The sequence below is a fragment of the Pongo abelii genome, chromosome 7 (genome assembly GCF_028885655.2).
Source record: "Pongo abelii isolate AG06213 chromosome 7, NHGRI_mPonAbe1-v2.0_pri, whole genome shotgun sequence".
NCBI classification, from domain to species: domain Eukaryota; kingdom Metazoa; phylum Chordata; class Mammalia; order Primates; family Hominidae; genus Pongo; species Pongo abelii.
Genome location: NC_071992.2, coordinates 58898133 through 58969948, shown reverse-complemented (window position 1 = coordinate 58969948; position 71816 = coordinate 58898133). Strand labels below are relative to the sequence as shown.

The following is a 71816-nucleotide window of genomic DNA, read 5'->3' as shown; positions in this document are numbered from 1 at the left end:
TAGACGTTTGCAGTTATGCAATTGAGAGAACATTAGGGCTAAAACAAGGGCCAAGAGTGGTGGGGCTCATGCCTGTAATCCCAACACTTTGGGAGGCCGAGGCAGGTACACTGCTTGAGCCCAGGAATTTGAGACCAACCTGGGCAATACAGTGAGACCCTATCTCTAAAAAAAAAAAAAATTAAAAATTAGCTAGGCATTGTGACGTGTGCCTGTGGTCCCAGCTACTGGGGAGGGAGGCCAAAGTGGGAGGATTGCAAGCCTGGGAGGTCAAGGCCACAGTGAGCCATGACAGCACGTAATGTACACCAGCCTGAGTGACAGACAGAGATCCTGTCTCAAAATAAATAAATAAATAAAAAGGCTAAAACAGTGATTACAGTGAGATCGGGAAGAGAAATAATGAACAGATCTGAGAAACACTGTAGGCAAAATAACATTTGATGTGTGAGATCTGGAGATAAAGTTAACAGGAGGAATGGAAAGTGATGTTGAAGTTTTAAGGTTCAATAACTGGGAGAATTATGAAACTACTGACCAAAACTGAGTCAGTTTTGGTAGAATGATGCTGAGGTGATTTTTTGTTGTTGTTGTTTTTTGTTTTTTTTTTGACAGGGTCTCACTTTGTCAGCCAGGCTGGAATGCAGTGGCGTGATCTCAGCTCACTGCAGCCTCAACCACCTGGGCTCAAGTGATCCTTCCCACCTCAGTCTCCCAAGTAGTTGGGACCATAGGTACGTGCCACCAATGTCTGGCTAATTTTTTTTGTATTTTTTGTAAAGATGGATTTCACTATGTTGCCCAGGCTGGTCTGAACTCCTGAGCTCAAGCAATCCGTCCGCCTCACTCAGCCTCCCAAAGTGCTAGAATTATAAGCATGAGCCACCATGCCTGGCAGATAATGAGCCTTTTGGTCTTCCTCTTGAGTTTGGAAGTTTAAAAGTAATGCCAGGCATAGAGTAGGTGCTCATGAAAACAACCTGTCCACAAAGTACTAGTACTTTATATAAATGTGCACATCAGTCAAGCTGCTGCTGTGACTACTTGTGTTTAAATATAAGTATCTTTTACTGTTAACAGAAATGTAACAAAACTTTATTACTGTTTCCAGCAGGATCTATTAGTGGAGATATCATTGATGAGTTAATGTCTTCTGATGGTAAGTAGGTTAAAATTTTACTAACTCATATATCAGTAATGCTTTTGTGGAATTTATAAGTGAAACATAATTTAAAAGAAATGAACATATATTTGCCACCTGCTTTACTAGGAAGATTCATGAAAATTCTCCCTTAACACTTACAGTAAGTAATAGGCATCCTTCAGAATTTATTTCTCTTTGCTTGCATTTTGAGGGAAAGGAATCCATATGGGGATACTTCTCACCTTCATTGAAAATAAACTGTTAGCCCTTTCCACTCCTGAAGGATCTGGTCCAAGAAGAGTAAAATAACTTGTCTAAATCAGCAAGTGATCTGAACACCTGCTTTTGTAAATACCCCTACCCGGGCCAATTTCAAGCTGCCAATGTGAAGTCACTGAATTAGTATTAATATTAACCACGTTGTCATCTAACCTGAAAAATTATTAAATATCAGTTAGCTACAATATGCTAATTACTTTAATAATTTCTCTCCTTCTGTAAGTTCTTGGATCAGAGTCCTAGTTCCTAACAAATATAGTAGAAACCTACGAAGTGGTAGCAATTAAGTTAGCAATGTTATAGTAACTAGAGATGTACTAAACATATATGTAGAAGCAGAGAACATCAGCAAACTTTGTAAGTCCAATTCATTCTTCTGTTTGCAAAGTGGCAAACAGAACACTTTCATTAGTGTTCTGTTGTGTGTTTGCTTTTTTTTTAGGCAGAGTCTCCCTCTGTCATCCAGGCTGGAGTGTCATCTAGGCTGAGTGCAGTGGCACGATCTCAGCTCACTGAAACCTCCACCTCCCAGGTTCAAGTGATTCTCCTGGCTCAGTCTCCTGAGTAGCTGGTATGACAGGCGCCTGCCACCACACATGGCTACTTTTTGTATTTTTAGTAGAGACGGGGTTTCACCATGTTGGCCAGGCTGGTCTCGAACTCCTGGCCTCAGGTGATCCACCTGCCTCTGCCTCCCAAAGTGTTGGGATTACAGGCATGAGCCACTGCACCTGGCCTCATTAGAGCCTTTTAGTTATATTACCTTAGTGATAAGTTCAACCAATAAACAATTTAACTTCTAGGCCGGGCGCGGTGGCTCACGCCTGTAATCCCAGCATTTTGGGAGGCCAAGGTGGGCACATCACGAGGTCAGGAGATAGAGACCATCCTGGCTAACATGGTGAAACCCCATCTCTATTAAAAAATACAAAAAGTGAGCCAGGCATGGTGGCGGGCGCCTGTAGTCCCAGCTACTCGGGAGGCTGAGGCAGGAGAATGGCGTGAACCCGGGAGGTGGAGCTTGCAGTGAGCCGAGATCAAGCCACTGCACTCCAGCCTGGATGACACAGGGAGACTCCATGTTAAAAAAAAAAAAAAAGAAAAAAAGAAAAATTTAACTTCTATTTCTCTATCTAGTATCAATAATCAATGTATAAATTGTTACTAAATGAGAATCTTTCAAAATACACATTACACAAGTCTTTAATTTGGAATGATGTATTTGAGAGTATTTTGTTAAAGATCATTTACTGTATGTAGAAACCATCTTTAACACTGAATTTGTTTTTTGTTTGCAGTGTTTCCTCTCTTAAGGCTTTCTCCTACCCCGGCAGATGACTACAACTTTAATTTAGATGATAATGAAGGAGTTTGTGATCTGTTTGTTGTCCAGATACTAAATTATTAGATTCAATGGAAACTTGGGACTGTTATCTACCTCTAACTGTGTAACATTTTAGACTTCTTAATAACCTAAGTATTTAAAATAATGAATGTAACACCTCTTTTAGTTCACTGATTCTGAAGTGTTCTTCCCTAATACTTTCTTTACTTCACAAAACTTCAACCATAAAAACAAAGGGCTCTGATTGCTTTAGGGGATAAATGATTTAATATCCACAAACCTCCCCACTCCCAAAAGTAACTAGATTCTGGATTTCAACTTCTAATTGTGAATCCTTCTGTTTTTTCTTCTTACAAGAGGAAAGTTAAAGGACACTACAAGTCATCAAAAACAAGTTGGCCAAGGACTCATTACTTGTTTGTCTTATATTTTTACTGCCACTAAACTGCCTGTATTTCTGTATGTCCTTCTATCCAAACAGACATTCACTGCCACTTGTAAAGTGAAGGATGTAAACGAGGATATATAACTGTTTCAGCGAACAGATTTTGTGAAGTGCCTTCTGTTTTAGCACTTTATCACATTTTGTTGACTTCTGACATTCCACTTTCCTAGGTTATAGGAAAGACATGTTTATGTAGTTTGTTTTCAATATGTGCCAATGCCTGTACATTAACAAGATTTTTAAAAATAAAACTGTATAAAACATTTAATTTATTGGTCTTTGTGAAGAATTAGATGCATCACCACTATATTACAACAGAGCCATTAATCTTGTAGCTTCGTCAACATTAACAGGTTTGCTTTCATGACGCTGCTGAGGAATCTGAAAGGAGAAAGTATTGTATTTAAAAATGTAGACAACAATAGCAGACAAATGACTTATATAAGCTGTTATTCAATTTAATTTTTCTAGTCATATCTTTGGAAGTAGAACAATAAATCTGTATATTCAGACAATGTTTTAGAGTCTGAATATGCTATTTATACTATAGAGCCTAGTACTAGAGAGCCAGTACCAAGAAAGACACTCAACTTACAGGCTTTGAAAACTTGGAGTTTAATTTACTAGCCTCAATTTGTTAGCCATAAAAAAAAGCAAATGATTTCTGCTTACCAGTTCTTTCTGCAGAGGTTCAAGTGAAGTGCTTTTTGAGAAATGTGCAAGTTCCTTTTGTACATTTACAAAAGCTTTATTTACTCTGTTAACTTTTTCTTCATTCATAATGTTTATCTTTTAAAAAAGAAAAAAAAAGCATTAATCTATGATCTCATAACCATTAAAGATAAGATATATTCAACCTTAACCCATTAAATCTAAAATCTAAAAACTCTTACCAACAAATTAGGAATAATTCACTCAAAAATTCTTATAGTCTTATTGGGAAATTACAGACAAAAAGTTTTGATTTTTAAAAAATGGGATTTATGTGGATATGCCTCACACTTATGTTACAGAAGGCCAAGATATGTGACTGTGATACTGTGATTCATAATAAGATATATACATATATTTGGTCTTTGTCCTCATTTCCCGTCATACAGCTTTTTAAATCACTGTATTAAGAGGCATAACAGTGTCTTTTTAATGCTAATGAGATGGCTGGCAGCTGGGAGTCTCTAGATAGCCTCAGGAGGAGGGCTAGTCAGATAAAAACCAGGGTTGGAGGATTAGGACTTTCTGCTCCAGAGAGAGGAGTCGGGAAAAAGGTTAAGCCCATCACTAACGGCCAATGATTTAATGAATTATGCCTACATAATGAAGCCTCCGTAAATCTACAGAAGAACTGGGTTCAAAGAGCTTCTGGATAGCTGAACACATGAGGGCTCCTAGAAAGTGGCATGCCCAGAGAGAGCAGGGAAGCTCCATGCCCCTTCCCATGTACCTTGCTCTCTGCACCTCTTCCATCTGGCTACGCATCTGTCTCCTTTGTAATATCCTTTATAATAAACTGGTAAAAGTATTTTCCTGGGTTCTGCAAGCTGCTCTAGAAAATTAATCAAACCCAAGGAGGGGGTCATGGGACCCTTTATTTATAGCTGGTTGGTGAGAAGCACAGGTAAAACATCTGGGACTTGTGATTGTCACTGGAAGTTGGGGAGAGGCTTAGGACTCAAGGAATCTGACGCTATCTCCAGGTCAGCAGTGTCAGATTTCAATTAAAGGACACCCAGCTGCTGCCTGCTGAAGATTCATCTGCTGAATTGTTAGGTGTGGGGGAAACCACCCCACAAATCTAGTATTAGAAGTGTTGAGTGACCATATGAGAGTGACAATAAGAGAAACTGAGTTGCTTTTTTCCTGTATCCTTATAGTGACCAAAATCTTTCTAGGCTACAGTGCTGTCATCCCGCATCTATACAAGAAACCTGGATCAAATACTTTTAGTCCCTTCTAACATAACAGTACATCTCTGAATCCTTCCTGGACCTTCTTGTCTTAATGGAAGACCCCTGATGACAGCTTCCCTTGCAGTCCTCCTCTTTTGAGTGTAACAGAGGTAGGGGTGGTGCTCTTGTTCTTCACTGCTGCTGCCGCCAAACAATTTCTCCTTCAAAACCCTTACCTCCTTTGCACTTTATGCTGCCTACCCATAGATCTCTCTCTTAGATTCTACCTGGTGGCATATATAAAAGTTCTAGTACCTCCTGTCCAAATAAAATAATCTTCCTCAAATACACCAAGCTTTTCCCTAGCTCAGGGCCTCTGCACTGGCTATTTTTCTTTGCCTCGAACCCACCACTCCCAACACTTCCTGGCTCTTTGCATTGCTAGCTCTTTATCATTCTAGTCTTGGTTTCAATGTTTCAACTATGAAGACTGTCCTATATAAACTGTCATCCCCAAAACCCCCACCATCTGCTTAATTTCATTCCTAGCATTTATAAAATCATAAAACTATTCAACCAAAAAGCTTAACTCAGCTAGCTCATGAAAGTTGAAAGATGAAATGTTAGAATTCTAAGGATTATTATAATTAAACTGAGTCCTGGAGAGCTGACTCCATCTACTACTGAAACTTGAAAACATTTTCTTAAAAATTTTTCTTAAAAGAATCTAGTTAATCTTGAAGAAATTTCTCAGGTATTTTGAAATATAGACAAAGAAAAGAAAGAAACCCCTTTCAAATTGTGCATTTCAATAAATATTTTTTATCTTCATTTTACAAGTTTTTGTTTGAATTGCAGATGTCTTCAAAGAGACAAGAATTACTGAGGAGAAAAAGAATGGGTGCTCACTGACATCCCATGTCTTGCCTCTATTAATACATTCTTGTATTTGAGTTTAGAGATAAGAACTGTTTCCCATACTATGGTTTTTAAATGAGTTCTATGCTTCAGTAAATTATTAAATTGAAGCTTCACACATTTGTAGTTAAAATGTTTATTTCTTTTCAACATTTGTTTTCAAGAAAGGGAGTTGTTTTTCTTCCTTTTTTTTTATATTTTTTTAGACAAATGCTTGAAACCATCCTTACCTTTCTAGGAAAAATGAAGAACCTTTTTAAAAAGTCATAGCCCACAGTTGTTCAGTAGCTTAAAATGACACTTTGCTTGTAAACAATAAAGTCAGAGTACTTAACTAATACTCACCTTCTTAAGATTAGTGGTAACTGGTTTTGCTTTGTTTTTAGCCTTAAAGTTTTTTTGGCTGGCTATGTGAAATACATTCCTGGACTTCGGCCCTCTTAATTTGTTCTTGGCCATTGTCTAGAAAAGAAAATAAATTCAATTAAATTGCCCACATTTATGAACCGTAAGTCAATTTTAACTTTTTAAAGGTACCAATTAAATCTAAAAAATTCCATCTTACTCTTGATTATTTTTAAAGTTGGTGCATATATTATTTCCATGTCTTTCACTCCTAGTAGATTTTCTGCTCTTTGAGTACAGAGTAGCTAATTCTTCCCTGTATCCCCAGTAATGGGCCCATAGGAGGCATCCAATTAATATCTGCTGGTTGAATTCACTAATATCATCAACACAATAACTGTTATTCTCAGCAGTACCTCACCACCCATCCTTCTGTTAGTCTATATACTACTATGCTATTCTGGTTCCTATCATACTTTAGAGACTGATTCTGCCTCCTTCTTGACTTCTTTTTTATTCCTTTTTACTCTCCCCACTTTCTCTCCTGTGCATCCCATCAAAATCAGTCCTTAATCCTCCATTTCCTACCTCCCTCTCTCCCTTAATTTACTTTTATGACTTCCATATTACCTCTACGTCAATGGCCCTTGCCTTGAAATGTTGGATATTGTCTTTCCTCTGTAGCTAGAGATGAATTAAGCCAGTAAATTCTACCTTAAAACATCTCTCAGATCTGTCTTTAATAATGTATATGAGGAATAATTTTTAAAATATTAAGTTAACATGTATTGAGCTTTTATTGTATGTACAAGCACTACACTAATGTGCTTTAACTCATTTACTCCTTACAACAACCCTTTGTAATAAGTACTATTATCCCCATTTTAAAGATTAAAATTAAAAAACTGACACAAAGAGAAGTTAATTTGCCCAATGTCACACTGTCATTAACCAGGAGATGCCAGGACTTACAGCCAGGAAGACTAGATCAGAGCTAACGTTATGTTGTATTGCACTTCATGTATAAATATAAAAGCTATACAAAAACATGGTGTAATATTGCTTAGTTCAGGACTGGGTTCCTGTTGAAGTCCCTAGGTCCATTTGTTCAAACCACTGTTTGTCAAACTATGCCCATGGACCAAATCAGGCCAAGCACCTCTCCTTGTAAGTAAAGTTTAATTGGAAGCCAAGTGCAGGCGCGGTGGCTCACACCTATAATCCTAGCACTTTGGGAGGCGAAGGCAGAGACCAGCCTCACCATGGTGAAACCCTGTCTCTACTACAAATACAAAAATTAGCTGGGCGTAGCGGCACATGCCTATGATCCCAGCTACTCGGGAGACTGAGGAAGGAGAATCACTTGAATCCAGAAGGCGGAGGTTGCAGTGAGCCAAGACTGCACCAGTGCACTCCAGCCTGAATGACAGAGCAAGACTCTGTCTCAAAAAAATTAATTAATTAAAAAATAAAGTTTAATTGGAATACAGTTATGTCCATTCAATCATGGGCTGATATGGCTGCTTTCCTGCTATAACTATGACCCACAAAGTCCGAAATATTTAGTGTCCGACCTTTAACAGAAAGTCTGCCAACCCCTGGCTTAAGCCATCTGCACAGTGGCTATCTGGCACCAAGCTATGCGATCGACCTTCCCATTGTTAAAAACCAACAGTTTTCCCAATGTATAAGGGGCAACGTGCCTTGGCTTGGCATATTACTGGCACGCTGAATGTACCCTAAATCTGCCACATATATCTCCTGTTACGTCTCTATAAACTCTGCTCTAGCCAGCCTGGTCTAACTGTTCTCCTGCACAGACACCTTGAACATTCTTCCTTTTTTTCCTTTGCTCGGTCGTAGCCTTGACTGAAATTTATATCTTCCTTCAATGTAGCCTTACTACATTTTAAGTAATTAAGGAACTACTTAACCGAAACAGCAATGCTTTTGAACCCCAACAGTATTCCTCCTACTTAAAAAAGAATGCAGTAGAAAATACATGGTTATTACAGAAGATGCAAGAAATAAAATATGCATAATAAAATACCTCAAATGAAGTAATCTAAAATCATTCCAGGCCGGGAGCGGTGGCTGATACCTGTAATCCCAGCACTTTCGGAGGCCGAGGCGGACGGATCACTTGAGGTCAGGAGTTCGAGACCACCCTGGCCAACATGATGAAACCCCGTTTCCACGAAAAAAATAAAAATTACCCGGGCGTGGTGACGCGCGCCTGTAATCCCAGCTACTCGGGAGGCTGAGACACGAGGAGGCGGAGGTTTCAGTGAGCCGAGACCGCGCCACTGCACACCAGCCTGGGCGACAGACTGAGACTCAGTCTCAATAAAAATAAAAATTAAAATAAAATTATTACAATAGTAACCAAAATCCAATCATTCATCTAGTATATATTAATCAGTTGCTATATGCCAGGTGTGGTAGTCACAAACCTGGTATACACAAAAAATATATATGGAACATAAATAATGACAGTATATATACGAAACATACACAGACTTGATAGGTATATTGTACATGACACTACCTATAATATATACACATGGACCATGAACAGACAGTCTACAAGTGGAGGAGAGGTTTACTAGGGCTGTAGACCTGAGCAAGGTTCCTGGAGAAAGTAATACACCAGTGGCGGTGTGCGAGTGGAAGGAAATTCTCTGAAAACCACGTAGAAACTGATCATGAAAGACACAGTCGGAAACTGGGACCGCGTCAGGAGATGAAAGGCCAACAAGCACCGGGGTTTCCGGCCTGCTACCCAGTAGGGCTGCCCGAGGTAGAGCGCGATGGAACCGTGCCTACAGGCCACAGCGGTATGAGACCAGCCCAATCCAACCCCGACCCCTGCAAACTTCACGCCAGCCCTCCAGAAAACTTAATTTATTAAACTCTCACCAGCAATTTAATACTTGCGTGTAGCTTTTTAAGCTCCAGGTGACACCATCTGGCACGTACGCCGTCTAGGAAGTTCCGGGGAGAATGAACCAGTCAGGATTCCGCTCACGAGCCGTAGCTCCACCCACTGAATGGAGCCCCGTCCACAGGCGGAAGTCCCGCCCATAGGGCGAGTTCCCACCCACCTGGCATTGTCCCGCCCATAGAGCCAACTCTAAGGAGCAAGGTGCAGTGAGAAAGCGAAGCCCAACCCATAGAGCGAGGTTCGGAAGTTCAGTCTCATTAGCATCCCTTGTCTTCCGCGGTGTTGCAGACTTATCCTCAGCTCAAGCGAGTTTGGGGCTATAGAGCCAGCCAAGTCTCTACTTCCTGGCGTGGGTACTTGTGCAGAAACTGCCCGAGGTGCTTCTGAGACTGCACAGTGAAGACCGCGGCACTGGAGGTCAGCGCTCCGCTGCGGACTCCCGGTTAACTCTGCTACTCTCCCAGGAGGAGGCGCTGTGCACCTCTGGGTGGTTTCCTGGGTTCGGCTGGTGGTAGAGGGAACCTTGAGGTTGGAAAAGATCTAGAGCTATAATCTCCGAAAGGAAGATTTGTAATGCACTGCGAGTTAGAAATGCTTTTCTCATTGCAGCCTCCACGTTTCAAAAAGAGAATTTTTGACAGCACTGCAAAGGCACAAGAAACCAGGCACAGTATAAAACATACAAATAAAACAGGTACCAGGAACTTAAAACATTCAACCCATAACATCATCTAGGTTTTTCTGCTTTAAGAAAATTGACTCAATTCTTCCAAGAGAAAAACCCTATTAAAGCTAAATTTTCACATGTGCCTCTGTGAAGCGGTGGGTCGCCCCTCCACACCTGTGGGTGTTTCTCGTTAGGTGGAATGAGAGATGTAAGGCTGACTGTAGACATACTCGGGATCTCTCGTCGACTTGTCCTCAATGACCACGCTCGAGCGTACCTTCACCCTAGAGAAAAGCCTCCACGTTGGGCACCAGATGAAGGGGGAAATGTGGGGAAAAGCAAGAGAGATCAGGTTGTTAATATGTCTGTGTAGAAAGAAGTGGACATAAGAGACTCCATTTTGTTCTGTACTAAGAAAAATTCTTCTGCCTTGAGATGCTGTTAATCTGTGACCTTACCCCCAAACCCATGCTCTCTGAAACATGTGCTGTGTCATACTCAGGGTTAAATGGATTAAGGATTGTGCAAGATGTGCTTTGTTAAACAAATGCTTGAAGGCAGCATGCTCCTTAAGAGTCATCACCACTCTCTAATCTCAAGTACCCAGGGACACAAAAACTGCGAAGGCCACAGGGATCTCTGCCTAGGAAAGCCAGGTATTGTCCAAGGTTTCTCCCCATGTGATAATCTGAAATATGGCCTCGTGGGAAGGGAAAGACCTGACCGTCCCCCAGCCCGACACCCGTAAAGGGTCTGTGCTGAGGAGGATTAGTATAAGAGGAAGGCATGCCTCTTGCAGTTGAGACAAGAGGAAGGCATCTGTCTCCTGCCTGTCCCTGGACAATGGAATGTCTTGGTATAAAACCCGATTGTACGTTCCATCTACTGAGATAGGGAAAAACCGCCTTAGGGCTAGAGGTGAGACATGCGGGCAGCAATACTGCTTAGCAAAGCATTGAGATGTTTATGTGTATGCATATCTAAAGCACAGCACTTGATTCTTTACCTTGTCTATGATGCAAAGACCTTTGTTCATGTGTTTGTCTGCTGACCCTCTCCCCACTATTGTCTTGTGACCATGACACATCCCCCTCTCTGAGAAACAGCGACAAATAATCAATAAATACTAAGGGAACTCAGAAGCCAGAGGGATCCTCCATATGCTGAATGCTGGTCCCCTGGGTCCCCTTATTTCTTTCTCTATACTTTGTCTCTGTGTCTTTTTCTTTTCCAAGTCTCTCGTTCCACCTAACGAGAAACACCCACAGGTGTGGAGGGGCGACCCACCCCTTCACCTCTATTTATTTTGTTGAGGTCATAGGAAAAACTGGATTTCAAACAAACGTAGATGTAAGAATTAAATAGAGGAGAGAAGCACGAAGGGTGGTTTTATAGTCAACAGGGACAGGTTTATTTTAAATAAACCTGAGACTGGTGGCTGGCCAAGTTAGGTCAGAGCCACACTCTCTTACAGACTAAGAGTTTTTAAGGATTCAGGGTGGGAGAGTTTAACAGAGGCTTGGACTGCTTCTGTGTCTCTTTGCTGTGCTTATCTGGGAGGGAGAGTTGTGTGTCTATTGCCATACATCTTTCTGCAGCTGCAGGCATACCAGCAGCTAAAAGTCTGCTTTTAGCTTCCCTATCTTAGTACACCTGAAGGGGAAGGAATGTGCTTATTAAGGCCCACTGTTTCACTGGGGCCCATTGTATGAGGGTGAGGTTTGGTAGTTACCCAAGAGACTTTCCCCCTACTTCACACTGTGCCTGAGCTGTCTTATCTGTGTTTTACTGACTGCTCTTTCTATCTGCTTGTAATTAGAAGAGAAGTGATTTCCTTGAGATTCATGAGGCTAGAAAGGGAGCTGGAAATTAAAAGTGGCAGTGTTTGTCCGAGATGACGGTGCTCCTGCTCTGTCAGTAAAACTGTCATTTACATGCCATTTTGTAGCTTACAAAAGATTTCAGCCTATACTATGCTCAAAATAGGGTGATAAAACCACTCCTCTTTTGCAAGTGATGATACTACTAAGGTTCAAAGTTTAAGCCATTTGCTGGCAGCCACACAACTAACTAGAAATTGACAAAGCCAGACAGTTTTGTAAAACTAAGCATTTTTTTAAAACAGTTTTTAAAAAGTTTTTGTAAACTTAATAATTCGCAAATCCACATTGGTTAGCACTTGGTCAAGTCCTCTTTCCAACAAACCAGGCTCTTGCCTGCTTACAGAAAGATTAGCAATTTTTGCAATAAATCACTTAATTATGTTTATGCCCATCACACACAAAAAATTAAGGAGTAGAATATACTAAGGGAAGAGGAATAATTGCTTGCCAATGTATGTTTATTCAAACTTTTACATTCTTTCTGAACATCCACCTGTTAAAAACACCTAAAAATGCTGGTATAAAATGCCCATAAAGTGTAAGAGCAAAACAAAAACAGAAAACCGTTAGACTTTTTTATAGGCCAGAGTTATTCACAAATACTGAGGTGAATAAGTTGGGTATAATTATTTGGTTCTTTGAATGTGAGGCTATTGATGTATATACAGAAGGCAAAGAAATAGATGTAACAGAATGACATTACAGTGTTTATGAAAACTGGTAGGTCTCACTTTTATTTTGAAGTGGCGAAATAACATGGTTATTCAGGCAAGAGCAGAGGTCTGAGTGAGGAGGCCTCGGTTTTTGGTTTACCTCTGCCACCAACAAACAGTTTGACCTTGGAAAAATTACTTCATTTCTCTGCCTCCCTTTCCCATATGCATGTAGATGGTCATTATAACCTCTTCAGAGAACATTGATTATCTGCTCTGCATCCCTTTCTGGATAACCACTCTTCTCCCATCAAGTGGTCCTGGTTGGGCTGATAACTACAGTCCTCCTCTAAGAATTTTCCAGCTAGAGCTGGTGGAAAATGCTGTCTCTTGCATTTGGTGTCTTTGTGCTGGGATGATATACAATCAAAGCTACTAGTGGCCATCTCCCCAGCAACTTGGAAGAAGTCTTCCTACAATGAGAGCAACACACACAAGAAGACAGAATTGAACAGACCAGAGGACGCTGATGCGATCATTTGAGTCCTTGGATTCAGCCATAGATGGGAGAAAGATCCATCCCTTCATTTTTCAAGTACCTGAGCTAAAATATTACCTTCTTTGAGCTTAAACTACTTTGGGTTGTTTTTATTTTATTTTTTAGTCACTTTTACCTGAAAGAGTCTTGACTCCACTCCTGTCCTACCTACTTCACAGGATTATTGTGCAGAGTTAGTGAAATATAAAACATGAAAGCATAAAGTATAACTAAAACAAAATAAAGGATTATGTTAATTTTCTAAGAGCCATATTTACACATGTTCCAAATGAATCATACATAAAGAAAATAGCTTAAAGATTTTTCATCTTTAAAAATACATGCAAAAATTAAATTTCCAGTTTTTCTAACCATCTTAAAGATGAATAAAATCATAAATAGAAAACTAATCTTTCAGAAACCTTGGTTTTCCTGTGATAGACTCAGCAATGCAGAGTTATTTATACAGACCTGGACCTCAAATAATTGTCTTGGAGGCAATTCAACAAGTAAACAAAGATAATTAAGGAGAAGAAGAAAATGAGAACACCACATAAATTACAAGCCATCTATAACAAAACTCATAGTCCTCTAAGGGAACACAGCCAGCCTTGTATAGATGATACTCCATAATTTCTCTTACTTAGTCAACCTCCGTCTCTTCTCTCCACCACACAGTTTCATTAAGTCAAAATAGTTTGGACACCTAGGCTCTGTAGGTGCTCAAAGGAAACACATACCACATTTCTATCTCTCAGGGCACAATCGTCTGGATTGTAAATGCACAGGGAACAATGATTCTTGACAGAAAGTGGTAAGAACTATGATAAATGCACAAAATATGCTATTTATGGGTGGAGATAATTCCGAATTCCGGAAACATTCATGTTAAAGCTCTTATTTGATTGTCTCAGAGCAGAAATCAGCAGACTTCAGTCCAAAGGCCAGATCCAGCCCACGACTTATTTTTGTATAGCCCACGAGCTAAGAATGAAGTTACATCTTAAGATGGGGAGAAACTCAACATAAGAATGATACATAGCAACACATGCATATTCTATTAAATTCATGTTTCTATATCCACAAAGTGTCACTGCAGCACAGCCATGCTCATTTGTTTACATCTTGTCTGTCTGCTGTCATGTTGTAACGATAATGCTGAGTACTTGCGACAGAAACCGCATAGCCTGGAAAGCCTAAAACATTTATTACCTAGGCCTTGACCAATTTAATTTTTTTTTTTTTGAGACGGAATTTTGCTCTTGTTGCCCAGGCTGGAGTGCAGTGGCTCAATCTTGGCTCACCACAACCTGTGCCTCCCTGGATCAAGCGATTCTCCTGCCTCAGCCTCCTGAGTAGCTGGGATTACAGGCATGCGCCACCATGCCCAGCTAATTTTGTATTTTTAGTAGAGATGGGGTTTCTCCATGTTGGTCAGGCTGGTCTCGAACTCCCGATCCCATGTGATCCACCCGCCTCAGCCTCCCAAAGTGCTGGGATTACAGGCGTGAGCCACCGCGCCCAGCCCTAATTTTTTTTTTTTTTTTAAACAGGGTCTCATTCTGTTGCCTATGCTGGAGTGCAATGGTGCGAACACTTCTCACTGCAGCCTCCACCTCCCGGACTCAAGCGATCCTCCCACCTCAACCCCCCAAGTAGCTGGGACTACAGGTGCACACCACCATGCTTGGCTAATTTTTGTATTTTTTGCAGAGACATGGTTTCACCATGTTGCCCAGGCTGGCCTTGCATTCCTGAGATCATGTGATCCACCCTCCTTCGCATCCCAGATTCTGGGGTTACAGGTGTAAGCCACTGCACCCAGCCACCAATTTAAAATTTTAAAACATTGCCAATCCCTATATTAGAGTTGAGCAGCATGGTGGTGTTATTCAGAATATTGCTGTTTTATACTCAAATACACAGGCAGCTTAAATGAATATTTCCTCCCGGCATTTCAAGAAGGTAGAAAAATCTTAATGTCACGACTTTGGGTTCCCTTTCATCTGATGGTTATCAATAATTTTCATTCTTCCGGGCTAAAAATGGAAGCTCCCAGTTATGTAGAAGATATTTCCACCTGGATCCATCTTAGAAAGTGGAAAGAGGAAATGGCTTAATCCTAGAGGAGATGATAAGACTGGAGAAATTATCGGGGAAAGGGCAGTTAAGGGCTTTCTGCAAGTGCTTGAGACTATCCCTGTGGCACCCCCTACCACAGCCCTAGGAACAATAGCATAAGATCCTTGTACCAATAAATGTCACAGAAGGGATGGAGCTTTCTGCCTTTAAATGTAATCTGGACTTTGGCATTGAGCATCTCAGCAGCCACTGTGATGAATTGAAGATGAGAGAAAGTTTCCTATTTTCTGGGCAATGGGTAAGCCACCCACTTCCATATACTTGAGACTGAGATCACATTTTTATGCCAAATTAAGAAGGGAGAGTCGAAGTCAGATTTAATTTTATGTAAAATTTTAAGTTTTATGATGTTTCTAGCATACTTATACTCAAGTATTGAAGTGTTATGGTGATCCTCTTTTTGGAGACACAAAGGCTTACTGCAACCTCCGCCTCCTGGGCTCAGGCGATCCTCCCACCCCTCCTCCTGAGTAGCTCAGATTATAGGCGCATGCCACCATGCCCAGCTAATTTTATTTTTTGAGAGATGAGGTCTCACTATGTTGCCCAGGCTGGCCTGGAACTCCTGGGCTCAAGCAATCCTCCTGCCTTGATCTCCCAAAGTGCTGAGATTACATGACATCATGCCCCACAATGATGTTTCTTAAACTCAAGCATTTTAACTGGCAAAAATGGAGCTGTAAGGCTTTGTATATATACATACATATGGCCGGGCATGGTGGCTCACACCTGTAATCCCAATATCTTGGGAGGCCGAGGCCGAGGCGGTCGGATCACCTGAGGTCAGGAGTTCAAGACCAGCCTGACCAACATGGAGAAACTCCATCTCTACTAAAAATACAAAATTAGCCAGGCTTGGTGGCGCATGACTGTAATCCCAGCTACTCAGGAGGCTGAGGCAGGAGAATTACTTGAATCCGGGAGACAGAGGCTGCAGTGAGCTGAGATCATGCCATTGCACTCCAACCTGGGCAACAAGAGCAAAACTCTATCTCAATAAATAAATAAAAATAAAATGATATATACATATATCTGTGTACATACACATATACATACAGCATAACATAAGCAAGCCCTAGACCCAGAGATGGACATGCTATGATTGTGGGAAAGGTCTAATATGGGTGGAGGATGGGGTTGTGGAGATGCTATTGAAGATGAGACTGTAAGATAAACTAATGAAGGGCCTTAACCAGGAAGGGTTCATTTCACTTTAGTATTTTAAAATACTTTAGTATTTCCAAAAAATAAGGATATTCTCCCTCATAAACACAATGCAGCCATCAAAACTCAAAAAAATGGATACGGACACATTACTGCTATCTAATCCATAATTGTCATTCGGATTCCATCAGTTATCCCAATAACATCTTTTATAACAAAAGAATCCTATTCAGGATAAAGTGTTGCATCAGGTTGTCATGTCTCTTTAGGTACCTCTTACCTGAATAGAACCTCAATCTTTCCTTGGCTTTCCTGGCTTGATGCTTTTGAAAATAACTGTTCAATCATTTTTTGAAATGTTTTAGAATGTTTCTCTTTCTATTGTTTCCTCATGATTAGATTTAGTATACACTATTTTGGGTGATGGGGAGAAAGTGATCACAGCACTACTCTCTCCTCCTTATAAGACCTAATGTCTTTTAGACTGAAGAAGGAAGGAAGGAAAAAGGAATAGAGAGAGGGAGGGAGGCAGACAAGCAGATAGCAGAGTTTGAAATTTTATTCTATAGGCAATGAAGGACTTGTTCGCCTCTCCACACCCCACCCCCCCCAAAACACACAGGAGATTGCTTATTATAGGGAATAATTTTGTTAGCTGCATGAAAGTAGCTTAGAAGAAGGAATGGTTGCAGGCAGGGGAGCAGTGGTTCAGGAAATAAGTGACGAAGCCTAACGAGCAGATAGAGATCCTTAGATGACTGTGCAGCCACTATGGCTCCTCTGAGCAGCCAATGCATGAAAAACAGTCAATAAAAATTATATGCAGTCTGCATTTCTGTGTAGTTTCTTCATGGGTCAAATAAATATTAGAGCTACTTTCCAATGAAATTTTTATTTCTTGGCCAGGAAGAGTGGCTCATGCCTGTATTCCCAGCAATTTTGGAGGCCAAGGCAGGAGGATCACTTGAGCCCAGGAGTTTGAGACCAGCCTGGGCAACATATCAACACCTTGTTTCTACCAAAAATACAAAATTAGTTGGACACGGTAGTGTGCACCTGTAGTCTCAGCTCCTCAGGAAGCTGAGGTGGGAGGAAGCTGAGCTTGGGAGGTCAAGGCAGCAGCAAGCCATGATTGTGTCACTGCACTCCAATGTGGGTGACAGAGCAAGACCCTGCCTCAAAATAATGAAAGGAAAAAAAGGAAGGAAGGGAGGGAGGGAAGGAAGGAAGGAAGGAAGGAAGGAGAGAAGGAAGGAAGGAGAGAAGGAAAAGAAGTCTACATTTCTTATGAGGAACCAATCAGATGAACATTTTCATGATTGACTGTTAAAATAGAGAATCTTTTTTTTTAACCCCCTATTGACAGGAGCATTTATTTCTAGACTATAAATGAAAATTTGTGACACAGCCTATATAAGAAAATGCATCAGAATAAACAGGATCCTAGATATGATCTGTCTAGGTCATATTCCTGGAAATATCTGGACGGTAAGAACCAGTTAATGAAAAGAGATGGTTAATGCTTTGCGGTGAAGGAAAAGTGACTCGCATCAGTAGATTACTTTGAAGCTGCAAGAGGTGAGTCACAGGCTTTAGCTTTTCATGGTATGGTTTCTGTATTCAAATACCATGTTACTTTTATGCACGCTTTTCTCTCATGCTCTTTTCAGGGCCCAGAAAAAAAAGTCACCTTGGTTTTCCATTCATGAATACATACTTCTGTGACATAGGAGTGAAAGAAGCATTTGCTGAATGAAATAAAACTTCCTGAAATGTAAAAATAGGCAAGGGTTTGTAGCCCTACACTAAAAATTATTGTAAAGCACTATCACTGTTAGCACGGCCAAGATATACTTAGAACACTTTTTGTCTTCCTGTAGCACTGCTTCTTGGATGTGATAGGTGCTCCACAAGTATACTATTAATTTAATTAAGCAAATTTGATTTAGAATAATCTCCTGGCCAAATGCCTAGGGATCTTGAACCTGAACTAATTATAGTCACAAAGAAGGGCTTGCAGTTGAAATACTCGAGGGTTAAGAATGGTCAAATACATGTCACAAACACAATAAAAATATTCCAAGGGCTTGCGTCGTACTTTTTCACGCTTTATGATACTTGGTTAAAATGCAAGTAATGGTTAAAAATTAGAGGAACTGTGAAATATTTAGCAGGTGCATATTTAAAACGCAGAAAGTTGGCAAAGGCAAAGAAGGCAGTGTGCTATTAAATTTAAAAAAATGAAAGGATGCAGTGCTTTGTAATTATCAAGTTTAATTGATAATGTAAACTCTCAGCTATCTAAGTCTCAACTATGATTTTGTGTTTCAGTTTAAAGTGATATTTTCAGAGTTTCCGCAGACCAAAGCAGACAGTCAAAAACTGAGAGAATGCTTGAAAGAGGTGAAGGAGAGTGTCTTGCAGATATTTAGGGGGAGGATGCTCCAGGCAGAAAGGCCAAGAGCAGGAGAGAGCATGCATGATTAATGAACAGAGAGCACATGGCTGAAGGGGGTCACATAGGGTTCTGCAGGTCATTGCAAGTACTTTGCTTTCATTAATTCATTATTTCTTTTCTTTTATTTTCTTTTTGTTTTTGTTTTTGAGATGGAGTGTTGCTCTGTCGCCCAGGTTGGAGTGCAGTGGTGCAATCTAGGCTCACTGCAAGCTCCGCCTCCTGGGTTCATGCCATTCCTCTGCCTCAGCCTCCAGAGTAGCTGGGACTACAGGCGACTGCCACCACACCCGGCTAATTTTTTTGTATTTTAGTAGAGACAGGTTTCACCATGTTAGCCAGGAAGGTCTCGATCTCCTGACCTCATGATCCCCACGCCTTGGCCTCCCAAAGTGCTGAGATTACAGGCATGAGCCACTGCACCAGGCCCATTATTTCTTTCTTTAATTATTATTATTATTATTAATTTTTGAGACAGAGTCTCACTCTGTAGCCCAGGCTGGAGTGCAGTGGTGCGATCTTGACCCACTGCAACCTCCACCTCCCAGGTTCAAGTGATTCTCCTGCCTCAGCCTCCTGTGTAGCTGGGACTACAGGCATGCACCACCATGTCTACTAACTTTGTATTTTTAGTAGAGATGGAATTCCTTCATGTTGGCCAGGTTGGTCTCGAACTCCAGACCTCGGGTGATCCACCTGCCTTGGCCTCCCAAAGTGCTGAGATTACAGGTGTGAGCCACTGCACCCAGCTTTTTTGATATATTTCTTTACAATCTTTTTTTTCTAGGCATATATACTATATTGCTTATTAAAATTTCTGTGTAGATACAATTTTATAATCTATATATCTATATATATACAGTTTAATAAGTAGTTTGGAAATATGGCATTTAATGTCTTTCAAAAATTATATCATTTTGATATACATAAGTTGTTTCAACCGTTTTCTTGTCATTATCACTTTTGTTGTTTCTAGAGCTTTTTTCTGTTATAAATACACTGTAATTAACATCCTTTTGAATAATCTTTGACAGAATCTCTTAATATTTTCTCAGGCGGCGTGTCTATCAATAAGATATAAAGTTATGAATACACTAAAAATTCTTGATTTAAATTACCAATTTTTTTCCAAAAGATCATATACTCTACATTTCTACCAATAGTGTATGAACATGCCTGTTTTGCCATATTCTTATTAACACAAATTGTTTATACATTTTTGGTGGGTTTTCTTGTTTTTTTTTTTTTTTTTTTTTTTTGAGACGGAGTCTTGCTCTGTCACCCAGTCTGGAGTGCAGTGGTGCAATCTCAGCTTACTGCAACCTCCGCCTCCCGGGTTCAAACTATTCTCCTGCCTCAGCCTCCCGAGTAACTGGGACTACAGGCATGTACCAGCACGCCAGGCTAATTTTTGTATTTTTAATAGAGATGGGGTTTCACCTTGTTGGCCAGGCTGGTTTCGAATGCCTGACCTCAGGTAATCCACTTGCCTGGGCCTCCCAAAGTGCTGAGATTACAGATGTGAGCCACCGCACCTGGCCACTCTTTTTTTTTTCTTTTTTGAGACAGGATCTTGCTCGCTTTGTTGCCCACGCTGGAGTGCACTGGTGAGATCACTGCTTACTGAAGCCTCCATCTCCTGGGCTCAAACAATCCTCACGCCTCAGTGAGTAGCTGGGGCCACAGGATTGTGCCATCACACCCAACTAATTTTTGTTTCTTTTTTTTTTTTATAGACAGGGTTTCACCATGTTGCCCAGGCTGTTCACAAATGCCCAGGCTCAAGTGATCCACCAACCTCGGCCTCCCAAAGTGCTGGGATTACAGGCATGAGCCACCGTGCCCACGCTGATACTTTTTTAGAAGCAGAAAAAATTTGATTAGGAAGAAAGGGCATACAGATTGTTTTAAAATTATACATCTTTTGAATTTTGTTTTAGGCTTATAGTATAGTGGAGTGTTTTTTTGTGGTGTGAAGATTGCTTAGGAGTTAAAACTGACAAAACTTAGAGGTGAAGAGAAAAAGAGAAAATCAGAAATTAATGTGACTATGAAGTTTCTGGTTTGTGCATCTGGTGGATGGTGGTACCATTGGATGAGATAGAAATGTGACAGGGAAGTTGGGACAGGGAAATACTACATAATTCCATGTGAACAATTTAAGTTGAAGTCATTGGATCTAATTCAGTAGATCTAGAGCTGTGCCGCCAGCATAGTAGCCACTAGCCTCATGTGGCTTTTGAGCTCTTGCAATGTGGCTACCCTAAATTGAGATGTGCTGTCAGAATAAAATATACACAGATTTGGAACTCTTTGTAAGAACAAAGAAGATAAAAGACATATGATAGTATCAGTTAAGAGCCAACCAGGAGACAAATCACACAGTAATTTGAACAGGGAAAGTTTACTGTAAAGAATTATTAAGTATAATGGGGCAACTATAAAGATGTAAAAGATAACTCTAAACAATATCCCAAGGCTAAGGAAGTTTCTAATGAGGGACAAACTTGGATGTCAGCCTCCGTTCCAAAGGGATTCAGGTCACTGGAGAAGATACGGTTGCAACCCAGTGGATGACAGAGAAGTTTGCTGGGTTGTCCAGGTCTGAGCTGGTCCACAGTTACTAGACAAGCAAGAAACAGGGTAAAGGTGGGCTAAGACTGGTGTGCAAGACTACAGGTGTGCAGAGGGACTCAAAGCATTGGGAACAACTCTGGCTGACAGATGCATAGCCCAGAGTGGACAGTGTCCATGTCAGGAGGCCATGGGAAACACTCTTTGGGGTGCAGGCAGACTAAGGCTGGTGGGCAGGTATGAAGAGGGAGTTGGGGCATCTGCTTGCCAATAGGGTGGCATGAGGCCTGGATTATGTGGGGTTTGTTTTGGGAGGGGCAGTGAGGTGGTCACTGGGTTGGGACTAGGATTGTCAGCTTGCTGAGAGACTGCATACTCTGAGTGTGCTGCTAGGCCGGAGTGCCTGGATGTCTCCATACATGGCCACATGTGGCTACTGAGAGCAGCCCAGCAGGAACAAGAATAAAACAAAAAACACAGCATTCAGGAACCAGGAAGAGAAGTTCCTTTCTCCGGCAATGACCTTCCACTGAAGAAAGCTTAACATTATGCTTGCTGCAAAAAAGAAATGCTTAAAGCTTCATTATCACAGAGCTGGTAATGCAGGGTAAAATTAGACGTGAAAGACAATAAATTGATAACTGAAACACTCATTAATTTTTTTTTTTTTTTTGAGACAGAGTCTCACTCTGTCACCCAGGCTGGAGTGCAGTGGCGTGATCTCAGCTCACTGCAACCTTCATTTCCTGGGTTCAAGTGATTCTCCTGCCTCAGCCTCCTGAGTTGCTGGGATTACAGGCACCCACCACCATGGCCAGCTAATTTTTTGTATTTTTAATAGAGACGGGGTTTCACCATGTTGCCCAGGCTGGTTTCGAACTCCTGAGCTCAGGCAATCCACCTGCCTTGGCCTCCCAAAATGCTGGGATTACAAGCATGAGTTCATTAATTTTTTTTTATTGACTAATGTTGAAATGATATTTTTGATGTATTATGTTAAATAATATATATAATTAAGTATAATTTCACTTTCCTTTTTAGTTTTTAAAGTGTACCTAGTCAAAAATTTAAGTAACATATATGCTTAGCACTTAGACAGTTCTGGAATAGATGTCTAAGCTAGGTAGATTACTTCCATAAGAACTGATGGAAGGGCCTAGGAGGAGAGTGTAGAGAGAGGAGAGATTATAGTAGAAAGCCCCAAACCCCCAAATTTAAAGGTTGGTGTGATGATTAATTGTATGTGTCAATTTGGACCATGAGGTGCTTGGATATTTGGTAGAACAGTATTCTGGATGTTTACATGAGGGTGTTTTTGGAGGACATTAACATTTCAACCAGCAGATGGACTAAGGCAGACTGTCTCCCTAAGGAGCTGGGCCTCATGTAATCAGTGAAAGCCTGAATAGAAAAAAAAAGCTGACCCTCTTCCAAGTAAGGGAAACTTCCTTCTGCCTGATTGTCTTTGGGATAGGGCATTGGCTTTATCCTACTCTAGGATTCAAACTGAAACAATGGCTTTACCTGGGGTCTTGAGCCTGCTGGGCTCTGGACTGAAACTACACCATCAGCTCTCCTGGGTCTCTAGCCTCCAGCTCGCCTACTCACTCTGAAGATCTTGGGTCTTGTCAGGCTTCATAATGAAGTGAGCCATTTTTAATAATAAATCTCATTTTCTCCCTCAGTAAATATACATGGTTTTGGAGACCCCTAACTAACACATAATACAGTTGAGTATAGAAAGAAGGACCAAAGGAATTCCAGAGAGCATAGGTGGGTAGCAAATGGAAAATGTAAATTCAGGAAGAAAGTTTCCTTCTAATGAGAAGAAATTCCAGAACATGTTAGTATGCTGTTGGCAATAATGGAGAAGAGTGAATGGAGGTGGCAATGGAGGCTATAAGGGATAAAATAGTATATGTTCGGCAAGAGTGCAAGGTTTTGCTAGGCACATAGGGCTAGTGCAGCAAGCTTTCAGTAATGAAATTGTGGTATCCAGGTCAGAACTTCTTGGAATGAGGGTAAATCACACCTTCCTAGGTGGTGAGACGGGCATATGGGTACTGCTTTTCATAGAGCAAACTGTTCGGCCAGGGGCACGGTGGCTCACACCTTTAACCACAGCACTTTTAGAGGCCAAGGCAGGCGGATCACCTGAGGTCAGGAGTTCAAAGCCAATGTGGTGAAACCCCGTCTCTACTAAAAATACAAAAATTAGCTAGGTGTGGTGGTCCATGCCTGTAGTCCCAGCTACTCAGGAGGCTGAAGCAGGAGAATTGCTTGAACCCAGGAGGCAGGGGTTGTGGTGAGTTGAGATTGTGCCACTATACTCCAGCCTGGGCAACAGAGTGAAACTCTGTCTCAAAAAAAAAAAAAAAAAAAAAGAGGAACAAACCTTCCTGTTCTAGAGGACAGAAAGGAATAGACAAACCTTACAAGAGCTGATGACAGAATGCCGTCACACCCCTAATATCACTCTGTGGTTACATCTCAAAGAGCTGACAGCAATAGAATGACATTGACTTATTCATTCTAGGCCAAGGAACTACGAAATTCTTTAACAGCTGAATTACTTTAGCATGAATTATCTGGACTTTTCAACACTGATCTGATGTTTATACAAGCGTATTTCCTTTCAAATAGTCTTGATGCTTCCTTTTTCTCTTTCACACTTTACCTACTTTTGTAATATGCACAAATAAGATGTGAAACACTACAAAATAGGGTGTAGATAAATTTCGATTAGAAAACTGTATAAAATTAAACAAAACAAAAATGTAGAAATTGAGTTTTAGCAATATGTTCTTTTCTGAGAATAGACGACAAAGAATGTTTGGCTCTAGTTTCTGAAAGCTATCATTGGAGAGGTGACTGGAGAAGAGATTTATTGAAGTTATCCTTTCAATTTTGGTCTGAGAATCCTCATCTTGGCATGAAAACTTGGTCACCTGAGAAAGTCCTTTAACCCTTTTGAGTCTCAAATTCCTCTTTGGGAGATTGCATTATGCAAGCCTAACCATAGGAAAACCTTAGGAATAAGAAAATAAAGAAATCGAAACCCCATATAGTATCAACTCCATAAAGTCAACAATCTCCACAAGATATCAAGTGATAAGACGTTCTTGTGGGTAATACTTCCTGGTTGTACAAATCACAGGACTCAATGAATAAAGGAAGCTGGGCAGAAATTGGAGAGCACCTTGGACTTGGGACTCTGCAGACTGGTGCTACGTCCCTGACCATCTGGCTTGCCTCTCTAGGGGATTGGGGAACCTTGCTCATCTAAGTTTCGTGCTTGGTAAAAATCAGATGATAATAGCTACTTTGGCTCACATTTAGAGTTTTTCAAAATAATACCTGGGGGCTGGGTGCGGTGGCTCACGCCTGTAATCCAGCACTTTGGGAGGCTGATGCAGGCAGATTGCCTGAGGTCAGGAGTTTCAGACCAGCCTAGCCAACATGGAGAAACCCCATCTCTGCTAAAAATACAAAAATTAGCAGGGCGTGGTGGCACATGCCTGTAATTCCAGCTATTCGGGAGGCTGAGGCAGGAAAATTGCTTGAGCCCAGGAGACGGAGGTTGCAGTGAGCCAAGAGGGTGCACTCCAGCACTTCAGCCTGGCCAACAGAGCAAGATTCTGTCTCAAAAAATAAATAAATAAATAAATAAATAAATAAATAAATAAAAAGAATACCTGGAAAAATGTGCATCTCAGGGACAGTCTGTATACATGCCATAATAAAACAATATGAACTTATACTCTGATATTTCCTTAATATGTTACTGTGTTAATTAAATATTTTCATGGCTAGATTTGTAATTTACAAGTGCTGCTTTATTATGACACACAGTGTCACTGAAGAGGAGAGTGGACTTCAGCACATTTTGTTCCTTAAGGGTGCTTAAATTGGATCTAAACAGTTCAAAAGTGAAGTGAAAAAAAAACACACATCTCCACCAACCAAAAAAAGAATGAGGTGGAGATGATGACCATATCGTGGGTCCGCATTTCTGGGTTATTTGGTTAGTGTTAGTCTTTTTGTTTTTGTTTTTTGTTTGAGACAGGGTCTCACTATCTCACCCAGGCTGAAGTGCAGTGGCATGATAACAGCTCACTGCAACCTCCGTCTCCTGGGCTCAAGAATTCACTGCAACCTCCACCTCCCAGACTCAAGTGATTCTTCTATCTCAGCCTCCCAAGTAGCTGGGACCACAGGTGGGTGCCACCATACTTGGCTAATTTTTTTTTTTTTTTTTTTTTGGCAGAGACAGGGTCTCACTGTGTTGCCCAGTCTGGTCTTGGACTCCTGGGTTCAAGCAATCCTCCTGCCTTAGCCTCTCAAAGTGCTGGGATTACAGGTTGTGCCCAACCAGTGTTAGTCTTCTTTTACTTGGTTACACTTAATCGTTGTGAGCCTGGAGACAGAGACTCCTTGTTAAGGAGAAACCACACAAATAGTTATGAAAGATTATTTAGTAAGTTAATGGATTCATTGATTTGAAGAAGTAAAAGATTTTTGTTTCCTGGTTTTTTTTTGAAAAAAATTCAAACCTACGGAAAAAAAGTAAGAATATTATCATGAGTTCCCAAAGATCCTTCAGCTAGATTAATCAATTATTTACTGAGACATTTGGAAGTCAGTTTCAGACATCAAGATATTCAGCCCCAGCAGTTTAGGAGGCCGAAGCAGGTGGATCACCTAAGGTCAGGTGTTCAAGACCATCCTGACCAATATGGTGAAACCCGTCTCTACTAAACATAGAAAAATTAGCGGGGTGTGGTGGTGTGTGCCGGTAGTCCTGGCTACTCAGGGGGCTGAGACAGGAGAATTGCTTGAACCAGGAAGGCGGAGGTTGCAGTGAGCCGAGATTGCGCCACTGCATTCCAGCCTGGGCAACAGAGCAAGACTCAGTCTCAAAAAAAAAAAAAAAAAAGTATTTCAGCCCTGTAGCTTTAGTGTTGAACTCTTAAATCATTCTCAGTACCATTATCACACCTGAGAGAATTAGTATCAATTAATAATATCACATAGATGCTGTCCATATTTAAATTTCTCCAAATGTCCCCCAAACATTTATTACAGCTTTTATGTAACCTAGAATCTAACTAAGTGTCATACATTGCATTTGGTTGCTACATATCTTTTGTCTCTTTTAATCCTAGACTGTGTGAATATCCTATTCCCCAAAAACCTTTCATCCAGAAGTTTTAGTACCCATTACTGATCCTTGCCTGAATCAGATATTATACAGAGATTATATGGGCCTTGCAAAAATGGTGGTTTTAAAATTTTATCATTTCATCTGTATTTATTAGTGGACATAAAGAAGATCTCTCATTCTCTCTCAGCATCACTATGCACTGATGGATATTTGGTGGGTAGGGAGTTATAATCTATTACTATCATTATTTCTTTTGAGGGTCAAATTATCCCAAATTTGTCAGCAGTTCCTCCTTCAAGCTACCTTATTGGTGCATATCTGTGTATGTGTGTGTGTGTGAATATGTCTGTGTGTGTGTGTGTTTGAATGCTTTCTAGCTTTCTGGCATAAGAAATATGTTCCAGGCTCATCTTAGTCTTTCTCTGCTCTAGACTTAAAACTGTTATGTAGGTAGTCAGGAACACATAAGCAGGGCAGGAGAGCCCCTACTGCCCCCCAACCAAGAATGTCAGACAACCATCAGGTGATGGTCAGGTGGTTATTAACCTGCTTCTCTAAAATAATAATTGGTTGCAGCTGGCATCAGGAAAAGGCAGCCTCCCAATAGATAGAAACACTTAAAGTTGGTGATCAGCAGCTTTGCAATAGGATCTCAGGAGTTGGTTGAGTGGTCTCAAGCATGCACACTAAGAGGCAAATGGCAGAGTTTAACTGGTATATGACCTTCCTCTAGGAACACTCAACTGGTAAGGGAAAAACCCCTCAAGTGAGCATGTGCACAATTTTGGTAAACACACTGGGCATACAGCCCCTTTCAAGTGCTGGCAGTCCACTATGCCTATGGACAGCCACCTCAAAGAAGAATCAGGGAAGAAGGATTGCAAGACCCGAGGAGCATGCCAATGTATAAGACCCCAAGTCAAAGGTCAAACAGTGCACTTCAATCTCTCAAGTTGCTGGCTTGGCCATCTTCCAGGTGTACTTTACTTCCTTTTTTCCCTCTAAACTTGTTAGTGAACTTTCATTCCTGCTCTAAAACTTGCCTTGGTGTTTCATTCTGCCCTATGCCCCTTGGTCAAATTCTTTCTTCTGAGGAGGCAAGAATTGAGGTTGCTGTAGACCTGTACAGGTTTGCAGCTGCTAACAAAACTAGTCACTTCTCCAAGTAGCTCTGGTTCCTTCGAATGGGGAATGGTGTTTAGGAAACAAGATCTGAGTGCTAGTGTTTAAATTACCTTTGCAAAAATCATAATAGTGAGAAAATTATAACAGTGAAAGAGGTCTGACCTAACCGACTTCATCTTGCCTTTCATCTCCAAACTCTCCTTGATCATTTCTGTGTGTGAACCAAGCTAACTTTGGGAGAAATTTAGTTTATAATTTCAATGGTAATAACCCTTCCCAAAGCTATTTGCTCTGGAGCTCACAACATTTGCAACTTCCCCAATTACTCCCATAAATAACATCACTATTGTAGAACCTAAGATTGACCTTTTGAGATGTTTTTTCAGGCATTTGCATTTAGGATGACCAGATGGCCCCACCCAGACCAGCAACTCCTCTGTGGCCCCCACCCAAAGTGGACTCAGCTCATGAGGACCATTTTCTACACCCCTATAATTGCATTTCCAACCAATCAGCATCACCAATTCCCTAGCCCCCTGCCTGCCAAACTATTCTTGAAAAACCCTAACCTTGGAATTTGGTGGGAGGCTGATTTGTGTAATAATAAAACTTTGAGTAGGGCATGGTGGCTCACACCTATAATTTCAGCACTTTGGGAGGAGGCTAAGGAAGGAGGATTGCTTGAGCCCAGGAGTTTGACACCAGCCTGGGCAACACAGTGAGACCCTGTCTCTCCCTGCTACAAAAAAAAAAGTTAGCCAGACATGGTGGCACATGCCTGCAATCCCAGCTATGTGGGAGGCTGAGGCAGGAGGATGCTTGAGCCTGAGAGGTGGAGGCTGCAGTGAGCCATGATTGCACCACTCCACTCCAGCCTAGGTGACAGAATAAGACCCTGTCTCAAAAAACCAACCAAACAAAAAATCTCCAGTCACTCATTTAGCTGGCTCTCTTGCAATTCCCCTGTCTTGATCAATAATTAGTTCTGCCTAGGCAATGGGCAAGATGAACCCATTGGGCAGTTTCAGTGTCTCATAGCAAGGGGTAGATTCAGATTTGTAGAGCCTGAAGCTACTATAATTTTGGGACTTTTTTTTTTTTTAAAGAAAAGGAACGTAAAGTTACAAATATAAAATTAGTATATGGCTTTAGAAGTGGTTCCTCAGTGAAGGGCAATAGATTTTAAGGTTTATTAGCTTCATTATTATTGGGATATTATTGTTTTGGGGATCTTTCAGTGAAGAGAGTGTTCAAATGCAACACCACAGGTTTATTACTTAGCTTCTGTCATTTCCTATTTTTGTATAAACCAGAATGAAAATCATGCTTCCAGAGATTATCAATATATTTGTTCATTTGCTCTATCTTATGATTTTCACACAAGTGGTTTCCAGCCAGGCACAATGGCTCATGCCTGTAATCCCAGCACTTTGGGAGGCTGAAGTTGGTGGATCACTTGTCAGGAGTTCCAGACCAGCCTGGCCAACATGGTTAAGCCCCATCTCCACTAAAAACACAAAATTACCAGGGCAGGAGGGCGGGCGCCTGTAATCCCAGCTATTTGGGAGGCTGAGGCAGGAGAATCGCTTGAACTGGGAGGTGGAGTTTGCAGTGAGCCAAGGTCACACCATTGCACACCAGCCTGGGTGGCAGAGCGAAACAACATCTCAACAAACAAACAAACAAACCATTAAAAAATGGTTTCAGAAGCATAACACCAATATCCTACCAAAAATAAACCTACTAGTAATGTTCAAGATTTTCTTGCATTTCTTCTTAATATGTTATATGTCCTAGTAAGGATATACAGCAAAAGTACTATCTTCGAATGCTATTTAACTTTTTCTTTATGGTTACATTATCAATTCAATATACAATTGATTTTAATTGTTTCTGTTTGAATTCAATTTCAGGGTTTGATTTTTTATTCTCTTTGATTTAATTTTATTTTTTTAAAATGCAGAACAATGTTAAAAGAAAAATCTTAGCCAAATTAAATTGAAAAGAGTTTAATTGTGCAAAGAACAATTTGCAAATTGGGCAGCATCTCCAATCAGAATAGGTTCAGAGAGACTCCTGCCCTTCTGTGTGGTTAGATTGATGGACAGAGAAAGGAAAGTGATGGACAGAAAATGGAAGTCAGGTACAGACAGCTGGTTTGGTTACAGCTTAAAGTTTACCTCAGTTGAACAGGGTTTGAACAGTTGGCTGCCTTTGATTGGCCAACACTCAGTGATTGGCACAAGAGTGGGCTGCAGTCTATTTACACATCTAGTTAGGTTAGAGTTCACTATATACAGAGAAAACTTTAAGCTGAACTAAAATATGTAAGGAGGCAGCTTTAGGCTAAAGTTAATTTAACAGCATTTATGATTAAAAGTCAAAAAGATACACTGAGAAGTTTCACTCATCCCTATCCCTCTGTTATTGGAAAGAGGTCCCAATCCAGACCCCAAGAGAGGGTTCTTGGATCTCATGCAAGAAAGAATTTGGGTCGATTCCAAAGAATAAAGTAAAGGCAGGTTTATTAGAGAAGTAAAGAAACAAAAGGGGCCGGTGGCTCACACCTGTAATCCCAGCATTTTGGGAGGCCGAGGTGGGCAGATCACAAGGTCAAGAGTTCGAGACCAGCCTGGCCAACATGGTGAAACCCCATCTCTACTAAAAATACAAAAATTAGCCGGGCGTGGTGGTGTGCACCTATAGTCCCAGCTACTCAGGAGGCTGAGGCAGAAAAATCGCTTGAACCTAGGAGGCGGAGGTTGCAGTGAGCTGAGATCATGCCACTCCTCTCCAGAGACTCCATCTCAAAAAAAAAAAAAAAAAAAGAAACAAAAGAATGGCTATTCCATCGACAGAGTGGCCCTAAGGGCAACTGGTTGTCTACTTTTATGGTTATTTCTTGATTACATGCTAAACAAGGGGTGGATTATTCATGAGTTTTCTGGGAAATGGGTGGGGATTTCCTAGAACTGAGGGCTCCTCCCACTTTTAGATCATATAGGGTAATTTCCAAATGTTGTCATGGTATTTGTAAACTGTCATAGGGCTGGTGGGAGTGTCTTTTAGCATGTGAATGCATTATAATTAGCATATAATAAGGTTTGAATGGAGTTGCTGTGGTTCCATTGCCTCTGACACTTCCAGTCCATTCACACTCATCCTCTACAAGGAACTATTTTTATTAATTTATGGCTTATTCTCTACTTTTTTGGTAAAAATCTGAAAATATGTGTGCAGGTTCTTATTTCTATTTTTTTCTTAAACATGCAGTCTATTATATACATTCTTTTGTTCTTTTGCTTCCCCCACCCCCACAACCTCAATACATCCCAGGACTCACTTTACATCTGCTCTGCTCATGGAGATCTTCATTCTTTTTATAAATGGACAATAGTGCGCACCGCTGGGTGCGGTGGCTCACATCTGTAATCCCAGCACTTTGGGAGGTCGAGGCCGGTGGATCACCTCAGGTCAGGAGTTGGAGACCAGCCTGACCAACATGGTGAAACCCCATCTCTACTAAAAATACAAAAATTAGCCAGGAGTAGTAATGCATGCTTGTAATCCCAGCTTCTCTGGAGGCTGAGGCAGGAGAATCGCTTGAACCCAGGAGGTGGAGGTTGCAGTAAGCCGAGATCGCACCATTGCACTCCAGCCTGGGCAACAAGAGTGAAATTCCATCTCAAAAAAAAAAAAAAGAAGTCCATTGAATGATGGATGCTCTACAGATGATCTAACTAGTTTCCTATGAAAGGTAATTTGATTGTGCCAATACTTAGGTTGCTGTTTTAGAAAATTATATAGACTGCGCTATGAATTTAAACAAGAAGGAACTTGAAACCACTACTGCAAAATTATAATTGAGACAGTGAAAGAGATCAGACCTAACCAATTCCATCTTATTTCTAACTTCCAAGCTGTCCTTATTCATTCCTAGGCATAGGCTGAACTAACTTTGAGGAGGAACATAGTTTATAGTTTAGAACAAAGACAATAACAGCCCTTTCCCAAAACAAACCTTCTTGCCAGGGGACTAGACCGCCTTTGTAGGACTAAAAATTTAGTCAAAAGATTAGAAATTATGGTTTAGGATTTACACAGCTGAAGGCTGTATGATTCTGACCCTCCCCAAATTGCTCCTGGGAATAACATCACTATTGTAAAGCCTAAGACCAGTGCTTGAGATATGTTGCAGACCCTGCACTTGATGGATCAGCAGGCACCACCCAGCTCGATAAACTGGCTCATCTGATCCCATGGCCCCCACCCAGGAACTGACTTAGTGCAAGACAGCTTTGACTCCCTGTGATTTCACCTCTGACCCAAACAATCAGGTCTCCTGACTTGCTAGCTCTCCCCCACCCACCAAATTGTCCTTAAAAACTTTGATCGCCAATGCTTGCAGAGACTGATTTGTGTAATAATAAAACTCCAGTCTTCTGCACAGCCGGCTCTACATGAATTACCCTTTATGTATTGCAATTCCCCTGTCTTGATAAATCAGCTGTGTCTTGACAGCAGGCAAGGTAAACCCATTGGGTGGTTACAAACGGTGTACCCAAGCAATAAAAGTAACAATTTGGGAAGTATTTGAAAACCACCGACCAAAATTTCTTTAACAATTTTGATCTATTCAGTCATTCATCCATTCATGTAACCACTATTATTGGGTATCGAGAACTAATATTTACTTAGAACGTTAAGAACATTATTCATCTTGACATACCAAATCATCCAAGTTACTGAAAATGGGTTTACTAGGTTCCTTACAAAGAGGTTGCTTGGATTTATAAAATATGAGGTAGTTGACCCGAGACAAGGAGGTAGAAAGTGGTTCATGTACCTGATTTTTATTTTTCACTTTGAACCCAGAACACTCACTACTCCAGGCCAGAAATTCAAGGCTCTGCGGCTAGTTCTGACTCCAGTCCTTGGGTAACAAGCCCACCAAGCATCCAAGAAAGATGTCCTGAAAACCTTTCTTGCGGGGTCAGGAAGGCAGCACAATTTTGGGACCAAATCTCAACAGCTGGTTTTGGTTTCCTCACTCACCAAGCCACAAGCCTGCAGAGTGAGAGGAAGAGGCAAGGAAAGGATGAATGGGTAATGGAGGCAGCCCAGGACGGGGAGCCGGTCCTCTCTAACAGCGACCCCGCCCGCTTTAGCTGTGCGACCTGGGGCAGGTTACCTAGTGTCTCTTAAGCCACGTGTTTCTCGAGGAAATGCTGAGAGGATCTAATGGGAAGACGTGGGTAAAAGTCTTAGCTAAGACCCTCGCCCACGATAAGCCCTTAATAAGTAGTTATTTTTCAATGGTGGTGATTACCATCGTCATTATTGTTTTGTATTTGTAATCACCACTGCCACGACCATCACCGACCTCTTCTGCGCCTCCACCGGGATCCCCACCTCCCAGCCTGGCAGTTCCAGGATCTGGTGACTCATTTACTTCCTGGAAGCCCTCTAGGCGACACTTTCCTCTCCCGAGTGACTCCTTCTCAGAAGGCAGGAGATTCCCCCCGGAAACCTTTCTCTCTCCGTCTCTCTCTCTAACTCAAATATCTCATTACCGAGTCCAAACTATGAACAACTCGCGCCCAGGACTCAGCCAGCGGCGCGGGCGCCTTCCCCGCACCCATCTGCCTCCTGGAGGACGCAGGCGGGAGCGCCCCGGGCCGGGTTCACGGTCTCGCACTCCGGCCGCCGGCGCCCCGCGGTCCCGCCCCAGCAGGCTCCCTCCGGGGCCCCTCCCTGCTCCCTCCGCTCTCTCGCTGCTCAGTCACATCTTCCCCTGCCTTCCACCCCGAGGGACGATGTTGAGGCTCAGCTGGGGATACCGCGAGCACAACGGTGAGAGCCTTTTCCTGATCCAAGGCGGGCTTTGTGCGGGGGGCGAGAGGACTAGCGCGACGCCCCTGCGCTCGCCGACCACACACTGGGCTCGCACATTGAGAAACTTTTCGGTTCCTCTTTAAACTAAGCAGCACAACTCGGAGCCCAGTGCAGGCAGCGGAGAGCAGTCTTGTCAGGGTAGACGGGTTGTTGGTAGTGGATGTGAGCGATGGTGTGTGTTATCTCTATCAGGATTCCCCAAACTCCCAAGTGTTCATACGTGTGCGTTCACCTTCATCTGAAAAGCCAAGGACTTTGCCTAGTAACAGCCACTTATCAATTACAGGCTTGGAGATTAGAAGTCTGATGACACACTTTAATGAAATAAGGACAAGTTCGCTTTCAGTCTTTTAAGCTCACTATTCACTTAGGAGAAACAAATCATAGAAAATCTTTGAAAATATATTTAGGAAATCTTAGCTTGCATTGTGACACTGAAGATTAAGTTGGCTTCGTGGCAAACAAAATACTGCATGTTTCCTAATAGCTGTTACTGTAAATATTCCCACAGCAATTTGCAGTTGGCTGACTACTACTGGGGACTTTAGTAAGGGTTCAGGTTCTCGCTGGGAAATGAAGTTACATTGTGGGCTACTTCTCCACTCTTCCTCTCTTTCCACGCTCATCCTTGCAGGGTGAGCAAAGGATTACTGAAATTATAATTCATTGATAGAAATGTATTAATAGGATAAATAATAATGACATACACTTTTCTTCTTGTATATCACACATTATCAAAAGTAAAACATTTTTTCTTGTTCCTACGTTAAACTGAACTGATTGTTTAAATAATCATTATTTGAAATAATCGCAGTGACAATAATACTTTCCTTCTATTAGCATGTACATGATTAAACAGTATAGAATGGTCAAATTTTATAGAAAGTTTAATTTCACAAACTAACAGAAAAATTCCATTTCTAATTGTAGCCTGTTTAATTTCTAATTGTAGCCTGTTTTTAAACATGCTAGTTTAAAAATGGCAGCAGGTGACATTTATAACTTTAATAATAAAAGGTATATAGTCAGATTTCTTCTTGATTAAGGCCATAATTATAATCTTACATTTTGCTAATTTCCAGTGAATGTTTAGGGGGAAAATATGACAAATCTTTTTTCATTTCCCTCTCTGCTGAAGTCGTTTTTATTAGAGTTATTTAATAGTCATTGAGTCCCAACTGCGCCTTTATGGTAGTTAGGAAGAAGAAGGGTATTTCAATCAATGGATATTGATTACTCTTTAGAAGGTTAGAAATTATTCACCTGAATGAAGCTTATTTCAGGAATTTTAAAAATTCATCTTAGCAAAGCCATTAATAAGGAGTGATTTTGTATTTCTGTTAGGAATTGTTCTGTTAGGAATTAGCCATTCCCTTCTTTTAGATGCAATCTCTCTCTGAATACAACATCCTTACTAAAAGGTGTGGTCTTCACAGAAAGATTGGGAAAATCCTATTGGAAATGTATTATCTACTAACTAGGCAAGTTTTTTGTTTGTTTGTTTATTGTTTTTGAGACGAGTCTTGCCCTGTTGCCCAGGCTGGAGTGCAGTGGCACTATCTTGGCTCCCTGCCATCTCCATCTCCTGGGTTCAAGCAATTCTCCAGCCTCAGCCCCACCAAGTAGCTGGGATTATAGGCATGAGCCACCATGCCTGGCTAATTTTTGACTTTTTAGTAGAGACAAGGTTTCGTCATGTTGGCCTGGCTGGTCTAGAACTCCAGACATCAAGTGATCCACCTGCCTTGGCCTCCCAAAGTACTGGAATTACAGGCATGAGCCACAAACATTGGTAAAACCGGTGACTGAGCAGATAAAAGGAAACTTAAGCTGGGAATAGCAACACTGATAAAATGAAACATCAAGACTTGAAGCCCTGAAAGGGTACTGCCTTCACAAATAACTTAGGATTCTTCCCCTAACCTTTGACTACTTTATTATGTTTAGTTTAGGGAATGTGACATCACTGAAAAGTGTATATCACTGTAGGTATTTAAAAGTTCCTAAATCAGTTGAGCAACCACCACATATCTCTAATTAAGAATTATGCTGGCCGGGTGCGGTGGCTCATACCTGTAATCCCAGCAATTTGGGAGGCCAAGGTGGGTGGATCACCTGAGATTGGAAGTTCAAGGCCAGCCTGACCAACATGGAGAAATCTCGTTTCTACTAAAAATACAAAATTAGCTGGGCGTGGTGGCGCATGCCTGTAATCCCAGCTACTTGGGGGGCTGAGGCAGGAGAATTGCTTGAACCTGGGAGGCAGAGGTTGCAGTGAGCCGAGATCACGCCATTGCGCTCCAGCCTGGGCAACAAGAGCGAAACTCCATCTCAAAAAATAAATAAATAAATAAAAGAATTCTGGTGGCTTCCACCTGTAATCCTAGCTACTCAAAAGACTGAGATGGGAGGATTGCCTGAGGCCAGGAGTTCCAGACTAGCCTGCAGGGTCATGGGGGGGACAAGGAGGAGGAGGAGGAGGAGGAAATTTTTTTTGGAAAGATTGAAAAAGGGGACCTCTTTAAGAGGCAGGGTACTGAACTGACTATGGTAGTTACTAGATAATATTGGGAATGTGATACAAAGTATTATTACTTTTATTTTATTTTGGTTTGACTTCTTTTAAAAATAGTTCTGTTTATAAATGACTGGAAATAGGAGAGCAAAGCAATTAGGAGAAGAAAGCAACTCTATTGATTGGAAGAATGTCACCTGCATGTTGTGACACATGCATTGCGTATTTGAAATTGAATTTTTGTTAGGTTAACTCTTACTTGGTGGCAGTGAAATAGAAGGCTTTTTCTGAATTAAGGGGGAAAAAAGATCTAGGTTATATATAGAAAAAGTACTCAGAAAGATGGTAAAAGTATTGAATAAACAAGGCTTTTTCTGTAATACATTCTAAGCAAGGACTTTTGATGCTCAAGTGGCTTTGAAGTCCAGTTTGTCAGATGACATCTTTTAAGCTGAGTGTGTAGTTATATATTTATGCTATGACTTTTTGTGCCTGAAGGATATATGAAAGAATGTATGTATGTGTGAGTTCTCTTTTGCAAAAATGAGGCATAGTAAGCAGTATTAGATTTAGAGTTTGGGCCAGGCATGGTGGCTCATGCCTGTAATCCCAACAATTCAGGAAGCTGAGACATGCAGGTCACTTGAGCCCATGAGTTTGAGACCAGCCTATAGTGAGACTTTCAACAAAAAAAGTTTTTTATAAAAGTAGCTGGGTGTGGTGGTGCACACCTGTACTCTTAGCTACTTGGGAGGCTGAGGTGGAAGGATTGTTTGAGTCTGGGAAGTTGAGGCTGGAGTGAGCTGAGATCACACCTCTGCATTCCAGCCTGGGCAACAGAGCAAGAACCTGTCTCAAAAAAAAAAAAAAAACATTTAGAATTTTATGCTTTAAAGTTTGTTGATGATTGTGATATATTGCATTTCTTTAAATATCACTCTAAATTTTATCATTTTAAAATGTTTTTGGTTGTTTTAGTAACATGTTTAATTAATTGTCATGCTATGATGTTTTAATTAGTACTTAATTTTTAGTGAAAGATTGGTTAGCAAAGTAGGTGGGTAAACCTTAGTCAGTAGCCCAGTGTAGGTGGTGATAGCTGTATAAATTTCAGGAATAGTAGAGAGAATAAGAACCTATAACCTATAAAGTGACTCACATCTGTAGAATGACGTGGAACTTACATGAAACTACAGTTTTGCTGCTGATTTTGAGAGGCAAGACTTTATAGAGTCTTCCAAAGAAGTGAAGAGGATTGAAAAGGGAACTGTCAGCTGATTGGCTCGTTTCAATTTCCCTAACATGTCTGATTTGTGAAATTGATACGATTTTGACATTTTGAATAGAGGACCAGGATGACACCTTTCTCTTGTGTTGAAATTCAAATGTAACATTGGCAAAATAACCATAGAAGAACCTTCTGAAATGAAGAAACAGAGAAATAAATTACAATCTGACTCCACTGCAGATAATCAACAATATTACATTTCCTGACACGGTGCAGCCATTTTATTTGGATTATCCTAGGTGAAAAATTTGTATGTTTCCTTGGTATGCCTGTTGCACATCACAAGTAATTGAGTGGAGGCCTGAGTGACACTAGAAGATAGCACTGAGTGATAGAAGGAAGAATAAAGAAGTAAGCACAGCATCTTTAAGAATGACACCCTTTCTTTGCTTTATGGCTTTCCCAGCTTTTTTTGACTCTTCCAGTCTGCAAACTTGAACTCTGGAGCAACAGCTCATTCTTGGAGCTGAGACTGAATGTCATTGTTTTCAATGATGAATTGTATTATTGTTTTTAGTTTGGTAGAAGGTTACCTTTGGAGAGTACTTTATAAAATTTACAGACTCTTTTGTCTACAAGCGTTACTTTAATTCTGAACATGACTTAAGGCACACCAAGAGTTTCCCACATCTATAATAAAACAACTAATCTTGTAAAAAAAACAATTAGATGCCAAGGTCCTGAAGACAAGAATCTCATTTTATTAATCTTTGTGTTTTCTTCAATTTCAAGCACAGTGTGTTATACTCAATGTATGTTTGTTGAAGAAATAACTAATTTAATCCTTTTCTTTTGGTCCTATGTATTTAAGGTCGTATTCACTGGAAGGAATTTTTCCCTATTGCTGATGGTGATCAGCAATCTCCGATTGAGACTAAAACCAAAGAAGTGAAATATGACTCTTCCCTCCGACCACTTAGTATCAAGTATGACCCAAGGTCAGCTAAAATCATCAGCAACAGCGGCCATTCCTTCAATATTGACTTTGATGACACAGAGAACAAATCAGGATGGCTTTTCTTTTTTGTGTGTGTGTGGTGGTGGGTGAAGGGTTTGAATGATTAGACTACACCGTTTTTTTTTTTTCTTTTTTTGAGACGGAGGCTCGCTCTGTCGCCAGGCTGAAGTGTAGTGGCGCGATCTCGGCTTATTGCAACCTCCGCCTCCTAAGTTCAAGCGATTCTCCTGCCTCAGCATCCCGAGTAACTGGGATTACAGGCGCACGCCACTATACCCAGCTACTTTTTTTGTATTTTTAGTAGAGACAGGGTTTCACCATGTTGGCCAGGATGGTCTTGATCTCCTCACTTCGTGATCTGCCTGCCTCGGCCTCCCAAAGTGCTGGGATTACAGGCGTGAGCCACCGCGCCCAGAATACACTCTCTAATCTTTCATGTTTTGTTTTTGCTAGACCTGGAATTTGTCAAATTGAAGCATACTTTTTCTTCGTGTGAATTAAGATATCTTGTTATATATTTGAACCTTCAGATAATCTTACCTTAAAATAATAAAGAGTATTTGGAAAAGGATATGTTGCATGATAATTTAAAATTGACCTTAGCTTGTTATGATAACTTCACTTAGCATTTACCATTATAAAAATATTGAAGTTTAATAGTTTTTATAGATATTTCATGATTTGTTTCTGCAAAGTTTTAGCCATAATTATTTTAGCATTATTTGCAAACCTATAGTGCCATTTAGTACATGCTTTAATAGAAAAAGGTTAGTTTAAAAAAAATCTTATTCTGTTACTTTAATTGCCAAAGTAATATCCACTCATAGTAAATAAAACAATATGGGAACATATGACAAATATTAATGTCTCTTTCTTCCCACAATCTCTCCTGAAGTAACTAATGTTATTTCTTCCATAATATTTCGGTGCTTAGTTATGTATACATACATGTGTATCATCCTTGTTTTGCGTTTTCTTATTAAAAATACATTTGGAATAATGCTATATAACTCTGAAATTTTTTCCCGTTTAAAAATATTTTATAGACATCTTTCCAGATTAAAATATATCTTGTTTAAAAAGCTAAACTGCAGCCGGGTGTGGTGGCTCACATGTATAATCCCAGCACTTTGAGAGGCTGAGGTGGGAGGATTGCTTATGTCCAGGAGTTCAAGACCAGCTTGCGCAACATAGTGAGAACTTATCTCTACAAAAAATAAAACATTAATCAGGCATGGTGGGGTGTGCCTGTCGTCCCAGCTACTCTGGAGGCTGAGGCAGGAGGATTGCTTGACTTCAGAAGGTCAAGCCTGCAATGAGCCATGATAGCACCACTGGACTCAGCCTGGGTGACAGAGCAAGATCCTGTCTCCAAAGATAAAAATAAAAATAAAATAATTTTAAAAGTTGAATTGTATTAGCTATGCTTGTATCATAATTTATGTACCATTCTGCTAACAATGGACATTGAAGGGAGGGAAAGTAGAAGCTTAATTTTTTAAAAAAATAAATGCATGAAACTTTTTTACTGTATATTCCCTATTAGTACTTTTTTCTAGAACATGTAATCATTTCGTTTAATGATTAGTTCTTGGGATAGTGTCTTTCACACCATGAATAAATAATGGACTCATAGATTATTTGTTAATTTATTAAGTAAGTGATGAAAAAACATTTCCTTGATATGAATGTTTAATCCTTCTTCAGACTATCTACTGCCCAAGCAGAGATTCTGCCCAAGGTATCAAGTTTAAATGTAAGATGAGATAAAATATTAGAGAGAATCATATTTGGAAACACTTTTTAGGGGCTCTGACAGATTGTTTTTATTTTTAATCTAAGATCAGGATGATGCTGTATTTGCTATATTAATGAAAAAATATAGTTAATTTTTAAAAATCCTTAATTGAAAGAAAGTTTTTACTTATTAATTGAGCCTAGATTTAGATTAGTAGTAATATCTTGTATTTATGTAAAGCCTTATTGTTAGTAAAAATTATAAGCCCAACCACATTTCTTCTTCATATTTGTCAAATTCATAATAGTGGTAAGATTTTTTTCTTTTTTTTTGAGATGGAGTTTCACTCTTGTTGCCCAGGCTGGAGTGCAATGGCACAATCTTGGCTCATCGCAACCTGTGCCTTCCGGGTTCAAGCAATTCTCCTGCCTCCGCCCCCCCAAGTAGCTGGGATTACAGGCATGTGCCACCATGCCCAGCCAATTTTGTGTTTTTAGTAGAGACGTGGTTTCTCCATGTTAATCAGGCTGGTCTCGAACTCCTGACCTCAGGTGATTCGCCCGCCTCGGCCTCCCAAAGTGCTGGGATTACAGGTGTGAGCCACTGCGCCCGGCCTTTTTTTTCTTATTTATTTATTTATTTTTTTTTGGGACAACGTCTCACTCTGCTGCCTAGGCTGGAGTGCAGTGGTGCAATCATGGCTCACTGCAGCCTTGACCTCCTGGGCTCAAGCAATCCTCCTGCCTCAGCCTCCTGAGTAGCTGGGACCACAGGCAAGTGCTCCCGTGCCCAGCTAATTTTTGTATTTTTCATAGAGAAAAGGTTTTGCCATATTGCCCAGGCTGATCTTGAACTCAGGGGCTCAACGGATCTGCCCGCCTCAGTCTCCCAAAGTGCTGGGAGCCACTACACTGGCCTAAGAAGTACATTTTCATCAAAGCATTGTAAAAAATGCATAAAGACAAATAAATAGATGGTATTTTCAACTTTTTGGAGGAAATGCCAAGTAAGGAGGGACCTGGCCTTTTATATACATGTTCAACTATATTTCTTTCAACCCCTCGGTTTTGTGAATCTATGTTAATAAAAGTGGTTAAGTCAGGCATGCTGACACACACTGGTAGACCCCACTACTGAGGAAGGAGGATGATTAGTTAGGCCCAGGAGTTTGAGGGCAGCTGGGCAACATAGGGAGACCCCATCTCTTGTGGTTAATGTAATAGATATATTGTAAAGGTGTCCAAGTCTTCTAAATACAAAGTTTATACCACCCATAAGTGTAGTTTGTTACTGTTTACAATATGTCAAACATTTAAAAAGTGAAGCTGTCTCAGAAAATAAAAAGATAAATAAATTAAAAAATAAGGCCTCGTGTGGTGGCTCACATCTGTAATCCCAGCACTTTCGGAGGCCGAGGTGGGCAGATCACCTGAGGTCAAGAGTTCGAGACCAGCCTGGCCAACATGGTGAAACCCTGTCTCTACTAAAATACAAAAATTAGCCAGGAGTGGTGACACACACCTGTAATCCCAGATACTCAGGAGGCTGAGGTAGGAGAATGGCTGGAACCCAGGAGGTGCAGATTGCACTGAGCCAAGAACATGCCACTGCACTCCAGCCTGGGCAACAGAGCAAGATTCCATCTCAAAAAAAAAAAAGTAAAGCTACTCATTCCTCATTTTAGAATAAGAAATGATGACATTTTACTTCATCTAAAACTTTAAGTATATTTTTTATAAATGCAGACATTCATAGTGTAAAAATTTTCTACTCTACTTTGCTCTGTGAGAACCCAGGTTTCTCTCTCTCTCTTCTGTTTTTCTCTTCCTGTCATTTTCCTTCTACTTCGGGTTAATCAGTGAAATCAATTTATGTTTCCAGATTTGACACTTAGTCATCAGTAGTGTGTGCTCTTTCTTTTAAATGAAGATCCTTTTCCTATCTAGTTCACAATAAAATTACCAGGATTAATTGAAAATATCCATAAAGTACTTTGTAGTCCTCTGAGACAGTAGCTATGTAAATATGGGTCATGATTCTTATTCTTCTTTTCTCAAGATAAACCAAAAGAGATTGTTTCATGGTGACTTGGGAGATTAAATCAATTAAAAAGAAGAAATCACCATAGTTAAACAAGTTTTTGCGTTTTTTTTTTTTTTTTTATTTTTGGTAAACTATAAAAAACACAAAGATACTTTCTGTAGCAAACCACATTAATTTGAATAAAACAGTTTCCATTTTGTAAAGAAGCCATTTTTGACCAGGATTAACCCTGAATCCCACCTCAGGCATGTCAATAAACCACAGGCATGAAATCTTCCTCATAGTCCTTGGAGGGCGTGTTTGGCTGGACACATCCATGCTCCGTAGTTAAACCTTTAGAGTACTACCCAAAAATCCTTTCAAAAGGGAGTAAAAGGGAGAACGTGGATGTGAAATTTTTCCCTTCCTTCCTCCTTCCCTCCTTCCTCCTCCTTCTGCTTCTCTCTCTCTCTCTTTCTTTTCTTCACTTGCTTTGTTCCCAGGCTGGAATGCAGCTGCCCAGCCATAACTCACTGAAGCCCAGAACTCCTGGGCTCCACTGCTTCTCCCCACTCGGTCGCACACTACCATGCCTAGCTCATGAATTTTTTTTTTTTTTTTTTTTTTTAAGACAAGGTCTCACTCTGTCACCCAGGCTAGAGTGCAGTGGTGCAATCTCAGCTCACTACAACCTCTGCCTCCTGGGTTCAAGTGATTCTCCCACCTCAGCCTCCTGAGTAGCTGGGATTACAGGCGCATGTCACCATGCCCAACTAATTTTTTGTATTTTAGTAGAGACAGGGTTTCACCATGTTGGTCAAGCTGGTCTCGAACTCCTGGCATTTTTCGTAGAGACAGGGTTTCGCCATGTTGGTCAAGTTGGTCTCAAACTCCTGGCCTCAAGTAATCCACCTGCCTTGGCCTTCCAAAGTGCTGGGATTATAGGCATGAGTCACTGTGCCATGCCTGGCTCATGAAATTCTTCAGGAAGACTTCCAGTTGGCTGTAATATACAGGGGAAATAGTAGTTTGAAGAAGAAAGACAAGGCTGTTCTCACCTGAGCTCCTGGTCTTCCTGGACTCAAACAGTATCTCGCTGCTTTGGGAACCTCACCTGAGGCCCTACCACCCTTGCTATGGCTCCCAGGGCATCCTGGAGTTTTCCTAACACAGAACTCTCCACATTATGTTGTAACTGCTAGTTGGCTTCTCTGTCTTTCCATTTAGCTAAAGCTCTCTATGAGCAACAACTATGTCTTACTTACCTACCTAGCATGGTGCCTGGCACATGGTAGGTGCTCAATACATGTGTGTTTAAGTTACAAAAAAAAAAAAAAAAACACTTGTATGATGGAAAGACATGGAAAATACCATGACATAGCATTAGGGTACCTTAGCATACATAGATTAACTCTCAATAAAGTTACAAACCACCAGAAATCAATTAATATTTACCATTTACCACTTAAATAGTTAAGCATTATTCATTGTTGGAACCTTTATTTTTAAAAAATATGTGGTACTAATTTTTGTATTTTATAAATGAAATAGTTCTTGGATTATAGTAGGCGCTCAATAACAATGAGTAACTACTACTACTAACAATAATGGTGTGTGTTCTTTTTGTGGATAAAACACGTGTGCTGAAATTTTAAAAAGATATCAAAAAGAAAGTTGTATTCTGATTAAGAAAGTCCTGCTAGGAAGAGCAGTAACTTGATGAATTCAGTGATTGTTCTTTAATTTTTATCTCTAGAAAATGCCAATTTCTCAGTCATGCTTCCATTATCTAGTTCTAGGTAACTGCCTGAAGTCAAACAAATTATTCCCAAGATCTTACGCTATATATTCTTAAAACAAAAACAAAAACAAAAACAAACAACAAACAGAAAAAGATTTAGTAGGTGGACATACCATAGGTGTATAATCCTCCCAGGAGCCAAGATAGCTAGGAAATGAATTGGTAACCTATGACAATGTGACAATTATATAAAGCTCTATTATGATTATTTGTTTCCTTCACTAGACTAAGTTTCTTAAGGATAAGGAGAAACTTGTTTATCATTGAATATTTAGTATTGAATAATTGCTAGCCCATCGTAAGCTCTTAATAATTGTTGAATGAGAGAGTAGCTTGGTGTGTATATGCTCTGAGTAAAATAAGCCAGATTTAATGAAGGTTCTTCTGACTCCCTAAATAATACAAGGTCATACTGAGTGGAAACATCTATGTCCTGTGGTTTCTCTCTCTCTCTCTCCCTCTCTGTCTTTCTCTCGGTGTAATCCTGGCAGATTTGTGCTCTTGGCTCTTGTTTCTCTAGATTCCAAGCAAATTGCAGATGTGCTGTTCATGTATCTTTACTTCAGAGAACAAGTTTACCATAAAGGGATTATTCTCAGGTTCACTAGTCCTAAGAACTTAGTTTTTAGTGATTCCCAGGTAACTTCAGTAGCATCCCTACAAACTAAAGTTTGTGGAAGAGTGCTTTAACAGGTGATGTCTCTTATTTTATCGTGGTAATATTAATTGATTCAAGTACTCTCTGGGCACTGGAGATACAGGGGACCAAAACAGTTTCTGCCTTAAAGGAATTTGTATCCTAATTGGCAGAGAGTAAATGCGTGAGCAAACAGATCCTGTTGCCAGCTTGCTTGTCATTCAAGACAGCTGACTACAGTGTAGTTTAGGAAAATGGCTAGGGTTAGCAAATTACCAAAATTTTTAAACAGTCAAATTTAAGGCTGGTATGGTGGCTCACACCTGTAATCCCAGCAATTTGCGAGGCTGAGGCAGGAGGATCACTTGAGACCAGGAGTTTGAGACCAGCCTGGGCAATATGATGAAACCCCATCACTGCAAAAAGAAAAATACAACTAGCTGGACGTAGCTGTGTGCGCCTGTAGTCCCAGCCGCTAGGGAGGCTGATGTGGGAGGATTAATTGAGGCTGCGAGTTTGAGCCCCACTGTACTCCAGCCTGGGCAACAGAGAGAGACCTTGTCTCAAAAAAAAAAAAAATACCAAACCCCAAAACACTGCAACCTCTGCTTTCTGGGTTCAAGTGAGCACTTTTGGTTAATTTTTGTATTTTTTTTTTCTTTTTGTAGAGACAGGGTTTCACCATGTTGGCCAGGCTGGTCTCAGACCCCTGACCTCAAGTGATCCACCTGCCTCAGCCTCCCAAAGTGCTGGGATTACAGGTGTGAACCACCACACCCAGCTAAAAAAAATATATATAATATTTCTATATACAGATATTAAATATCAAAGATATATATTTATATTAAATATATACATATTAAATGTATATAAATATAAATATATATTTAAATAATAAGATGGGGTCTTGCTATGTTGCCCAGGCTGGTCTTGAACTCCTGGGCTCAAGCGATCCTCCCTCCTTGGCTTCCCAAATTACTGGGATTACAGGTGTGAGCCACCATGCCAAGACTGTTCATGGAAATTTAATAATGCTTACGGTATATTTAGCTTCCAGTGCTTCCTGATTCTCCCATATGCTTTAAACATGCCCAATAAAGATTAATTAGGATGAGACAATTTAGGACTATGTTTTCTATTAAGAAGCTTTTCTATATACTTAAGATATGATTTATTGTCATAGTTTTAGAGATCATATTTACTGAGGAAATTACTCAAATGTACTTTGTCAAAGTGACAAAGATATGACAGATTTTTGAAAAATTATTTTTGTCCTATATTTCACATTTCCCCAAGAATATAGAATTTAAGGACAAAAGGTATGCTTGCTTTGCCTGTTTTTACAGTAAAAAAAACTGTGTTGATTGTGTTGACTGTATGTCAGGTAGTAATAAGTGCTTTGTGTTCAATTTTTCTTCTGTTTTAATGACAGCATTAGGAGGAGATCCTATTACTATCTTGTTTTTACACTTGGAAGATAAAGCTTAGAAGTTAGGGTTTGTGGCCAGGTGTGGTAGCTCATGCCTGTAATCATAGCACTTTGGGAGGATCGCTTGAGTCCAGGAGTTTGAGACCAGCCTGGATAACATAGTGAGACCCTGTCTCTACAAAAGAAACAAAAAACAAAAACAAAAAAAAAATTAGCTGGGTGTAGTGGTGCACACCTGTAGTTCTAGCTACTCGGGAGGCTAAAGTGGGAGGACGAATTGAGCCCAGAAGTTAGAGGTTGCAATGAGCCGTGATTGCATCAGCTTGGGCAACAGGGCGAGACCTTGTCTCAAGAAAAAAAAAAAGAAGTTAGAGTTTGTTCAAGATCACATAATTAGGAAAAGGCAGCATGAGTGTAGGCCTTCTAATTGCTGAAGGCTGTGCCCTAACCACAATGCTGCACTGCTCTACCAAGCTCAAACTGGATCGCTCTGCATGTCACATCCTTATTCAGACAGGCTGACGTATCCTCAGGTAAACACAAGCATTCTTTACCTTTCAGAAGTCCTAATTTCTATGCCTTTCTAACCAGCATGTCTGTTATGATTTCCCAGGTGTTCCATAAAAATCTGTATTGTGGATGCTTTAAGCTTTTAAAAATGTTCTATTTTCAATCTACACATATTTAAAAGTGGTATTCTTGTCAGCAAAGCAAATGACACATTTGTAAAAAATTCCTTGGAGGACATGAATGTATGGAGTAATTCAGGGAGATGTTGTGGTTTGAGCAGCTTATTTAAATATTTTTTTCTTGCTAACAATGTAAAACATGTTGTTGTTTAGTTCTGCGTGGTGGTCCTCTCACTGGAAGCTACAGGTTACGGCAGTTTCACCTTCACTGGGGGTCTGCTGATGATCATGGCTCCGAGCACATAGTAGATGGAGTGAGCTATGCTGCAGAGGTAAGCCATCAGACATATCTGTGATTCACAGTTTTCCTACATGGTGGGATTTAAGGGGTACAGAGACAACTTTACTGATTCCAAATAAATCCTGAGCCAATTAGGTATCTTAGTGTCTGAAATTGCTTTAATCATTCAATATGAGAGTTTATGAATATGAGAGTTTCAAATGTTGCCCTCCTAAGCCTTAAACCAACCCTGAGAGCTTAGGGTTATATGTTCCCATTTTAGAAATGAGTAAACTGGTTGCTGGAGAGATTAAGTAATTTATCCAGCTAGGAAGCATTGAGACAGGTTTAAATCTAGATCTGTCTGATAGCAAATTACAAATTGCTCCTATCTACTGAAAGGCCAGTGAGAAGAGAGAGAAAGAAACATTTGTCTTATGTCCAAATGTGGTCATATTTCATCCAGATACAAATATCCACTAATATGTAAAGACCACATTAAATAGGTAATATTTAAATAGGTAAATGGCAAAGTTTCACTGAGGAAAAAAAAAAGACAAACTCTTCTAAACTCTATATTTACAGGTATAAAATAAAAATCTCTGTTATTCAGCTTATTGGTAAATCATAACACAACAAAGCATTCATTGAGTTGTTTCTACTCCTTTTTCCTTATAATTGTATTCACTAATAATACTCTGTGGAGGATCTGGATTAAAACAATGCTCTACTTCTTTTAATCCTCTGGTTAAAGAACAAAGCATAATAAGCTTCAAGTTTAATATGATTAAATATTACTAACACCTAATTTACCATGAGATGAAAGTGAATTATATGACTCAATCAGTACTATTCACGTGAAAATAATTTGGTTTCTGAGTTGCCTAGGCAAGACAGAGCTAAGTTATCAGGCAAGTGCAATTTTTCTTCATGTTCTCATGGTTACTGAGCTGTAGAGTTTAGATGCCCCGTAAAGCCCTGCTGTTCAGAGAAATCTGACAATCAGAACTTTTTTCCAGTTTCACTCTTCCATTGACATGTACCTCTGCCCTTTAAGGTTATCATCCAAAACATTTGCTTTGCCACTAAATCACTTGTGTTTGAAGCCAAGTAGCTTTAGGGTATGGAACCTTCTCTGTCCTCAGGGTAGAGAAATAAAATGTACATACAAAGTTTTTTTTTTTGAATATATATTATTTTTAATTAGTTAACAAATTTATCTTAGAAAAAAGTAGGAGTTCTAGTTGTAAGAGCCATTTTTTGAGTTTAGGACAATCACTTTAATTGTCTTGACTTCAGTTTCTTCATCCAAATAATGAGGACATTACCAAATGATCTGCAAATCCAGCGCCCACTCCCCCACACCCACTCTAATACTACAGTCCCATACTCTTTTGAAATGAGTCAAGATAATAAAACTGTTAATTATATGTACAATTATGTGACAAAGTTTTTTATGATGGTGGACAAACTATGTCAAGAAGGTTGAAAGTGGGACTGCTGAATTTGTATAAAGTTTTATGTTTTGAATATAACATGTTCTAAATGTCAAAAGTGCCCTCGGGACTAATTACTGGTTGCTTTGGATCACTGGTCTCTCATTTTCCTTAGCAACTCAGGAAAATTGGTCAAAATGCTGTGTGTGGTTACACCTTGTACTTTAATAAACTTGAAAGTACTACATCCTCAGAGAAGCTTAGGTTTTCTGCCAGCTGGCAAGTAGTTTCCTGAAAAGGGTCCTCCTGACATATGTCAGAGGCTCAGAGTCCTTACCTGCAGATCAAGGGCCATTTTTGTAGATAAAGACTTTTTGTTGTTGTTGTTATGCAATAAATCATTATCTTTTTTTTTTTTATTTATTTTAAAGCAAACCAGTGAAGGAAAGGACCAAAACCTTTGGTTCACTTATGTATTTATGAATGGAAAAAATTTGTAATGCAAATTTCACTTATTAAAAAACTTAGGTACAACTTACAACATTCCAGATAATTATTTTCCCTTCTTTTGTTTCACATGGAGACCTTGGAGATTCAATTCATGTTAAGACACCTAAGTATGAGTCCTCCAGGTAAATATTACACAAATCGGAAGTACCTTGGAATTTTTAAGTATATTTCAAGACATATATTTTTATACATGCTTTAAACAAACAGTATTTTTTTTTTTTTTTTGAGACACGAGTTTTGCTCTTGTTGCACAGGCTACAGTGCGATGGTGTGATCTCAGCTCACTGCAACCTCCGCCTCCTTGGTTCAAGTGCTTCTCCTGCCTCAGTCTCCCGAGTAGCAAGGATTACAGGCATGCGCCACCATGCCTGGCTAATTTTGTATTTTTAGTAGAGACAGGGTTTCTCCATGTTGGTCAGGCTGGTCTCGAACTCCCAACCTCAGGTGATCTGTCTGCCTCGGACTCCCAAAGTGCTCAGATTACAGGCATGAGCCACCATGCCCGGACAGTATATATATATATATATATATATATATATTATATATATATATATATATTTTTTTTATATGAGAGAATCTAACAAAGAAACTATGACCAGCGCCAGCATTGAAAGATAAAGCTTTGTGGATAAAGCTTGGAATAGATTTTCTTTTTTCTTTCTTTTTCTTTGAGATAGGCTGTCGATCTGTTGCCCAGGCTAGAGTGCCACAGTACAAACATGGCTCACTGTAGCTTTGACCTCCTGGATTCAAGGGATCCTCCCACCTTAGCCTCCAAAGCAACTGGGACCACAGGTGGGCACCACCACATCTGGGTAATTATTTTTTATTTTTTGTAGAGACAGAGTCTGGCCATCTTGCCTAGGCTGGTCTGAAACTCCTTGAATGCATATTAAAGAACAGTATGCAATTCCAAGGGTGGGTGCAGTGGCTCATGCCTGTAATCCCAGCCCAGGAGTTTCAGACCAGCCTAGGCAAGATGGCTAGACTCTGTCAATGAAATAAGAAATAGCCTTGAATGCATGTTAAAGAACAGTGTACAATTCCAAGGTTGGGTGCAGTGGCTCGTGCCTGTAATACCAGCACTTCAGGAGGCCAAGGAGGGATGATTGCTTCTTATTTCATTGGCTTATATATTCATTCATTCTTTCACTCAGTAAGAATTCATTGAGAATCAACCATGCTCCTAATCTTTACACAGCTTACTGATGCTTACCCTGAAAGGAGTGCAGCCTCACACATATTTGAGGTCAGAAAATGCTGTCCTGTGGGATAGGCATCCGTTTTAAGTTAAACCTGGTTTAACTTAAAACCTGGTTTGGATGAAGGGGAGGGAACCAGGTCAAGTGGGGAGACAGCAGTGGTTTTGCATAAAATCATGTGTGAGGACGTGGGTTGGGAAGGAGGATCACACATTTGAAAAACAGTATGGCCTTTAACAGTGTAGTTAGAGCATGGAGAATGAAGGGGAGAGTTGTCAGAGGCAAAGTTGGAGAGGCTGGGAAGGGCCTGATCTTACTGAGGTAAGTCCTGGTAAGATTTATGAAGGTGATTCTAAGTGCAATGGGAAGCCACTGAAAGGCTTTGCATTGGAAAGTGGTGATATTTGCATTTCAAAAATAATTCAACTAGTGTTTGAGAATAGATTGGATGGAAGCAGGAGTGGCTAAGGGGAGCTTTGGAGGAAACTTTTGGGGAAAGTTCCAGGCAATAAATGAGAGTGCAGGTGGAGGCTGGCTGGCTGGCAGTGGCAGCTTTAGTGGCATTTGTCATTTGGTGGGTTTGAGAGTGAGGGAGCGCAGGATCCATGTTTCTGGGTTGAGATAGGAAATGCAGATAGAGAAAGTCTGGGTCAAACCTCAGGGTTGGTGGGGTGGGAGAGGTAGACAATAAACAAATAAATAAATGGTGCATGGTAAGTTCTTTGATGGGAACAATACCATGTGATTTGGTAGAGGGGCTGAGGGCTTAGGAAAAGCTTCTTTGAGGTGATACATGAATTGAGACTGAATGATAAGAAGAAAGCACTATGACAAAAATCTAGAGAGAGCATTCCAGGAAGTGGAGCAGCAAGCACAAGTGCTCTAAGGCAGGGAGTGAGGCTGGCATGTTCAAGAGGAGAAAGTCATTGGCCTATTAGGATTGGAGTTAATGAGAAAGGAAAAGTTATGTGCTCTGTCCCAGAGAGGCAGGCAGGGACCATACCACATCGGGTGCTGTTGGGGATTGTAAGCAGTCTGAAGTTTATCTGTAACGCAGTGGGAGGAAGACAATGGAAGGTTTTGATCGGGGAATGACATGTTCTGCTTTATATTTTACAAAATATAACTAGCTGCTGGGTGGAGAGGAGGCTGTTGTCAGGCAAATGTTGATGTAGGGAGAAAAACTAGAAGGTTATGGAAGTCATTCAAGTGAGCAGTGACAGTAATTTGGACTCTGGGGGTGGTGGAGATGAAGAGAGCTGGACAAATCTTTGATGTTTGGGAGATAAAGTCAATAGGGTTTGCTGATGAAAAAGATGTCATGATTGAAGGAAGGAAAAAGAGGAGTTTAGAAACACTCTTAAGGTTTCGGTGTAAGCATATCAGAGGCTGGTGGTGCCATTTACTGAAATGTGCAAGTCTGGGAAGGAGAAGGTTGCAGAGAGGAATTCACTCTCTGTTTTAGACAGGTTAAGTTTGAGATGTCTGTTAGGCATTCTAGGCTCATGTTCAAGTAGGCTATTGGATAAAAACTTCCAGTTTAAGAAAAGGTCAAGGCTGGAGATGGGGGCATTTGGGAGTCCTTGCATTTGGTTTCACATTCAAAAGAACCCCTTTGTGCTCGGCTCCGTGATTCCAAAGAGTTGATTAGTTTTTCCAGCCACTTTTGTACGAAGTTCATGATCATCATCAAGTTATGTTCCCTTGTGAGTAAAAAGAAGAAGTGAAAGAAAGAAAAAAGACATTTAAAGTTGCAACATATACAACTTTAATTTTAGGCCTAATATGATGGTTTATAATATTACAGAGAGATTAAAGTGATCTAAATCAAGAAAAGTTTAATCCCAAACGTTAGGCATCTACAAAACTAGGCTAATCGTCCATTCTGTGTTTGGAACTTTATCTAATGAAAGTTTAGGCAGACTATATAGCAAGCATTTTAAATATGCAGCTAATAATGAAACTGATTTCAACATTCATCATGGATTTTTGACATAGTATTTGGCAGTATATTCTGCATACCACTAATATGCAATTTGAAGCTGCTAAATTTTAATATTATTATTTAGAAATTAGTTGCCAGTAGGGAAGAATCTAATTTTCATTTTTGTAGTGGTTACAATTTCTTGTCATTCAGCTCAAATCACTGCTCTAGTTATTGTTAGTCAGGAAATGTGAGTTTGCTATTTTTTAATGTTTTAATTACAATATAAATGCTAATAGAAGTGGTATCAGTTCCTCTGTGAAGGTATTGTTGCCAGTTAAGGTGTGTAGGAGAGAAAGAAAAATATTTTCTTGGCCTAGTTTCCCATCATAGTTTAAATAGTTGTACTTTTATCTAGCAGAAGGGTGGTTATATATAGGATATATATATATATATATCCATTCATCTCTCTTTAGTTACACATTCATTTTTTGATCAGTTCTGGTTGCGATCCTAACGAAGTCATTCTATATCTTTCTCTCTTTGGTCTCATCTCTTACTGAGAGAACTGGTGCATTGGCACGGAGCCACTTAAAACAATTTTAACATCCTTATCAGCCCTTCCCTGACAGTGAATGTCATCTGTCTCATGTGAGCCAAATGAATTCTGTTTCATCACTTGGTGTTTTCAGGTTTCTTTCCTCCCCCAACTATCTCACACCAACTTGGAACATGGCACTACAGGAATCCACTTTTATATTACTAGCCTGATATTGCACAGTCTTCCTTGATCGTTTGTGGATGGTGCACTGTTTTATAGTTGACTGTTTATGATAATTGTTATCTATCCAGAAATTATCTCGTATAAATTGCCTGTAAGACATAGAGTTATATTTAAAGGATGGGATAAACATGTATTTGAATATGCTAAATCCTCTCTGTAACAGTCAGCTAGAAAGATGATTTGGGCATGAAGGCTCACATAAGAATTTCCTCCCTGATAAACAAAAGGGATTCATTAGAAGGAGATCTTGTCTGAAGCATTCCCTCATATCAGGTCCTTGGACACCATGGCTTGATCACCATTTATGATCGTAGCTAAATCTTTTGGGCATGTCGCATTGCCCTTTGGCTTCTATCTCAGTTTGTCCTTTTGGGGAAGACTCCCCAAAAGTGTTTTCTCCTTTATCATTATTCTGAAATCTTTCACCCTTGTGGGTGTGTTCGAGATACTGTATTGCTTGCAATGGTAAAACATTTAGGATACCTTTTGGTGTTGCATAAGGCCACTTGCATATGAGTAGAGTTGTAAGGGGTAGGTGAAGTCTGTTTTCCAGAGTTCCAGGCCCCCCACCTCTTTCCCTTCCCCCTTGTTTTATCCCCCTCCTTAGTAGCACCAGCTACCCTCCCGTATTCTACCTCTTTTTCCCCCATTGAAACTTGCTCTCAGCAAAGTATCTAAACATATTCATAGAACGTGGTAAATGTATCAAAATGATAAGCATTTTTATGTGTGAGATGACAAATATGTTAATTAGTTTGATTTAATCATTCCACATTTACACATATATTAAAACATTACATTGTGTCCCATAAATGTATACAGTTATGATTTGCCAATTTAAAATGCTCTTAATAAAAAAGTTTGAATGCTACTTAAGAAGAAAAGGAGACTTTGTGTTTTCAAGCCATAAATAGTCTTAAAATGACAGGTAGTAAACATTTAACTGGGCAGTTTTAGAAACAGCCTCACTGTCCTTGGTAGCGGGATTGTCCTGGAAAACCTACCGTGTAGGAGGTTGACTTCTGCACCCACCTGTGAGCTCAGGCCTCTTCCATGGACTTTACTGCCGGCTGGGATCTGATCTGAGGCTCTTCCATTGCAGTCTTATCTGTGGAAGACATGGAGGAGTCTCCAGTTACTTGGGAGCAATGGCTGGAGTTTGTTAGGGCTGGAGGGGCTGTGAAGGATGTTCAAGGCTTTTTAAAAAATTTATTTATTTTCTGAGACGAAGTCTCGCTCTGTCACTCAGGCTGGAGTGCAGTGGCACAATCTCAGCTCACTGCAACCTCCACCTCCTGGGTTCAAGTGATTCTCCTGCCTCAGCCTCCTAAGTAGCTGGGACTACAGTCATGTACTACCATGTCCGGCTAGGATGCTCAAGGCATTCTATATAGTCTTTAATATAGTGCACCACAGGCTAGTTAAGTGACTGTGATCCTTCACTGCATGAACTTTCACTTTTGGACAAAAATAAATAAGAGGATTCTGTCCAAGATTCTTGTGATAAATACATTATACATAAGTGTACAGCACCAGAAAATTTGTAAATGTTTTATTTGCATTTATGTTTTTCAGGATGTCTAACAAAACATTCCTACTATGTTGTATATCTCCCTTTCAGCTCCATGTTGTTCATTGGAATTCAGACAAATACCCCAGCTTTGTTGAGGCAGCTCATGAACCAGATGGACTGGCTGTCTTGGGAGTGTTTTTACAGGTAAGAATCTACTGTTTTCATTTTAAATGATCAGCCTTGTTGAAGAAAGAGCTTCAGTCACGATGTAGACATTCAACCATCTTATTTAATAGTAAATTCATTTTAGGTGTAGCATTTTCCTTTTGAAATGAATATTTAAAAATTATATATTCATTTAGGAGCATTGTCTTATAAGTCTTCTTATTGTCCATTGATCATTTTTATGTGAATAACAATACCAGCATCAACATCAAGAATAGCAGCAGAAATAACAACTGAGATACTGGAAGAAAACATTTATTCTGGGCTCTTCCTAATTGTATACTATTGAGGACAGAATAAAGTTCAAGCTCCTGATTCTTGAAACACTCATCTCACCACAATGACATGTCCCAATGTGCTCACTGGTTTTTAAAAAAATTTTATTGTATTTCCTTTAATCTAATATTCACGTGTGGTTAGACAATTATTGTCATCATACCTGGGAACAGGTTGGGCTTCTCACCTCCCTCTGCCTCCACATTCTTGTAGGCGTGCCCCTTTGTCACACCCCATACTCTCCATGTGTTGTAACTCATGAACAGAGAATGCTTCATGGATGGCAACAATTCCTTGCCTTTGGACACCAAGTAGGGGTGGTTGCGGCAGGATCCGCGTGCTTTAAAACCTTCAGGTAGATTCAGAATATCTGTAATAATGAAAAGAGGGTCATTTGTGTATCTATAATTTATGATGAGTTTGCTTATGATGATATATTCCCTTGATTTGGGACCTCAAATCATTTTAGGCTGCAAGTGTGACATGTTTGCATCTAGTATTTTGATGCCACCATTGTCCATTTGAATTGAGGGGCTGACTGTTACATCTAGCTTAGTAGTACAGGTTATTTGTTAGACTGTCTTATGCAAAGTTTCTCTCAAGTTAACCTACATCTTAAACACTGATAAAACTTAACAAATATTAAGCTGTTACTATTAGTTTTGGGACTAAGCTGAAAGTTCAGTACAGGAACCCTGTAATATTATCTTGTTGTTCAGATCCTTCTGGCATGATACGGCCTGCAGGTAAAAGAGAAGCTTTGTTATAGAACAATCACTGTATGTTCTGTGCTGGCTAAGGTTTTTTTTAAAAAAATAATTTTAAAATAGTGGCTGAAATTGAGTGATTCAGACTTGATCTGCTACAGTAACCCTTTCCTTTGAAATTTCATGTTTTTAGATTGGTGAACCTAATTCCCGACTGCAAAAGATTACTGACATTTTGGATTCCATTAAAGAAAAGGTAAAATGAATTACTATTTGTTAATAATTAACATATTTCTTTTCTCTTCCACAGTCTCTTAGCTCCCTTGAAAGACTTAGACATACGCTGCCTGCTTTGACGTTTGCAACATACTTGATGAAAAAAAGCAGAAGTAACCTATTACCATTTATCTTTTGAATGTAAAGGTCTTAAATTACCTAAAATAAACATGAATAAATATACTTATGCACAATTAGTCTCTGGTATTATATTAGAGTAAGACTTTAATTGTAACACATTTGAGGGACCACTTATATTAAAACAAACCTTATGCTTCTTAAATAAATCTATATGTTACTTTATCTAAAATTTTTAAGATGAGGATAGATGCTTTTTTAAAGATACTAAAGGAAGATATTAGATAATTCTAGATGCAGATATTCTATATTGTTGATGGAATTATAATGGATGTGCATGGATGTATGTTTTTTGAAGTCTATGTAAAGCTATCCCATTGTAATTTGTGGGAATTCTGTATGTTCCCCCAGGGTAAACAAACTCGATTCACAAATTTTGACCCATTATCTCTGCTTCCACCATCCTGGGACTACTGGACATATCCTGGTTCTCTTACAGTTCCACCTCTTCTTGAGAGTGTCACATGGATTGTTTTAAAGCAACCTATAAACATCAGCTCTCAACAGGTACATCATCTCTTCCAGGTTGATACTGATTCCCTCAGAGGAAACTGGGCTTTTTTTTTTTTTTTTTCAACCCTGCCCTTAATTTCTGCTGTGTTTTGAAGTCTGTGTTTTCCCTTTATTCATCAGATGGGTGGTTGGGCTAGATGAGATCTATGTCCCTTTCATATTTGACCTGTGATTAGATGATTTATTTGCCACTTCTTAGAAATGTACATAGCAACACTGATGAAAGTGAAGCATCATTTTGAGCACTATAATCATTTGCTTTTGTTTTGTTGCTGTTTGTTTGATATGGGGATATAAACAGGCTGAGATAACAAACAAAAAATGGGGATATAAACAGGCTGAGATACAAACAAAAAAATCAGAGAGAGGCTACTTATAGAAGGTGACATTTTTCTTTCTGACCTTAGTCCCCACACCTGCTTCTACAAATTTCCAAGTGAAACTTGAGGACAGTGATTGGTGCAGTGCCCTAAGAAATGTGTGCCTGCTAAGTGTAAGAAGTTGTTGTTTTGTACGCTTAAAAGCTAGTTAAGTGGGTAGGCTGGGCACAGTGGATCCTGCCTGTAATCTCAGCACTTTGGGAGGCTGAGGTGGGTGGATCGCTTGAGTCCTGGAGTTCGAGACCAGCCTGGGTAAAACCCTGTCTCTACGAAAAATACAAAAAGTAGCCAGGTGTGGTGATGCGTGCCTATAGTCCCAGCTACTCAAGGGGTTGAGGTGAGAGGATTGCTCGAACCCAAGAGGTGGATGCTGCAGTGAGTCAGGATCATGCTGCTGCATTCCAGAGCAAGACTTTGTCTCAAAAAAATTTTTTTTGTTAAGAGGATGGATCGCATTTAAGTGTTCTTACTATAATTATAAGAAGAGGAAAGAGAGAGAAAGGGGAGGGGAATGAGAGGGAGAGAAGGAATTGTTGATCTTTTGGCATTTGTTGACAAAAACTTTTGTTGGGCTGTCTGAGGGGCTTAATGCTTAAGCGTTTGCAGAGAGGCTGTGGGGAGGCTCTTTCGGTGTAGACATCTACTCACTCATTCTTCTGTTAAAAACTTATGGAGCTTCCCCTGTAGGCCAAGAGTCTGCTAGACTCAGGATACCCAGTTTGTCAGCCATGCTGGTGTGGAGTCGGTGCAACCATACCTCACCCCAACCTTGAACTCCTGGGCTCAAGCCATTCGTCTTCCTGCCTCAGCCTCCCACGTAGCTTGAACTACAGGTGCATGCCACCATGCCTGGCTTTTTTTTTTGATAAATTTTGTATAGACAGGGTCTTGCATTATTGCTCTGATTGGTCTTGAAGTGATCCACTTCTGGCCTCAAATGATCCTTCTGCTTCGGCCTCCCAAAGTGCTAGGACTACAGGCATGAGCCACTGCACCTAGCCAGGATATCCAGTCTTTAACGTTCAGAAACTGTGCTTGGAGCGCTGAACCATGGGGCTGGCCAATCTGATGGGTGGATGCTGTGTGTTCTTGGATGCTGTGCTTCTTCACTGGTTTTGTTTTTGTTGTTCTTTTTGAATTAGGTGCAATATCTTAGCATGAACATAGTCTAGTAATTTTTGCAGCTAATAAAGTACACATGTACTGGGCTTGCCCACCTGCCTACCTGTTTATTTTTCCTCCTAATGATACCAGAGCTGGCCCACCTTTACCGAGATCATTTCAGGCAGCATTTCCCCTTGGGACACTGAACACATCCTTCCTTTTGTTGGGTGTTTCTCCTTGTTGACCTTGTCTCTAGGATTAAAGGCAAATAATAACCTAGTGCATACATTTTTAAAACATTTTACAAAGGTCTGTATAGAAATCCAGAGCTTGACTGACATGAAAACTCCTGTGAATTTTTTCTATCATTGTATCATGAGAAAAATGACCTGTTACTGATTCAGAGTCCTTAATAAGGAAATTCATTTTTCTCCCTGTCACATGCTAAATGGTTTACTTTTATATTTCTTTATTAAATTTGAACTGAATAATATTAAGAATGAATAAACTATAGCATCAAGGTAGTTAATAAGGGAATCATGTTTTCCCTCTATCTCAAGGATGCTGTTATTTCTTAAAGCCACTTGGAAAATAACTTTTTGTTTAGTTTTGTTTTTTGTTTTCAATCCACCAGTGTTTTGGAAGAGAATATATCAAAATATATAGTTTAGTTCCTTAAAAATAATAAAGTTAACCTTATTAAAAATATCTACCTGCAAGTTTAGGAATTGTGAGTGCCTAGCTGAGGATTCACTACTTTGTCTTATCTGAGGCTCAATGGATTACTATTATCAATGTGGCTTTTATGCAGAGCAGTATATAAAATAATAGCTCTGTTTTAGAGCTCTGAAGTGATTGTTAATTCACTTTGGAGCATTGACTTAAATCTCCTATAGTAGGAACACTTTCACGTATTTTAGTTTTTAACCAAATTGAGAAAGTTATTTGAGTAACAATTCAATTTATTAAAATCTGATATTGTGGTAGTTTTAAAAGTTAAAGAATAAAGCAAAAGAAAAAAAATTCAGTCCCAGTCTAACCATGAAAAAATACCAGGCAAAACCCAGTCAGGGGACATTCTATAAAATAGTCAGTATTCTCAAGGTCGTTAAAACTGCCAAGGTCATCAAAAACAAGGTAAGTCTGAGATACTGTCACAATCAAGAAATGCCTAAGGAGATATGAATACTAAGTGTAGTGTTTTCCGGATTTTTTCCTAGGGTTTTCTCCACAATTTCTTGCCAAGTCACAGTTTGACCTAAGGGGCAAATCAGATGTTTTTCATTTTCTTTTTCTTTTTTTTTTTTTTTTTTTTTTCAGTGATAAAAATTTCCATTTATTTAAAGCTATTTATTGTAGCTGTAAAAGTGAAAGTATAGATAGTTGTCCTAATAAAATGGAAATGCAAATGTATAAAAAATAGAAATTAATTGCTAGACTCTTTAGTCTATGTTGTTCTTCACAGTATCCTTATGTACTTCTATTTTTTTTTCTTTTATTATTATTATTATTATTATTATTATACTTTAGGTTTTATGGTACATGTGCGCAATGTGCAGGTTAGTTACATATGTATACATGTGCCATGCTGGTGCGCTGCACCCACCAACTCGTCATCTCGCATTAGGTATATCTCCCAATGCTATCCCTCCCCCCTCCCCCCACCCCACAACAGTCCCCAGAGTGTGATGTTCCCCTTCCTGTGTCCATGTGTTCTCATTGTTCAATTCCCACCTATGAGTGAGAATATGCGGTGTTTGGTTTTTTGTTCTTGCGATAGTTTACTGAGAATGATGATTAGTGCTGGAGAGGATGTGGAGAAATAGGAACACTTTTACACTGTTGGTGGGACTGTAAACTAGTTCAACCCTTGTGGAATTCAGTGTGGCGATTCCTCAGGGATCTAGAACTAGAAATTCCATTCGACCCAGCCATCCCATTACTGGGTATATACCCAAAGGACTATAAATCATGCTGCTATAAAGACACATGCACACGTATGTTTATTGCGGCATTATTCACAATAGCAAAGACTTGGAACCAACCCAAATGTCCAACAATGGTACACTGGATTAAGAAAATGTGGCACATATACACCATGGAATACTATGCAGCCATAAAAAATGATGAGTTCATGTCCTTTGTAGGGACATGGATGAAATTGGAAATCATTTTCTTTTTCTTGATTTAAGTCCATTTTTCTCTCTCCGAGTCACTCATTGAGGACTAAATTCTTAACTGCCATGCCAGTGAGTGATAAATGTACTATTTTCTGATCCTTTTGAAGACAAGTCTGTCATTTTCTCTGGAGGGACAGCTTCTCTTGCCAAGTCTCTTTGGGTTATCCTAAATCATCAAAATTGGGTTACTTAGCTGAAATTCAATGTGCAAAATACTTGGCTTTGTTTCTACTCTCCTTTTAAAGAAAAACAACCCTCTTTTGTTTATTATGATATTATTTGCATGCAGTGAAACTCATGAATTTTAAGTGTGTGGTTGCTGATTTTGGTAACTGTATATAGACATGCTACAACTACTACAATCAAGATACAGTTCTCAACCACCGCGGTGGCTCACACCTCTAATCCTAGCATTTTGGGAGGCCAAGGCGGGTGGATCACCTAAGGTCTGGAGTTCGAGACCAGCCTGGTGAACATGGTAAAACCCCATCTCTACTAAAAATACAAAAATTAGCCATGCATGGTGGTGCGTGCCTGTAATCCCAGCTACTCAGGAGGCCGAGGCAGGAGAATCGCTTGAACCTGGGAGGCAAGGTTGAAGTGAGCCCAGATTGTGCCGCTGTACTCCAGCCTGGGTAACAGAGCAAGACTATATCTCAAAATAAATAAATAAAAGATAGAGATCTCAGCCAAAAATTTTCTGGTGCTCTTTTGCAGTCCTTTACCTTCTTCACCATAGTCCTAGGCAACTACTGATGTGCTGTCACTAGAATTTAAATGAGTCATACAGTAGATTTTGGTGTTTGAGTTCTTTTACTGGTATAATCTTTTTAAGATTCACCCATTTTATTTTATTTTTTTCCTGAGACAGAGTCTGGCTCTGTTGCCCAGGCTGGAGTGGAGTGGCGAGATCTTGGCTCACTGCAACCTCTGCCTCCCATGTTCAAGTGATTCTGCTGCCTCAGCCTCCTGAGTAGCTGGAACTTCAGGCATGCATCACCACGCCCGGCCAATTTTTGTATTTTTAGTAGAGATGGGGTTTCACCATGTTGGCTGGGCTGGTCTTGGACTCCTGGCCTCAAGTGATCTACCCATCTCGGCCTCCCAAAGTGCTGGGATTACAGGTGTGACCCATGGTACCTGACCCATTTCATTAATTTTTATTACTGTGTAATATTCCATGGTATGGATATATTATATTTTTAAAAAATATATTTCACAGTTGATGGACATTTGGCTTGCTTTCAATTTTTGGCCATTATGAATAATAGCAATCCATATATGCATATTAGGAGTAATTTGCTCACTTTTGTGTGGACACATTTGTATATGTCTTGTGTCAATACCTAGGACTGGAATTACTAGGTCATGTTTGTTTAATTTTGTAAAGTACTATTATATTGTTTTCTTTTCCTTTTTTTTTCTGAAGGAGTCTCGCATTGTTGCCCAGGCTGGAGTGCAGTGGTGTGATCTTGGTTCACTGTAACCACCACCTCCCGGGTTTAAAAGATTGTCCTACCTCAGGCTCCTGAGTAGCTGGGATTACAGGCACTCGCCACCACACCCAGCTAATTTTTGTATTTTTAGTAGAGACAGGATTTCATCATGTTAGCCATGCTGGTCTCAAACTCCCGACTTCAAGTGATTTGCCCACCTTGGCCCCCCAAAATGCTGGAATTACAGGCAAGAGCCACTGTGCCCAGCTGAGTAAATTACTACTATATTGTTTTCTAAAGTGGCTGTGTCATATTAAATTCCCACCAACAACATATGAGATTTCTAGTTGCTTCATACCCCTGCAAGCATTTGGCATTGTCAGTTTTTCTAACTTTAGGTATTCTAGTGGGTATGTGTGTGATTTTAATTTGCATTTATCTAGTGACCAATGATTTTGAACATTTTTTATATGCTTATTGGCTATGTATGTATCTCCTTTTGTTAAGTATCTGTTCAGATTATCTGTCCATTTTTACATTGGGTTGTGTGCAAGAGTTCTTTATATAGTCTGGATAACAGCTCTTTCTCAGGCTGGGCGCAGTGGCTCACTCCTGTAATCCCACTGAAAGAATCTCCCCGGGGCCTGAAAGCTTAAGGGAATGAATAACATTTCCCTCCTCAGGCCCAGTCCCAAGGCCCAAGGCCACTTGCTCCAGCAGCGTGCGTCAGCAAGATAGCAGAAGCAGGAAGAGAGCTGGCGGGAAGACACATACCCCCTGAAGATCTACAGGGAGGCAGTCTGGGTACTATGTAGCAGTCAGATCAGACTGGGACACTTCCTGTTTACAGAGAACTGTAAAACTCCTGCCCTGTCCTCACTTGGGACTGACGCCATAGGCCTCAGCCCATCTGCACCCAGGGATGCAAGGCTCTTGTATTGTTTCAAACCCCAAGAGCGCGCCAACAGACAACACGAGGTGGTGTGGAGCAACCGGCTGTTTTAATGAATGCCTGGGTGCAGACGGGCTGAGGTCTAAAATGGCGTCAGCCCCAAGTGAGGACAGGGCAGGCAGGGGTTTTATAGTCTCCTGTAAACAAGAAGTGTCTCAGTCTGATGTAACTGCTGCGTAGTACCTGGACGGCCTCCGTCTCGGTCTTCAGAGGATATGTGTCTTCCGGCCAGCTCTCTTCCTGCTTCTGCTATCTTGCTGATGCACACTGCTGGCACCAGTGGCCTTGTGCCTTGGGACTGAGCCAAAGGAGGGAGGAGTTATTCACCCCCTGCCCAGCTTTCAGGACCCAGGGAGAATCTTTCATTCCTGTCTATTTGGTTATAGAAAAAAGGAAAAGCGATGACTTTCTCAATAACTACTTCAGGCATGACATAGGGGTGGTGTGAGCACCTTGGAAAAAGAAAAACTTAATTTTTGGGGTATTCTTGAGAGAAGGGTTCGTATCCATCATGTCGCTGTAGCAGGAGCATCATCTGGATTGTTTGGTGGCTAGTGGGATAACACAGGGGAGAAACAAGAGGAACCCAGTGATGAAGATTACTGTCCCTACCAGTATTTTAAATCCTCCTAAATTAGAGAACCACCCTCCTAGAAGGTTTGTTGGGTCCCATCCCTTCCAGGTTTGGACTGATACATGGGCTACTTTTCTGATGTTTGAAGCGATTTCTAGAACCGCTTTTCCGTTATCATCTATGTTAAGACAGCAATTAGAGATATTAAACTTACCATAGACCCCACCTTCTTCTGCTAGTAAGTAGTCTAGTGGTAGCCTGTTTTGTTACGAGAGCATTTCTAGGGCTGAGGTGGTTTGGTTAGTGATTATCTTTAGAACAGCTGGTAGTCTAATTGTTCTATTTAGCATATATATGGAAGTGCAATAACCCCCATGAACCATCCTCAGCCCAAGTGGCAGGACCGTAATATTCCATGATCCGTTTCGGAGGCCAGTCGTCCTCTTGCCATCTTTGGCTCCCTTCTACCTCCAAGGATTGTTTTTCTCTGGCTAGGTTATACACAGGGACTCCGAGGATGTTGCCCGCCTGCTTTGAAAGTAAAAAGAATCCAGGTTTAATTGTGCCTAGGAAGCAAGTACCTTGCTAGGGATAAGGTAGCCATGAGTATGCCTGGGTTCCACATATCCAAAGGAATCCGTCAGAGGCAATCCATTGGAGGCTGGTGTTCATAGGATTGTCCCACAGTGCACTTAGGCTGGGGTATGCCTCATAAGGGTTGTGGTGTTTGTACAGTATCAGGCCTTTTTTGACAAGACATAATTGAGGTAGCTTAAGTTAGAAGGAGACCAAGCTCCGTGGGGTAATTTTGGCCACCCCTCTGCTGTGGAGGCGTTGACTGTTAGGGTTTGGTGACAGGGGCTTTCACCTATGGCATGATGAGTTTTATCATTCCACTTGCGGGATATGCACACCGTCCCTGTTACTGGAAGTGTCCAGGACTGTGCGCATTCCTGAGGAGTGAAAGTGAGGCTGGAGTTTTGGGATGCTAGTAAGTAAGGGGGATTGTCTATCCCATACCATGGCCACTGTTGACTCATACGGGCTTCCCTGCATACCTAGCAATTGGACACATTCATGGTAAGGACGGTGCGTTCCCCTAGATCTACAAACAAGTTTTTTCCTGCCTTGGGAAGTGATACGTCTGCTTGTAGTTTTGTATAAAGGGATGGAAATGCCACGGGTGATTTTGGAGAGGAGTTGTTGGCTTTTGTTTTGGCTATAATCTGTTCTCTCCTTGTATCCTCTAGCACTTGAGTTTTTACTCCCCATTGTCCATTTGTGGTGAAGCAAAGCCACTGCTTACCTTTTGGACAAATAGTCCCATTACGACTGCCAGATACTCCTAGATTTTTTACTTTATATTAACTTTTCCCTGATTCAACACATTCCTTGATTAAGATTCCATAACAGGATTTTTCTATATAAGTATAGTAAGTAAAGGATTGTCGTATTTTTCCTCCATAGTGGAAAGACTGATAATGAGAGGTGACAGTGTGCTGGCAGTCCTCGCAGCCCCTGCTCACTCTACGCGCCTCCTCTGCCTGGGCTCCCACTTTGGCGGCACTTGAGGAGCCCTTCAGCCTGTGGCTGCACTGTGGGGGCCCCTTTCTGGGCTGGCCAAGGCCGGAGCTGGCTCCCTCAGCTTGCTGGGAGGTGTGGAGTGAGAGGCGTGGGCGGCAACTGGGGCTGCCGGCGGTGCTTGTGTTCCAGCGCCAGTTGCGGGTGGGCGTGGACTCGGTGGGCCCCGCAGCGGTGGGCAGGCCGGCCTACCCCGGGCAGTGAGGGGCTTAGCACCTGGGCCAGCAGCTACTGTGCTCAATTTTTCACCAGGCCTTTGCTGCCTTCCCGCAGGGCAGGGCTCGGGACCTGCAGCCTGCCATGCCTGAGCCTCCCCCCAACCTCCGTGGGCTCCTGTGCGGCCGAGCCTCCCCGAGAAGCACCGCCCCCTGCTCCACGGTGCCCGGTCCCATCGACCACCCAGGGGCTGAGGAGTGCTGGCTCATGGCTCTGGGACTGGCAGGGAGCTCCACCTTCGGCCCTGGTGCAGCATCCACTGGGTGAAGCCAGCTGGGCTCCTGAGTCTGGTGGGGACTTGGAGAGCATTTATGTCTAGCTAAGGGATTGTAAATACACCAATTGGCACTCTGTATCTAGCTCAAGGTTTGTAAACACACCAATGAGCACCCTGTGTCTAGCTCACGGTTTGTGAATGCACAAATCAGCACTCTGTATCTAGCTACTCTGGTGGGGACTTGGAGAACCTTTGTGTCTAGCTCAGGGATTGTAAAGGCACCAATCAGTGCCCTGTCAAAATAGACCACTCGGCTCTCTGTAAAATGGACCAATCAGCAGGATGTGGGTGGGGCCAGATAAGAGAATAAAAGCAGGCTGCTGGAGCCCACAATGGCAACCCCGCTGGGGTCCCCTTCCACACTGTGAAAGCTTTGTTCTTTTGCTCTTTGCAATAAATCTTGCTGCTGCTCACTCTTTGGGTCCACACTGCCTTTATGAGCTGTAACACTCACCGCAAAGGTCTGTAGCTTCACTCCTGAAGCCAGTGAGACCACAAACCCACCAGAAGGAAGAAACTCCGAGCACATCCAAACATCACACGCTGCGTTTAGGAACTGTAACACTCAGGGCGAGGGTCCCCAGCTTCATTCTTGAAGTCAGTGAGACCAAGAACCCGCCAATTCCAGACACAGTAACACTCACAGCAGCTCAGAGGGGCTGCTGTGGACAGTAGGGCGGGTACTGATACCAGATGCAAGGCTCTTGTATCACTTCGAACCCCAAGAGCACACCAACAGAACACGAGGTGGTGTGGAGCAACACGAGGTTTTATTGAGCGCCGTGGTGCAGACGGGCTGAGGCCTAAAATGGCATCAGCCCCAAGTGAGGATGGGGCAGAGGTTTTATAGTCCTCTGTAAACAGAAGTGTCCCAGTCTGACGTGACTGCTGCATAGTACACGGACAGCCTCCCTCTCAGTCTTCAGAGGGTATGTGTCTCCCAGCCAGCTCTCTTCCTGCTTCTGCTATCTTGGTGATGCACACTGCTGGAGCAAGTGGCCTTGCACCTTGGGACTGGGCCTGAGGAGGGAGAAGTTATTCATTCCCTTAAACTTTCAGGCCCTGGGGAGAATCTTTCACCCAGCAGTTTGAAAGGCTGAGGCGGGAGGATCACTTGAGGCCAGGAGTTCAAGACCAGTCTGGCCAACATAGCGCAACCCTGTCTCCACTTAAAAAAAAAAAAATTAGCTGGGCGTGGTGTCGCCTGCCTGTAACCTCAGCTACTCCAGACGCTGAGGCATGAGAATCGCTTGAACCCAGGAGGCGGAGGTTGCAGTGAGTCGAGATTATGCCACTGCAATCCAGCCTGGGTGACAGAGCGAGACTCTATCTCAAAAAAAAAAAAAAGTGATTCCTTGGGCCTTATTAGAAATTCCAGTTCACAAGTTTGGGGTAGGGTCCAGGGATCTGAATTTTTAAGAATGAACTCAAAAGTATTTTCATTCAGATGCTTTGGGACCACCCCTCCCAAAACTGGCTTAGAGTGAGACATGCGTGTGCACGTAATAGATCCATCTAGGAAGGTTAGTTAGAACTGCGTGGGCAAGGGGCTTGGAAGCCATGCTGACACATTTGTTTTGGGTGCCTACAAAAATGTTAGAACTGTGATGTATTATAGGGATGTATTTGGAAATGTTTACACTAAAATGAGACGATGTTTGGAATTTGCTTAAAAATAGCCTAGTTTGGGTAGGATGGCAAATGGAAAAAGAGCTTTGGTGGGAGAACGGATGGAAAAATTGGCTGTGTGTTGAAGCTAGGTCGTGGATTCCTGGTGATTTATGATGTTGCTTTTTCTACCTTTGTGTACTTTTGAACATTTACATAATAAAAAGTAAATTAAAAGGATAGGGGAAAATAAGGAAACAGAAAACAAGTTTCTCTGTGGTTAGTGCATGGCTTGTCAAGATGGCTTATTTATTGAAACTTCTCAGCTACCTCTCAAGTTTCTCATCTGTAAAAGGGGATAATTATATATTATTGACAGGGGTATTTTGACTGAGGTAATGTAAAGCACTTAACACAGTGCCTAGTCCATTATGTTCCATAACAGAACTTATTTTTATTATTACTCAATTTTGGCAGGCAGTGGAGTGCTATCAAAGAGGTTTGAGCATGAGAGTGGCATAAAGCTGTTTACAGAACCATAGAAGAGTATTTTAGCTTATTGGAGTTGCTACACAATGAAATTACAATTTCAGCATTAGAGTCAAGGAAACCAGCAAAACAGGTCATACCTGCTTCAGCCTCAAGGCTGAACTGGGAACATTTCTACTGGGAACCTGTAGGTTCTGAGTCAGCTTTAGTGACAGAGGTGCAGCTTTGCTGCCTGAATAAGGCCTGGAACCACATAAGGGGACAAGACTGGTGGGAACCAGCCAGAGATGTGCATTTTAAGGCCAGGGCAGTATTGGAGGACACCCAGAGCCAACAGAAGCAAATCTGAATGAGGACTGGCAAATACAGGGTCGACCTAACTGGGCTAAATGATTGTGAGACCCAGTTATAAGGGGAAGGGGTTTGGCGAGATATCAGGACAGGTCTAGGGACTCTTACCAAAATACACAGGCTGGTCAGAGAAGGAGCTGAAGTCAGATCCAATTCTAGACTGGTGAGCTGAAAGTGCTACTGGGACAGGGAGCCATGATCAACTTTCAGAGGGGTTGAACTCCCAGAGGGGCAGGAGCTAGGGTTGTGGGAGAAAAATAAAGCCAATATCTTCAGAAGACTCAGCGGTATCACTGTGGAGGCAGGTTGCTTGATGAGGCCTGTGGACTCATGCTTTAATTCAGGACTCAGAATTCCTGCACAGCCACCTGGAATGACCACTCCAGACAGACCTGGATTGTCATGATCTGCAGAAGGCTAGGTATCTTTCCTATGGTCTCAGAGGTTAGATTTTATTAGCCTCTGCTATTTGACTTGACCAGAGATTCTCTTCAGCCTCATGTGGTTTTAGCTATGATGATCTGGTCTAATGAAACATGAGTAATAGTACGTTGTAAACACTTGTCTCCTTCCCATATCTGTACTTAAAAAAAAAAACCTCAAAATGGCCGGGTGCGGTGGCTCCCGCCTGTAATCCCAGCACTTTGGGAGGCTGAGGAGGGCGGATCATGAGGTCAAGAGATCGAGAGCATCCTGGCCAACATGGTGAAACCCCATCTCTACTAAAAATACAAAAATTAGCTGGGCATGGTGGCACGTGCCTGTAGTCAGTCCCAGCTACTTGGGAGGCTGAGGCAGGAGAATTGCTTGAACCTGGGAGGTGGAGGTTGCAGTGAGCTGAGATCCTGCCATTGCACTCCAGCCTGGTGACACAGCGAGACTCTGTCTCAAAAAACAAACAAACAAACAAAACCCTCAAAATACCACATGTGGAAAACATGGTTGCTTGTATATATGATGGTTGATCCTATTGCCATAGAGCATGGTTATAAACTGTTGCCTATTTCTTATAAAGGACCTCTCTCTCCTCTGCCCCTGTCCTGGTTAGTACTGTACAAGAAACATTTTAGGCATCAGGTATTTGATGAAAACCTAAAGGATGTGAATTTGCTTGACTCTGAGATTAGATGGTTAACAAAATTTAGAGAATGTAGGTTCTCATTCCTAATAATTTGTCTTCATCAAAATAAAACAAACACCAAAGATTTTCTTTTATTAATTGACAGTATAATTTTGGTGCATATTTTTGAGAAGATAAAATTAGTTTTAATTTTTCCAACTTCACTTTAGACCTGTACTAAATCTTAATAAATAATATTAAGCCACCAAGGGATTGTTAAAAATTTATAAAACATATTTATAATAGAAAAGTTTTCAGCAACAAAAAATAGTGATGTAGGTTGATATGTATTGGCATGCAAAGATGGCTAGGATATATACTAAGTGAAAAAATTAGGTTTCAAAACAGCATATATAGTTGAGTTCATTTTTGTCATAAAATGTATGTATGTGTGTGTGTTTATAGATTGAAAAACATTGAAAAACTTTCTCTGATTTCTAAATATTTCCTCTTTAGGAATAAGAAAATAAGAAAATAAGAAATAAACCACACTCTAGATGTTTCCTCTTGTTGGCCAGGCTGGTCTTAAATTAAAAATGCTTATACATTTAATTTTGGAACCCGTAGGTATTTGTACAGTGATGAGAATTTAGCAAAAGAGTTGTTTTATTATATATGACATGTAACAGAAAATTTTCATTGCAGTATTTTTTGTTCCTGGTTATAGATATATCTTAATTCTTTATGCAGGGTAATTCGTTAATATTGGTGGGAATTTCTATGCTGAAGCTAACTCTTTTCTTCTTCTACAGCTAGCCAAATTTCGCAGTCTCCTGTGCACAGCAGAGGGTGAAGCAGCAGCTTTTCTAGTGAGCAATCACCGCCCACCACAGCCTCTGAAGGGCCGCAAAGTGAGAGCCTCTTTCCATTAAAAATTGTCACCAGTGAACTCCCCCAAACATGGCTGTGGAGAGACAATGAAACAAATCAAAGCACAAAAGTATCTGCCAACATCTCCTTTGTGGAATTCTAATTTATAGGAAACATTTTACTATGAGCCTCAGTGTCACAAAGAAAACCAGATCTGTCTCTCTCTCTCTTTAATTTTTTTTTATTTTTTTAGTGATAGAGTCTCACTCTGTCACCTAGGCTGGATTGCAGTGGTACAATCTTGGCTAATTGCAGCCTCCATCTCCTGGACTCAAGTGATCCTCCCACCTCAGCCTCCAGAGTACATAGGACCACAGGCATGCACCAGCATGCCTGGCTAATTTTAATTAATTTATTTTTTTTAAGAAATGCAGTCTTGCTATGTTGCCCAGGCTGGTCTCTAGCTCCTGCCCTAAACTAAGCCTCCTGCCTTGGCCTCTCAAAGTGCTGGGATTTCAGGCATGGGCCATCAAGCCCAGCTGACCCAGATCTCTTTGCTAACTTATCTGTTTCTTATTGCACTCATGGATATTCACAGTAAGCATTGTTCGACATATATTAAAACCCATGAAATATGCCAACTTCAACCTGTGTGAAAATATAGTTAACATTGCAAACTTTAGAACGTATTAAAAATTTTACCTTGCCATAGAGACTGTATTAGTCACAGCTCTCAATGATGTTAGGTGGAAACTTATATCTCAAATGATAGGATTGTGATGCTTTTTTTGTAACAAGTGATTCTGCTTAATATTTTGTTATTCCAATTCATAAAAAGTAGGTTATGTTTTCCTATAAGGATAATTTTTGCAGTGATTATATTGCTATCTCTCATTGCATGATACCTTTAATAAAATGAACAATATAAGAGTTAAGGGCAATGGGATAAAACTACTTAATGGGTCTCCTCCACTGATCAACAATATTCCATATAGTCTTGGTGAGGAATTTCCCAGGATATAAATGGCTATTTACACTGTAATGAATTATACCATATATAATATTCACTGAGTAATGTTAATAATGAACTGGCTAATAATTGACAAGATGCAATGCCTGCCAGTTTATGACATTAACATGGTTTGAAACTAACATATGACATAGTATCAGTGCAGTCAGAGCTGCCCTCAGACATGAAGAACATGTTGCCCATTTTTGCCTGGTGTTTTGGCAGCAAAGCAGGAAGCAATTTTGTGTGGGTCATTGTTCTGTCAATTTGTGGAAAAAATTACTTCAGTCTCATATAAGTATATAATGGGTCCGTAAACCCTTCAACCCATTTCCATGGCAAAACTCACTTTTCTTTTTATACATGTCTCTCAGTCTCTTAATTTTATCAGGTGGAGCTTGATCTTAATTTTAACCTATTATCTTTTATTTTTGTTTGTTTTTGGTGGGGGATAAGAGTGGTGTTTCTTTTGCCCTTTCTGTTACAATCGGAGGGACACTAAGCATTAACTTAATAACCACATTTAAGACTTGAACACATGCTACACTTTTGTCATCTCCTGACATAACTTTACCTGAGTTTCCTTGATTTTGATGATTTGTTTCTTACATCTCTCTTCCTCTGGATGTAGTTTTTTTTTTTTGGATGGAGTCTTACACTGTCACCAAGGCTGGAGTACAGTGGCATGGTCGTGGCTCACTGCAACCTCCACCTCCCGGGTTCAAAGGATTCTCCTGCCTCAGCCTCTTGAGTGGTTGGGATTACAGGCACATGCCACCATACTTGGCTAATTTTTGTATTTTTAGTAGAGATGGGATTTTGCAATGTTGGCCAGGCTGGTCTCAAACTCCTGACCTCAAGTGATCTGCCTGCCTCAGCCTCTCAAATTGCTGGAATTGCAGGCGTGAGCCACCACGCCTGGCTTGAATGTAGATTTTAATAATTGAACTTATTCTGTAATGTTGATAGAATAACTGAGTATCAGCAAATTGTGTAACAGTGATGGACACTGTTGCATAAGGTGAGCTCCTGAAGAGTGAAGCTAATACTTTGGTCAATGTTCTTTTCCCCTCAGTGTGTAGTTTAAGGCTTTTAGAAGATTGATCTGTAGGAATTATTTAATGAATTAAATATTTAAAAAAATTTTATTTGATGTCTTTAGTAATTATCTCTCTGCTTGAAATCAAATGCACTGTAAGTTAATATAACATGTAAAATACATTATCTTTTGAAAATAGTTTCTTTTTAAAGGAATGCTAATTAGTTGTAACTTGTAAACCCAAAAGTTCTAATGGTTTTTAAAAACCAGGGTTGAGTGGAAAAGTGTTTGTTTAGTTTGGAAAGACATGTGAATTTCCTAGT

The 71816-nt window shown here is 40.6% G+C and overlaps 3 protein-coding genes across 3 annotated transcripts in view; 2 read left to right on the top strand and 1 right to left on the bottom strand.

The window, feature by feature from the left end:
• LOC129060834 (transcription factor E2F5-like) overlaps positions 1-2994 on the top strand; it is an 11870-nt gene extending 8876 nt beyond the window's left edge. Inside the window, exons 6-7 of the mRNA XM_063726640.1 lie at positions 1112-1159; positions 2722-2994. Coding sequence (XP_063582710.1) covers positions 1112-1159; positions 2722-2831 — 158 coding nt within the window. The 3' untranslated portion in view covers positions 2832-2994. The remainder of the gene's footprint in view (positions 1-1111; positions 1160-2721) is intronic.
• Positions 2995-3478: 484 nt separating this feature from the next.
• On the bottom strand, positions 3479-9390 carry LOC129060787 (ribosomal biogenesis factor). Its single transcript, XM_054561065.2, has 4 exons — positions 9282-9390; positions 6363-6479; positions 3886-4002; positions 3479-3594 (listed from the first exon to the last, which is right to left on the bottom strand). The coding sequence occupies exons 2-4, from the start codon at positions 6474-6476 to the stop codon at positions 3523-3525; spliced, it is 303 nt and encodes a 100-aa protein (XP_054417040.1). The 5' UTR covers positions 6477-6479; positions 9282-9390; the 3' UTR covers positions 3479-3522.
• A 24097-nt stretch (positions 9391-33487) lies between these two features.
• On the top strand, positions 33488-69837 carry LOC129060971 (carbonic anhydrase 13-like). Its single transcript, XM_054561543.2, has 7 exons — positions 33488-33524; positions 38181-38376; positions 46795-46915; positions 54341-54436; positions 55634-55696; positions 56206-56361; positions 69388-69837. The coding sequence occupies exons 1-7, from the start codon at positions 33488-33490 to the stop codon at positions 69505-69507; spliced, it is 789 nt and encodes a 262-aa protein (XP_054417518.2). The 3' UTR covers positions 69508-69837.
• The last annotated feature ends 1979 nt before the right edge of the window (positions 69838-71816 follow it).

Bases quoted from the DNA above. Each gene is read 5' to 3' on its own strand.
- LOC129060787 (XM_054561065.2), bottom strand. From the start codon at position 6,476: ATGGCCAAGAACAAATTAAGAGGGCCGAAGTCCAGGAATGTATTTCAC. The intron at 4,003-6,362 runs GTGAGTATTAGT...CTTTTTTAAAAG, and splicing joins TTACCACTAATCTTAAGAAG to ATAAACATTATGAATGAAGA. The intron at 3,595-3,885 runs GTAAGCAGAAAT...TTCTCCTTTCAG, and splicing joins AACCTCTGCAGAAAGAACTG to ATTCCTCAGCAGCGTCATGA.
- LOC129060971 (XM_054561543.2), top strand. From the start codon at position 33,488: ATGTTGAGGCTCAGCTGGGGATACCGCGAGCACAACG. The intron at 38,377-46,794 runs AGGATGGCTTTT...ATGTTGTTGTTT, and splicing joins GATGACACAGAGAACAAATC to AGTTCTGCGTGGTGGTCCTC. The intron at 54,437-55,633 runs GTAAGAATCTAC...TCATGTTTTTAG, and splicing joins TCTTGGGAGTGTTTTTACAG to ATTGGTGAACCTAATTCCCG.